Source organism: Aegilops tauschii, chromosome 3, assembly GCF_002575655.3.
Source record: "Aegilops tauschii subsp. strangulata cultivar AL8/78 chromosome 3, Aet v6.0, whole genome shotgun sequence".
NCBI classification, from domain to species: Eukaryota; Viridiplantae; Streptophyta; class Magnoliopsida; order Poales; family Poaceae; genus Aegilops; species Aegilops tauschii.
In genome coordinates this window covers 157,278,223-157,349,433 of record NC_053037.3, presented here as the reverse complement: position 1 = coordinate 157,349,433, position 71,211 = coordinate 157,278,223, and the positions used below count along the sequence as shown (strand labels likewise).

Below are 71,211 nucleotides of genomic sequence, written 5' to 3'. Positions count from 1 at the left end.
CAGTTTGAACTGAACCGCCAATTCATGGAAAATATGATGGCTCAGTTTCCTCGCCCCAATATGAACCAGCAGCAAGCCCAAGTGACTCTTCAAGATTTCATACGCCTCAACCCAACCATCTACCGCAGCTCAACTCAGCCTCTGGATGCTGATGACTGGCTCCGTGACATCACCTATGAGATGGAGTCTGCTGATGTAGCCCCTGCCAGCTATGTCACCTTTGCTTCCTTCTTCTTGAAGGGACCCGCAGCTCAATGGTGGGACAGCCACAGGCGTACTCTGCCAGCTGGAACAATCATCACCTGGCCAGACTTCCAAGCTGCTTTCCGTGCCCGCTTCATTCCTCAAGGAGTCATGGACCGGAAGAAGCGTGAGTTCCGCAACCTCACCCAAGGCAACAAAACTGTCGAAGCTTATCAGCGGGAGTTTCTGGACTTGTCCCGCTATGCTGAAGAGGACATTGCAACTGATGCACGCAGACAGGAGAAGTTCCGTGATGGCCTTCAAGCTGACATCAAGCTCGCACTTCTAGTGCATGACTTTGCTGATTTCGCCACCTTGGTGAACAAGGCCATCAATGTCGAAACTGGTCTGCAGGAATACCAGAGCTCTCACAGGCGCAACCGTGACACGGGCTCATCTTCGGGCTCGCCCGCACAGAAGCGTAAGATATGGATCCCGAACAGCATGTACCGTCCAAATGCACCTGCCCCAAGGCAGACCTATGCTGCACCTCGTCTGCCTCCACCACCATCTAGGCAGTCAAGACTTCCAGCTCCACCATCCCAAGCTCCTGTTCCCACTCCGAATAATGGCTTGTGCTTCAGGTGTGGTCAACCAGGACACCGTGCTAAAGAATGCAACCAGAACCAGAATCAACTGGCCCTTCCAGCAACTGGCCGTGGTAACAATCAGCCCCGCAACAACAATGCTAAGTCTTATGGTCGTGCTCATGCCAACCACGTTGATCTCAACGAAGCTCAAGACCAGCCTGCTACTGTGATGGGTACACTCCTCGTAAATTCAGTACCAGCATCCGTTTTATTTGATACAGGTGCATCGCATTCATTCATGTCAGAAGATTTTGCATACAAGCACGACGTTAAATATGAGGAGATGAACACCTCTGTATTGGTCAAAACCCCCGTGGGACAGTGTCAAACCTCCTTGGTTGGCATCGATGTCCCCGTGGAAATCGAAGGGCTGGAATTCTATGCCTCTCCCATTATCCTGAAGACGTCTAACATCGACCTCATTTTGGGTATGGATTGGTTGAAAGCGCATACTGCTTCTATAGTTTGCGCCACTAAGACCGTCCATCTGCTACACCCTTCAGATGAAATAGTTGCTTACCAAGCTCATCTGGTGCAAAATGCCGAGGCAAGGCTCTATGCATTGAATGCATTGAACGCTGCACCACTCGAGGGCACTGAAAACATTCCCGTCGTGTGTGAATTCCTCGACGTCTTCCCTGAAGAACTTCCAGGGATTCCCCCTGCTAGAGCTGTCGAATTCATCATCGACTTGAAACCAGGCACCACTCCTATAGCCAAGCGACCCTACAAAATGCCGCCGCATGAACTCCTTGAGCTTAAGGAGGAAATAGACAAATCTCTTCGCAAAGGATTCATTCGCCCGAGTTGCTCTCCTTGGGGAGCACCTTCTCTCTTTGTCAAGAAGAAGGATGGGACAAACCGATTAGTTCAAGACTACCGTCCTATAAACCAAGCTACCATTCAGAATAAATACCCTCTTCCTCGGATCAATGATCTGTATGATCAACTGGCGGGTTCGTCAGTATTCTCTAAGCTCGACTTGAGGTTGGGCTACCATCAGATCCGTGTTCGCGAAGAGGATATCCCAAAGACCGCCTTCGTGACTCGCTATGGTTCATACGAGTACAGCGTCATGTCTTTCGGTTTAACCAATACTCCAGCCACCTTCTCTCGTCTGATGAACTATATATTCATGGATTACCTCGACAAGTTCGTCGTGGTTTATCTGGATGATATCCTGGTATTCTCAAAGAACGAAGAAGAACATGCTGAACATCTTCGACTTATGCTGGAAAAGCTACGAGAACATCAATTATATGCCAAGTTCTCCAAATGTGAATTCTGGCTACCGGAAGTAACCTATCTTGGTCATGTCATCTCTAAGGATGGTATTGCCGTCAACCCCGAGCGAGTTCAGGCTATTCTTGATTGGACTCCTCCCAAGAACGTTAAGCAAGTCAGAAGTTTTCTCGGTCTCGCCAGCTATTGCCGTCGATTCGTCGAGAACTTCTCCAAGATCGCCAGGCCTCTGACTAACCTGTTACATAAGGGCGTCAAGTTCCAATGGACAGACAAATGTCAGGAAAGTTTCCAAGCACTCAAAGACAAGTTGACTTCTGCCCCAGTTCTAGCTCCACCTGATACTAAGAAGGACTTCGTCATTTACTGCGACGCTTCCCGTCAAGGATTAGGCTGTGTCCTAATGCAAGACCGCAAAGTGATTGCTTATGCCTCTCGGCAATTGCACCCTCACGAAGAGAACTACCCAGTTCACGACCTCGAACTTGCTGCTGTCATTCATGCGCTGAAGCAGTGGCGACATTACCTTCTCGGTAATCGTTGCGAGATCTTCACTGACCACCAAAGTCTGAAATATCTGTTTACTCAGCCAGATCTGAACCTCCGTCAATAGAGATGGATGGAGCTTGTTGCAGACTTTGACTTGGGTATTTCCTATACGCCAGGCAAGGCTAATGTAATGGCTGATGCCTTGAGCCGCAAGTCTTACTGCAACCACCTCCAGGTTCACAAAGTTCAGCCCTCGCTTGTTGAAGAATTCAGGAAGCTGAACCTCCATATTGTCCCTTCGGGTGCACTCACTCCCCCTCCTAAGGAGTTTGGCAAGGTGAACCTCCACGTTGTTACCCAGGGTTCCCTCAATACCCTAGTTGCTAAACCAGATATCGTGGATAGCATCAAAAGGCTACAGAAGTATGACTCTGAAGCCCACAAGATTAAGCGCTACCTCGCAGAAGGAAAGCCCTCATTCTTCACCATTGCTGAAGATGGCACCCTATACTTCAAGGGCCGCCTAGTGGTGCCATGTGCAGAGAAAAACCTGGATATGACACAGGAAGTTATGAAAGAAGCTCATGATACGCCTCTATGTATCCATCCTGGTAGTACAAAGATGTACCAATACATCCGTCAGAGATTCTGGTGGTCTAATATGAAGCAAGCCATTGCTCGTTATGTTGCTGAGTGTGACGTTTGCCGTCGTATCAAAGCAGAACATCAAAAGCCTGCTGGAACTCTGCAACCTATCTCTATTCCTGAATGGAAATGGGACCATGTTGAGATGGATTTCGTCACTGGATTTCCCAAATCACAGAAAGGTAATGATGCTATTCTTGTCGTCATTAACCGACTTTCCAAAGTTGCACATTTTCTAGCAGTCAAAGAAACGATCACTGCTAGCCAGTTGGCAACGCTCTATATGTCCAGGATTGTTTCACTCCACGGTATTCCATTGGTTATCAGCTCAGACCGTGGCAGCTTATTCACTTCAAGATTCTGGGCAAGTTTCCAAGAAGCTATGGGAACTCATCTGTCATTCAGTACTGCGTTTCATCCTCAATCGCAAGGACAAGTTGAACGCGTCAACCAAGTTCTCGAAGACATGCTTCGAGCTTGCGTTATTTCCTTCGGCAAGAAATGGGAGGAATCTCTCCCGTATGCTGAGTTCTCTTATAATAATAGCTATCAAGCTAGTCTGAAGATGGCCCCCTTCGAAGTGTTATATGGACGAAAGTGCCGAACCCCTCTGAACTGGTCAGAAACTGGGGAACGTCCACTCTTCGGTCCGGATATTATCCAAGATGCCGAAGAACAAGTCCGCATTATTCGTGAGAATCTCAAGACTGCTCAGTCACGTCAGAAGAGTCAGTATGACCGTCATCATAAAGACATGGTCTATCAACCTGGCGAAAAGGCTTATCTTCGAGTCACACCTATGAAGGGTGCTCACCGCTTCGGGATCAAGGGCAAACTAGCTCCTCGCTATATTGGCCCATTCACTATTCTCGAAAGGCGTGGAAAAGTGGCATACCAACTGGAGCTACCGCCGAACCTTTCTCAGGTTCACGATGTGTTCCATGTGTCACAGCTCCGCCGTTGCTTCAAGGACCCAATCCGAGCTGTGGATCATGAAGTGCTCGAATTGCAGCAAAACCTCTCCTATAAGGAGCATCCGGTCCGCATTCTCGACCAAGCTGAACGCCGCACACGTCAGAAGGCGATCAAATTTCTCAAAGTCCAGTGGTCGCACCATTCTGAAGATGAGGCCACTTGGGAACGAGAGGATCGTCTGCGCGAAGAATACCCCGCACTGTTTCCTTCTACCTCCTAAATCTCGGGACGAGATTTCTTGTAGTGGAGGAGATTTGTAACACCCCGAGGATCATGCTACAGTAACTCTCTGTAATTAAGCTAATCATGTTGCTAAACAGGGCTTGATCACATTGGAATCAGATTTCTTTTCAAACTCCTAATTCAAACTTCAATTAAAATTAAAGTGGAAAATAAAAGTTTTCAAAAATTTAAACAAAAATGTTCGGTGGGTGCCAAATAATACACTGGTAATTATTGTGGAGAAAACTCCTTTTTAGAAAATGCCTAAGTATTTTAAAATGGATTAAAAGGTGAAAGAAAATAAATAAAAGAAAATGCAAAACAAAACAAAAAACAAAAAAATAAAAACAAAAGCCCCCCCACTGGACCTGGCCCAACTGGGCCAACCCCAGGCCCAGCCGGCCAGCACCATCCCCCCCCCCCGGCCGAAAGGCCCAGCTCCACCCCGGCCCACCTCTCCCACTCGCCCTCCCCTTCCCTGTTCCCCCGACCGGGGTCGGAACAGGGGCCGGTCCCCGCCGCACCCCCTCGCCGGCGACGGGGGAGGATAAGGACGCCAGCGCCCCCCCCCCCCCCGCCTCCTCGGGCCCCTCTCCCACTCGCCCCCGCTCACCTCTCGGCCTCCGCGCCTCTCTCTCCCCTCCCAGATCCGCGCCGCTCCTCCCTTCCCCACGCCCGACGCGGTCGCCGCCGTTCACCGTCGTTCCCGCGGCCACCGTGCCCCAATCGCCACTTCGCCGTGTCGTACGCCGTCGCCGCCCTCGACTACACCACCTCCACCTCTCCGTTGGAGCTCCGAGCCACTGCAACGGCCTCCCCGAGCTCGTCTTCCCCGCACGGCCGCCGTCGATTGCCGCCCCGTTTCGCCGCCTCGAGCCTCCCCGAGCACGCTGCCGTCCCCCTACAGCCGCGCCGTGAGCCTCTCCCCCTCCTCCCCTGTCTTTTCTCTCTCGCGCGCCCCCTAGCTGCTTCCCCACGCGCGCCCGAACGCCGCGCCGCGGAGCTCGCCGCCGGTGAGGCTCCGGTGACCTGTTGGTCACGGGCTCAAGCCCGTTGCACTCCCCACCTCGCGTAGATGCCCCCCAGCCCCTCCGCTTGCTCGATAGCCCGCCGTAGCCTCGTTTCCGTCGGGCACCCGTGCGCGCCGCCGCCTCCGCCGCTCGCCGGCGCTGATTCCGGCCAAGTCCGGCGAAGCCCCGGCCACCCCTGGATGCGGCGCTGCGAGCCCTTTCGAATGGGCCTAGCCCCGCTCCTCCCCGAGCCCCGTAGCGCGATTCCGGCCAACTCCGGCGAGGGTCGCCGCTGTTTTGGTTGCCGGAGTTGCTCCGGCGCCGGCCGCCGACGTGGCTGGCCTGGGGCCACCCCAGTGCCTCTGCCAGTGGGCCCCGTGGGCCCAGTTGACTGGGTTGACCCAGTCAACTGCTGACTGGGCAGGCCCAGCCACTGACATGCGGCCCCCGCCGCAAAAATAAAAAAAAAAGAGAAAAAGAAAAATGTTTTATAAATAAAAATAATTAGATTAACTAATCACTCACTGACATATGGGGCCCACCCCTCTAATTAGACTGTTAGTTTAGTTTAAATTAATATTAGACTAACAGAGGCTAACATGTGGGTCCCACTGGACCCACCTGTCTGGTTTGACTGGTCAGCCGACCTATTGACCTGCTGACGTCAGCATTGCCTCATGCTGATGTCATAATTCATTTTTGCTTAATTTAAATAATTCCAGAAATTCAAATAAACTTTGAAAATTCATATCTTTTAAACCGTAACTCGGATGAAAATGTTTTCTATATGAAAGTTGCTCAGAACGACGAGACGAATCCGAATACGCAGTCCGTTCGTCCACCACAACCCCCTAACCTATCGAACTAGCAACTTTCCCCCTCCGGTCCGTCTGTCCGAAAACGCGAAACATCGGGAATACCTCCCGGATGTTCCCCCCTTCGCCGGTACCACCTACTGTCGCGTTAGGGCACACCTAGCACCGCTCATTGTCATGTCACGCATCGTCATGCTTATGTTTGCATTGTATTTACTGTTTCTTCCCCCCTCTTCTCTCTGGTAGACTACGAGACCGACACTGCTGCTGCCCAGTTCGACTACGGAGTCGACGACCCCTCCTACTTGCCAGAGCAACCAGGCAAGCCCCCCCCCCCTTGATCACCAGATATCGCCTACTCTTCTCTATTCTGCTTGCATTAGAGTAGTGTACCATGTTACTGCTTTCCGATATCCTATCCTGATGCATAGCCTATCCTTGCTACTACTGTTGTTACCTTTACCTGCAATCCTACATGCTTAGTATAGGATGCTAGATTTCCATCAGTGGCCCTACATTCTTGTCCGTCTGCTGTGCTATACTATCGGGCCGTGATCACCTGGGCGGTGATCACGGGTATATACTTATATACTTTATACATGACACATGTGATGACTAAAGTCGGGTCGGCTCGTAGGAGTACCCGCAAGTGGATCTTTGTGGCGGAGCGACAGGGCAGGTTGAGACCACCCAGGTGAGAGGTGGGCCTGGCCCTGGTCGGCGTTCGCGGTTACTTAACACGCTTAACGAGATCTTGGTATTTGATCTGAGTCTGGCCATTTGGTCTATACGCACTAGCCATCTACGCGGGAGTAGTTATGGGTATCCCGGCGTCGTGGTATCAGCCGAAGCCTTCTTGACATCAGCGACTGAGTGGCGCGCGCCGGATTGGACTGGAACGCCACTAGGCTAGGTCTGCTTCCGGCCGCGTACGCAACGTGCAGGTGTGCATAGGGCGATGAGCCCAGACCCCTGCGCGCATAGGGTTAGACCGGCGTGCTGACCGCTCTGTTGTGCTTAGGTGGGGCTGCGACGCGTTGATCTTACGAGGCCGGGCATGACCCATAAAAGTGTGTCCGGCCAAATGGGATCGAGCGTGTTGGGTTATGTGGTGCACCCCTGCAGGGAAGTTTATCTATTCGAATAGCCGTGTCCCTCGGTAAAAGGACGACCCGGAGTTGTACCTTGACCTTATGACAACTAGAACTGGATACTGAATAAAATACACCCTTCCAAGTGCCAGATACAACCCGGTGATCGCTCTCTAACAGGGCGACGAGGAGGGGATCGCCGGGTAGGATTATGCTATGCGATGCTACTTGGAGGACTTCAATCTACTCTCTTATACATGCTGCAAGATGGAGATGGCCAGAAGCGTAGTCTTCGACAGGACTAGCTATCCCCCTTTTATTCTGACATTCTGCAGTTCAGTCCACTGATATGCCCCTTTACACATATACCCATGCATATGTAGTGTAGCTCCTTGCTTGCGAGTACTTTGGATGAGTACTCACGGTTGCTTCTCTCCCTCTTTTCCCCCTTTCCCTTCTATCTGGTTGTCACAACCAGATGCTGGAGTCCAGGAGCCAGACGCCACCGTCGACGACGACACCTACGGCACTGGAGGTGCCTACTACTACGTGCAGCCCGCTGACGACGATCAGGAGTAGTTAGGAGGATCCCAGGCAGGAGGCCTGCGCCTCGTTCGATCTGTATCCCAGTTTGTGCTAGCCTTCTTAAGGCAAACTTGTTTAACTTATGTCTGTACTCAGATATTGTTGCTTCCGCTGACTCGTCTGTGATCGAGCACTTGTATTCGAGCCCTCGAGGCCCCTGGCTTGTATTATGATGCTTGTATGGCTTATTTATGTTGTAGAGTTGTGTTGTGATATCTTCCCGTGAGTCCCTGATCTTGATCGTACACATTTGCGTGCATGATTAGTGTACGGTCAAATCGGGGGCGTCACAAATTTCACCTCAAGTTTTGAGATGTCTCCATAAGCCCACGAAGATCATATCCTTTCTTTGTTGATTTTTCAACAACTCCATTTTATCCTTCTTTTAAGGATGCTCTCTCAAATTCACTTAAGGTAAAACATGTTGTTTTCTTCTCCGTTCTTTTCATTGCATTCTTTCATTTCTACCGAAGGCATTGTGATATCGCTCTCTTCGACCCATCTTCTTGTTTTGTCAAGATCATCTTCTTTCCTTGCTTATCCAGTAACCGGAGTGTTCTGTCATCTCTTCAATTTCTTTTCATCTTATCAAGTTTCCTTCTCTTTTCCAACCGGAGTGCTGTCAAAATTACGTCATTCTTGTTCTTAGGCTATCTCGTTATACCGGTATGGTTTCATATTCTTTTGGTTCGTTAAGCCCTTGTTTCATGTCTTTCAACCCACAAGGTTCTCTTAATGTTCCTTGTTCCCCTTTTTCTAACGGAGTGTTTGTAATCTCGTTCATCTCCGTTGTATTCTTGTCTCAAAAATTGTTTAACCTCTCAAGGTTCTTTGGTTTCACTCGTTTGTCAAGAAGCAACTTTGTTTTACCTCTTCCTCTTCCGTTTCTCTCTGGTGCCATCCTAGATCTCAGGACGAGATCCTCTCGTAGTGGTGGAGTGTTGTAACGCCCCGAGACTGACGCTCCAGATGTCTTCCTTGTTTTGCGTGCCAGTTGTGTTATTTATTTGTTTGTTGCATTCATCATCGCATCATTCGCATTGCATCCGCATGTTTTCATAAAACTTGTAGTCGCTCGTAGTTGCCGCGTTCGCCTTGCCTTCTTTGACCATTCCGAGACCAACCAGATTTTTGTTTCCTTCTTGCCTGGCTTCCTAACCTCTCTGCACATCCCGCAAACCCCTCGCGTGCGCGTCCGAAACTTACCCGAACCCGACCCGGGTTGTTGTCACTGTTGGATTTGGATCATCCCCAAACATCTATAAAACATCACCGTTTTCTTTGTTGGACTCTCCTAGCTTATTTTTTCTTGACCGTCCGATTTAAATCGGAGGGCCCAAAAAACCCCTAATGTTCATGCATCTAATAACTAATTAACTGTGCATCGGATTAAAATGATTTTAATATGTAAAATGCTTAGAATTCTGTCTAGTTTCACATTATGCCATTTTCATCCTTGTTTAAAATGTTTAAAATGCTGTTTGTTTAATTTTGCTTAAATGCCATGTTAAAATGATTTATTTCATAACTAAATAACCGTAGCTCGGTTTTAAATAAACTTTATATGTAAATGGGGTGGATAAATGCATAGATTAACTTGGTGCACTTTATTTTCCTGTTTAACAACAATAAAATATGGTTTTAGGCAGAACAGTACCAAATCTAAATAATTGATGTGGGGATTTTCCGGAATTGTTATTTGTTGTTCCGGCCTCATTTAAACTTGCCGAAATAGATAGTTTACTTATGCTTCACCTCTTGCCATGTTAATCAACATTTAATATTGTTGGGTACATAACCGAGAGAGAACTAAATAATTGATGTGGTGTTTCGTCAATATGCAACTTGTTACATGTTGAGCATCACTTAATTTGTAGTATTGTTTGTGCACTTTGCCATGCCATGCCTCTTTAAACCGGACATGCACCATACTTGTTTGTGCATCCTGCCATGTGTATGTGGTGGTTGTTTACTATGTTGTTTGTTTCTTTCCGGGTTGCTTCTCTCGTTAGCTTCGGTTTCGTTCCGGAGTTGTGAGGATTCGTTCGACTACATCCGTTTGTCTTCTTCATGGACTCGTTCTTCTTCCTAGCGGGATTTCAGGCAAGATGACCATACCCTCGAAATCACTTCTATCTTTGCTTGCTAGTTGTTCGCTCTATTGCTTTGTCGCGCTACCTACCACTTGCTATATCATGCCTCCCATATTGCCATGTCAAGCCTCTAACCCACCTTTCCTAGCAAACCGTTGTTTGGCTATGTTACCGCTTTTGCTCAGCCCCTCTTATAGCGTTGCTAGTTGCAGGTGAAGATGAAGTTTGTTCCATGTTGGAACATGGATATGTTGGGATATCACAATATCTCTTATTTAATTAATGCATCTATATACTAGGTAAAGGGTGGAAGGCTCGGCCTTATGCCTGGTGTTTTGTTCCACTCTTTCCGCCCTAGTTTCCGTCATACCGGTGTTATGTTCCTTGATTTTGCGTTCCTTACGCGGTTGGGTGATTTATGGGACCCCCTTGACATTTCGCTTTGAATAAAACTCCTCCAGCAAGGCCCAACCTTGGTTTTACCATTTGCCTATCACCTATTTCTTTTCCCTAGGGAGTCGCGCTCCCGAGGGTCATCTTTATTTAACCCCCCAGGCCAGTGCTTCTCTAAGTGTTGGTCCGAACCGAGCAGCCTGCGGGGCCACCTCGGGGAAACTCGAGGTCTAGTTCTACTCGTAGCTTGACTTATCCGTGTTTCCCTGAGAACGAGATATGTGCAGCTCCTATCGGGATTGTCGGCACATCGGGCGGCTTTGCTGGTTTTGTTTTACCATCGTCGAAATGTCTTGTAAACCGGGATTCCGAGACTGATCGGGTCTTCCCGGGAGAAGGAATATCCTTCGTTGACCGTGAGAGCTTATAATGGGCTAAGTTGGGACACCCCTGCAGGGTATTATCTTTCGAAAGCCGTTCCCGCGGTTATGTGGCAGATGGGAATTTGTTAATATCCGGTTGTAGAGAACTTGACACTCGACTTAATTAAAACGCATCAACCGCGTGTGTAGCCGTGATGGTCTCTTTTCGGCGGAGTCCGGGAAGTGAACACGGCTTTTGGGTTATGGTTGACGTAAGTAGGAGTTCAGGATCACTTCTTGATCATTACTAGTTGACGACCGTTCCGTTGCTCCTCTTCTCGCTCTTATTTGCGTATGTTAGCCACCATATATGCTTAGTGCTTGATGCAGCTCCACCTCATTACCCCATCCTTTCCTATAAGCTTAAATAGTCTTGATCTCGCGGGTGTGAGATTGCTGAGTCCTCGTGACTCACAGATACTTCCAGAATAGTTGCAGGTGCCGATGAGACCAGTGCAGGCGATGCTACCGAACTCAAGTGGGAGTTCGATGAAGACCTTGGTCGTTACTATGTTTTGTTTTCCTGTTGATCAGTAGTGGAGCCCAGTTGGGATGATCGGGGATCTAGCATTTGGGGTTGTCTTCTTTTATTTTGGTTCCGTAGTCGGACCTATGTGTGTACTCTGATTGATGTATGATTTATTTATGTATTGTGTGAAGTGGCGATTGTAAGCCAACTCTTTATCCCATTCTTGTTCATTACATGGGATTGTGTGAAGATGACCCTTCTTGAGACAAAACCACAATGTGGTTATGCCTCTAAGTCGTGCCTCGACACGTGGGAGATATAGCCGCATCGTGGGCGTTACACTTATGCTCTTGAGAGAAGCCACTAGTGAAACCTATGGCCCCCGGGTCTATTTTCCATCATATTAATCTTCCAACACTTAGCTATTTTTATTGCCTTTTATTTTACTTTGCATCTTTATTATAAAAATACCAAAAATATTATCTTATCATATCTATCAGATCTCACTTTCGTAAGCGACCGTGAAGGGATTGACAACCCCTTTATTGCGGTGGTTGCGAGGTTTTTATTTGTTTGTGTAGGTGCGAGGGACTTGAGCGTGGTCTCCTACTGGATTGATACCTTGGTTCTCAAAAACTGAGGGAAATACTTACGCTACTTTACTGCATCACCCTTTCCTCTTCAAGGGAAAACCAACGCAGTGCTCAAGAGGTAGCATTGACCATATCTGTTGGGAATCGTAGCATAATTTTAAAATTTTCCTACGCTCACCAAGATGCATCTATGGAGTCTACTAGCAACGAGGGGAAAGGAGTGCATCTACATACCCTTGTAGATCACGAGCGGAAGCGTTCCAATGAACGTGGATGACGGAGTCGTACTCGCCGTGATCCAAATCACCGATGACCGAGTGCCGAACGGATGGCACCTCCGCGTTCAACACACGTACGGTGCAGCGACGTCTCCTCCTTCTTGACCCAGCAAGGGGGGAGGAGAGGTTGATGGAGATCCAGCAGCACGACGGCGTGGTGGTGGATGTAGCGGGTCTCCGGCAGGGCTTCGCCGAGCTTCTGCGAGAGAGAGAGAGGTGTTGCAGGGGGAGAGGGAGGCGCCCAAGGCTGTGTGTTGCTGCCCTCCCTCCCCCCTTTATATAGGCCCCCTGGGAGGGGGGGCGCCGGCCAGATCCCATCTAGGGTGGGGGGCGGCGGCCAAAGGGGGGGAAGGGGTGCCTTGCCCCCCAAGGCAAGTGGGAAACCCCCCCACCCTAGGGTTCCCAACCCTAGGCGCATGGGGGGAGGCGCATGGGGGGCGCCCAGCCCACTAGGGGCTGGTTCCCTTCCCACTTCAGCCCATGGGGCCCTCCGGGATAGGTGGCCCCACCCGGTGGACCCCCGGGACCCTTCCGGTGGTCCCGGTACAATACCGGTAACCCCCGAAACTTTCCCGGTGGCCGAAACTTGACTTCCTATATATAATTCTTCACCTCCGGACCATTCCGGAACCTCTCGTGACGTCCGGGATCTCATCCGGGACTCCGAACAACTTTCAGGTTTCCGCATACACATATCTCTACAACCCTAGCGTCACCGAACCTTAAGTGTGTAGACCCTACGGGTTCGGGAGACATGTGGACATGACCGAGACGCCTCTCCGGTCAATAACCAACAGCGGGATCTGGATACCCATGTTGGCTCCCACATGTTCCACGATGATCTCATCGGATGAACCACGGTGTCGAGGATTCAATCAATCCCGTATGCAATTCCCTTTGTCAATCGTTATGTTACTTGCCCGAGATTCGATCGTCGGTATCCCAATACCTTGTTCAATCTCGTTACCGGCAAGTCTCTTTACTCGTACCGCAATGCATGATCCCGTGACTAACGCCTTAGTCACATTGAGCTCATTATGATGATGCATTACCGAGTGGGCCCAGAGATACCTCTCCGTCACACGGAGTGACAAATCCCAGTCTCGATCCGTGCCAACCCAACAGACACTTTCGGAGATACCCGTAGTGCACCTTTATAGTCACCCAGTTACGTTGTGACGTTTGGCACACCCAAAGCACTCCTACGGTATCCGGGAGTTGCACGATCTCATGGTCTAAGGAAAAGATACTTGACATTGGAAAAGCTCTAGCAAACGAAACTACACGATCTTTTATGCTATGCTTAGGATTGGGTCTTGTCCATCACATCATTCTCCTAATGATGTGATCCCATTATCAATGACATCCAATGTCCATAGTCAGGAAACCATGACTATCTGTTGATCAACGAGCTAGTCAACTAGAGGCTTACTAGGGACACGTTGTGGTCTATGTATTCACACATGTATTACGATTTCCGGACAATACAATTATAGCATGAATAATAGACAATTATCATGAACAAAGAAATATAATAATAACCATTTATTATTGCCTCTAGGGCATATTTCCAACAGTCTCCCACTTGCACTAGAGTCAATAATCTAGTTACATTGTGATGAATCGAACACCCATTGCGTCCTGGTGTTGATCATGTTTTGCCCTAGGGAGAGGTTTAGTCAACGGATCTGCTACATTCAGGTCCGTATGTACTTTACAAATATCTATGTCTCCATTTTGAACACTTTCACGAATGGAGTTGAAGCGACGCTTGATATGTCTGGTCTTCCTGTGAAACCTGGGCTCCTTCGCAAGGGCAATGGCTCCAGTGTTGTCACAGAAGAGAGTCATCGGGCCCGACGCATTGGGAATCACCCCTAGGTCGGTAATGAACTCCTTCATCCAGACTGCTTCCTGTGCTGCCTCCGAGGCTAACATGTACTCCGCTTCACATGTAGATCCCGCCACGATGCTTTGCTTGCAACTGCACCAGCTTACTGCTCCTCCATTCAAAATATACACGTATCCGGTTTGTGACTTCGAGTCATCCAGATCTGTGTCGAAGCTAGCGTCGACGTAACCCTTTACGACGAGCTGTTCGTCACCTCCATAAATGAGAAACATATCCTTAGTCCTCTTCAGGTACTTCAGGATATTCTTGACCGCTGTCCAGTGTTCCATGCCGGCATTACTTTGGTATCTTCCTACCAAACTTACGGCAAGGTTTACATCAGGTCTGGTACACAGCATGGCATACATAATAGACCCTATGGCCGAGGCATAGGGGATGACACTCATCTTTTCTATATCTTCTGCCGTGGTCGGGCATTGAGCCGTGCTCAATTGCACACCTTGCAATACAGGCAAGAACCCCTTCTTGGACTGATCCATATTGAACTTCTTCAATATCTTGTCAAGGTATGTACTCTGTGAAAGACCAATGAGGCGTCTTGATCTATCTCTATAGATCTTGATGCCTAATATATAAGCAGCTTCTCCAAGGTCCTTCATTGAAAAACATTTATTCAAATAGGCCTTTATACTTTCCAAGAATTCTATATCATTTCCCATCAATAGTATGTCATCCACATATAATATGAGAAATGCTACAGAGCTCCCACTCACTTTCTTGTAAACACAGGCTTCTCCATAAGTCTGTGTAAACCCAAACGCTTTGATCATCTCATCAAAGCGAATGTTCCAACTCCGAGATGCTTGCACCAGCCCATAGATCGAGCGCTGGAGCTTGCATACTTTGTTAGCATTCTTAGGATCGACAAAACCCTCCGGCTGCATCATATACAACTCTTCCTTAAGGAAGCCATTAAGGAATGCCGTTTTGACGTCCATCTGCCATATCTCATAATCATAGTATGCGGCAATTGCTAACATGATTCGGACGGACTTCAGCTTCGCTACGGGTGAGAAAGTATCATCGTAGTCAACCCCTTGAACTTGTCGATAACCCTTAGCGACAAGTCGAGCTTTGTAGATGGTCACATTACCATCTGCATCCGTCTTCTCCTTAAAGATCCATTTGTTTTCTATGGCTCGCCGCTCATCGGGCAAGTCAGTCAAAGTCCATACTTTGTTTTCATACATGGATTCTATCTCGAATTTCATGGCTTCTAGCCATTTGTCGGAATCCGGGCCCGCCATCGCTTCTTCATAGTTCGAAGGTTCACCATTGTCTAACAACATGATTTCCAGGACAGGGTTGCCGTACCACTCTGGTGCGGAACGTGTCCTTGTGGACCTACGAAGTTCAGTAACTTGATCCGAAGCTTCATGATCATCATCATTAACTTCCTCCCCAGTCGGTGTAGGCACCACAGGAACATTTTCCCGCGCTGCGCTACTTTCCGGTTCGGAAGGGGTGACTATCACCTCATCAAGTTCCACTTTCCTCCCACTCAATTCTTTCGAGAGAAACTCCTTCTCCAGAAAGGACCCGTTCTTGGCAACGAAGATCTTGCCTTCGGATCTGAGGTAGAAGGTATACCCAATAGTTTCCTTAGGGTATCCTATGAAGACGCATTTTTCTGACTTGGGTTCGAGCTTTTCAGGTTGAAGTTTCTTGACATAAGCATCGCATCCCCAAACTTTTAGAAACGACAGCTTAGGTTTCTTCCCAAACCATAATTCATACGGTGTCGTCTCAACGGATTTCGACGGAGCCCTATTTAAAGTGAATGCGGCAGTCTCTAAAGCATAACCCCAAAATGAGAGCGGTAAATCGGTAAGAGACATCATAGATCGCACCATATCCAATAGAGTGCGATTACGACGTTCGGACACACCATTTCTCTGAGGTGTTCCAGGCGGCGTGAGTTGTGAAACTATTCCACATTTCCTTACGTGTGCACCAAACTCGTGACTTAAATATTCTCCACCACGATCTGATCGTAAGAATTTTATTTTCCTGTCACGTTGATTCTCAACCTCACTCTGAAATTCCTTGAACTTTTCAAAGGTTTCAGACTTGTGTTTCATTAGGTAGACATACCCATATCTACTTAAGTCATCAGTAAGAGTGAGAACATAACGATATCCTCCGCGAGCCTCAACACTCATTGGACCGCACACATCGGTATGTATGATTTCCAATAAGTTGGTTGCTCGCTCCATTGTTCCGGAGAACGGAGTCTTGGTCATCTTACCCATGAGGCATGGTTCGCACGTGTCAAATGATTCGTAATCAAGAGACTCCAAAAGTCCATCTGCATGGAGCTTCTTCATGCGCTTGACACCAATGTGACCAAGGCGGCAGTGCCACAAGTATGTGGGACTATCGTTATCAACTTCACATCTTTTGGTATTCATACTATGAACATGTGTAACATCACGTTCGAGATTCATCAAAAATAAACCATTGACCAGCGGGGCATGACCATAAAACATATCTCTCAAATAAATAGAACAACCATTATTCTCGGATTTAAATGAGTAGCCATCTCGGATTAAACGAGATCCAGATACAATGTTCATGCTCAAAGCTGGCACTAAATAACAATTATTGAGGTTTAAAACTAATCCCGTGGGTAGATGCAGAGGTAGCGTGCCGACGGCGATCACATCGACCTTGGAACCATTCCCGACGCGCATCGTCACCTCGTCCTTCGCCAGTCTCCGTTTATTCCGTAGTTCCTATTTTGAGTTACAAATATGAGCAACCGCACCGGTATCAAATACCCAGGAGCTACTACGAGTACTGGTAAGGTACACATCAATTACATGTATATCACATATACCTTTGGTGTTGCCGGCCTTCTTCTTGTCCGCTAAGTATTTGGGGCAGTTCCGCTTCCAGTGACCACTTCCCTTGCAATAAAAGCACTCAGTCTCGGGCTTGGGTCCATACTTTGACTTCTTCCCAGTAACTGGTTTACCGGGCGCGGCAACTCCCTTGCCGTCCTTCTTGAAGTTCTTCTTACCCTTGCCCTTCTTGAACTTAGTGGTTTTATTCACCATCAACACTTGATGTTCTTTTCTGATCTCCCCTTCCGCTGATTTCAGCATTGAATATACCTCGGGAATGGTCTTTTCCATCCCCTGCATATTGTAGTTCATCACAAAGCTCTTGTAGCTTGGTGGAAGCGACTGGAGGATTCTGTCAATGACCGCGTCATCCGGGAGATTAACTCCTAGCTGAGACAAGCGGTTGTGCAACCCAGACATTCTGAGTATGTGCTCACTAACAGAACTGTTCTCCTCCATTTTACAGCTGAAGAACTTGTCGGAGACATCATATCTCTCGACCCGGGCATGAGCTTGAAAAACTAATTTCAGCTCCTCGAACATCTCATATGCTCCATGTTTCTCAAAACGCTTTTGGAGACCCGGTTCTAGGCTGTAAAGCATGCCGCACTGAACGAGGGAGTAATCATCAGCACATGATTGCCAAGCGTTCATAACGTCTTGGTTCTGTGGGATTGGTGCATCACCTAGCGGTGCTTCTAAGACATAATCTTTCTTGGCTACTATGAGGATGAGCCTCAGGTTCCGGACCCAGTCCGTATAGTTGCTGCCATCATCTTTCAGCTTGGTTTTCTCTAGGAACGCGTTGAAATTGAGGACAACGTTGGCCATTTGATCTACAAGACATAGTGTAAAGATTTTAGACTAAGTTCATGATAATTGAGTTCATATAATCGAATTATTTAATGAACTCCCACTCAGATAGACATCCCTCTAGTCATCTAAGTGAAACATGATCCGAGTTTAACTAGGCTGTGTCTGATCATCACGTGAGACGGACTAGTCAAGATCGGTGAACATCTCCATGTTGATCGTATCTTCTATACGACTCATGCTCGACCTTTCGGTCCTCCGTGTTCCGAGGCCATGTCTGTACATGCTAGGCTCGTCAAGTCAACCTAAGTGTATTGCGTGTGTTCCGAGGCCATGTCTGTACATGCTAGGCTCGTCAACACCCGTTGTATTCGAACGTTAGAATCTATCACACCCGATCATCACGTGGTGCTTCGAAACAACGAACCTTCGCAACGGTGCACAGTTAGGGTGAACACTTTCTTGAAATTATTATAAGGGATCATCTTACTTACTACCGTCGTTCTAAGCAAATAAGATGCAAAAACATGATAAACATCACATGCAATCAAATAGTGACATGATATGGCCAATATCATCATGCTCCTTTGATCTCCATCTTCGGGGCACCATGATCATCTTCGTCACCGGCATGACACCATGATCTCCATCATTGTGTCTTCATGAAGTCGTCACGCCAACGATTACTTCTACTTCTATGGATAACGCGTTTAGCAACAAAGTAAAGTAAATTACATGGCGTTATTCAATGACACGCAGGTCATGCAAAATAATAAAGACAACTCCTATGGCTCCTGCCGGTTGTCATACTCATCGACATGCAAGTCGTGATTCCTATTACAAGAATATGATCAATCTCATACATCTCATATATCATTCATCACATCTTCTGGCCATATCACATCACATAGCACTTGCTGCAAAAACAAGTTAGACGTCCTCTAATTGTTGTTGCAAGTTTTTACGTGGTTTGTAGGTTTCTAGCAAGAACGTTTTCTTACCTACGTATGACCACAACGTGATTTGCCAATTTCTATTTACCCTTCATAAGGACCCTTTTCATCGAATCCGTTCCGACTAAAGTAGGAGAGACAGACACCCGCTAGCCACCTTATGCATCTAGTGCATGTCAGTCGGTGGAACCTGTCTCACGTAAGCGTACGTGTAAGGTCAGTCCGGGCCGCTTCATCCTACAATGCCGCCGAAACAAGAAAAGACTAGTAGCGGCAAGAAGAATTGGCAAACTCAACGCCCACAACTGCTTTGTGTTCTACTCGTGCATAGTAACTACACATAGGCCTGGCTCATGATGCCACTGTTGGGAATCGTAGCATAATTTTAAAATTTTCCTACGCTCACCAAGATGCATCTATGGAGTCTACTAGCAACGAGGGGAAAGGAGTGCATCTACATACCCTTGTAGATCACGAGCGGAAGCGTTCCAATGAACGTGGATGACGGAGTCGTACTCGCCGTGATCCAAATCACCGATGACCGAGTGCTGAACGGATGGCACCTCCGCGTTCAACACACGTACGGTGCAGCGACGTCTCCTCCTTCTTGATCCAGCAAGGGGGGAGGAGAGGTTGATGGAGATCCAGCAGCACGACGGCGTGGTGGTGGATGTAGCGGGTCTCCGGCAGGGCTTCGCCGAGCTTCTGCGAGAGAGAGAGAGAGAGGTGTTGCAGGGGGAGAGGGAGGCGCCCAAGGCTGTGTGTTGCTGCCCTCCCTCCCCCCCTTTATATAGGCCCCCTGGGAGGGGGGGCGCCGGCCAGATCCCATCTAGGGTGGGGGGCGGCGGCCAAAGGGGGGGAAGGGGTGCCTTGCCCCCCAAGGCAAGTGGGAAACCCCCCCACCCTAGGGTTCCCAACCCTAGGCGCATGGGGGGAGGCCCATGGGGGGGCGCCCAGCCCACTAGGGGCTGGTTCCCTTCCCACTTCAGCCCATGGGGCCCTCCGGGATAGGTGGCCCCACCCGGTGGACCCCCGGGACCCTTCCGATGGTCCCGGTACAATACCGGTAACCCCCGAAACTTTCCCGGTGGCCGAAACTTGACTTCCTATATATAATTCTTCACCTCCGGACCATTCCGGAACCTCTCGTGACGTCCGAGATCTCATCCGGGACTCCGAACAACTTTCGGGTTTCCGCATACACATATCTCTACAACCCTAGCGTCACCGAACCTTAAGTGTGTAGACCCTACGGGTTCGGGAGACATGTGGAGATGACCGAGACGCCTCTCCGGTCAATAACCAACAGCGGGATCTGGATACCCATGTTGGCTCCCACATGTTCCACGATGATCTCATCGGATGAACCACAGTGTCGAGGATTCAATCAATCCCGTATGCAATTCCCTTTGTCAATCGGTATGTTACTTGCCCGAGATTCGATCATCGGTATCCCAATACCTTGTTCAATCTCGTTACCGGCAAGTCCCTTTACTCGTACCGCAATGCATGATCCCGTGACTAACGCCTTAGTCACATTGAGCTCATTATGATGATGCATTACCGAGTGGGCCCAGAGATACCTCTCCGTCACACGGAGTGACAAATCCCAGTCTCGATCCGTGCCAACCCAACAGACACTTTCGGAGATACCCGTAGTGCACCTTTATAGTCACCCAGTTACGTTGTGACGTTTGGCACACCCAAAGCACTCCTACGGTATCCGGGAGTTGCACGATCTCATGGTCTAAGGAAAAGATACTTGACATTGGAAAAGCTCTAGCAAACGAAACTACACGATCTTTTATGCTATGCTTAGGATTGGGTCTTGTCCATCACATCATTCTCCTAATGATGTGATCCCATTATCAATGACATCCAATGTCCATAGTCAGGAAACCATGACTATCTGTTGATCAACGAGCTAGTCAACTAGAGGCTTACTAGGGACACGTTGTGGTCTATGTATTCACACATGTATTACGATTTCCGGACAATACAATTATAGCATGAATAATAGACAATTATCATGAACAAAGAAATATAATAATAACCATTTATTATTGCCTCTAGGGCATATTTCCAACAATATCTACTATATGATTCACGCTCGACCTTTCGGTCTCAGTGTTCCAAGGCCATATCTGCATATGCTAGGCTCGTCAAGATTAATCCGAGTATTATGCGTGTGCAAAATTGGCTTGCACCCATTGTATGTGAATGTAGAGCTTATCACACCCGATCATCACGTGGTGTCTCGGCACGATGAACTGTATCAACGGTGCATACTCAGGGAGAACACTTGTACCTTGAAATTTTGTGAGAGATCATCTTATAATGCTACCGCCGTACTAAGCAAAATAAGATGCATAAAGGATAAACATCACATGCAATCAATATAAGAGATATGATATGGCCATCATCATCTTGTGTCTTTGATCTCCATCTCCAAAGCACCGTCATGATCACCATCGTCACCGGCTTGACACCTTGGTCTCCATCGAAGCATCGTTGTCGTCTCGCCAACTATTGCTTCTACAACTATCTCTACCGCTTAGTGATAAAGTAAAGCAATTACATGGCGATTGCATTTCATACAATAAAGCGACAACCATATGGCTCCTGCCAGTTGCCGATAACTGTTACCAAACATGATCATCTCATACAACAATTTATATATCATCACGTCTTGACCATATCACATCACAGCAAGCCCTGCAAAAACAAGTTATACGTCCTCTACTTTGTTGTTGCAAGTTTTACGTGGCTGCTACGGGCTTTAGCAAGAACCGTTCTTACCTACGCATCAAAACCACAACGATTTTCGTCAAGTTTTTTGTTTTAACCTTCAACAAGGACCGGGCGTAGTCACACTCGATTCAACTAAAGTTGGAGAAACAGACACCCACTAGCCACCTGTGTGCGAAGCATAGCGGTAGAACCAGTCTCATGAACGCGGTCATGTAATGTCGGTCTGGGCCGCTTCATCCAACAATACCGCCGAATCAAAGTATGACATGCTGGTAAGCAGTATGACTATTATCGCCCACAACTCTTTGTGTTCTACTCGTGCATATAACATCTACGCATAGACCTGGCTCGGATGCCACTGTTGGGGAACGTAGTATTTCAAAAAAATCCTACGATCAAACAAGATCTTTCTAGGAGACGCATAGCAACGAGCGGGGAGAGTGTGTCCACGTACCCTCGTAGACCGAAAGCGGAGGCGTTTAGTAACGCGGTTGATATAGTCGAACTTCTTCGCGATCCAACCGATCAAGTACCGAACGCACGGCACCTTCGCGATCTGCACACGTTCAGCTCGGTGACGTCCCTCGAACTCTAGATCCAGCTGAGGCCGAGGGAGAGTTTCGTCAGCACGTCGGCATGGTGACGGTGATGATGAAGTTACCGACGCAGGGCTTCGCCTAAGCACTACGACAATATGACCGAGGTGGAAAACTGTGGAGGGGGGCACCACACACGGCTAAAGATCAACTTGTGTGTCTATGGGGTGCCCCCCCCCCCCCCCGTATATAAAGGAGGGGAGGAGGGGGCCGGCCAGCCTCATGGGGCGCGCCCCAAGGAGGGGAATCCTACTCCTACCAGGAGTAGATTCCCCCTTTCCTAGTCCAACTAGGAGGGGAAGGAAACGGGAAGAGGGAGAGAAGGAAAGCCCCCCCCCCCAATTCGGATTGGGCTTGGGGGGCGCGTGCCTCCACTTGGCCGCCTCCTCTTCTCTTCCACTAAGGCCCATGAAAGCCCATTAACCCCCCGGGGGGTTCTGGTAACCCCCAGGTACTTGCCCGAACCTATCTGAAACCTTTCCGGTGTCCAAACGTAACCTTCCAATATATCAATATTTATGTCTCGACCATTTTGAGACTCCTCGTCATGTCTGTGATCACATCCGGGACTCCGAACAACCTTCGGTACATCAAATCACATAACTCACAATACATATCATCATCGAACGTTAAGCGTGCGGACCCTACGGGTTCGATAACTATGTAGACATGACCGAGACTCATCTCCGGTCAATAACCAATAGTGGAACCTGGATGCTCATATTGGTTCCTACATATTCTACGAAGATCTTTATCAGTCAAACCGCATAACAACATACGTTGTTCCCTTTGTCATCGGTATGTTACTTGCCCGAGATTCGATCGTCGGTATCATCATGCCTAGTTCAATCTCGTTACCGGCAAGTCTCTTTACTCGTTCCGTAGTGCATCATCCTGCAACTAACTCATTAGTCACATTTCTTGCAAGGCTTATAATGATGTGCATTATCGAGAGGGCCCAGAGATACCTCTCCGACAATCGGAGTGACAAATCCTAATCTCGATCTATGCCAACTCAACAAAAAACCATCGGAGACACCTGTAGAGCATCTTTATAATCACCCAGTTACGTTGTGACATTTGATAGCACACTAAGAGTTGCTCCGGTATTCGGGAGTTGCATAATCTCATAGTCATAGGAACATGTATAAGTCATGAAGAAAGCAATAGCAATAAACTAAACGATCATAGTCCTAAGATAACGGATGGGTCATGTCAATCACATCATTCGCTAATGATGTGATCCCGTTCATCAAATGACAACTCATGTCAATGGCTAGGAAACTTAACCATCTTTGATTAACGAGCTAGTCAAGTAGAGGCATACTAGTGACACTCTGTTTGTCTATGTATTCACACATGTACTAAGTTTCCGGTTAATAGAATTCTAGCATGAATAATAAACATTTATCATGATATAAGGAAATATAAATAACAACTTTATTATTGCCTCTAGGGCATATTTCCTTCAAATCCATCTTCCAATTCCCGCCAACAATGAACCTTCCTTTGTCATCCCTAAGGAAAACCCCAATTGTGCCTCTAAGAATGTCCTTATCAAAACAAGCATCGATATTCACTTTCACAAAACAATAGGAGGTCTTGTCCATCCCTCTATTCTATTTGTTGCCCTTGAGGAGTGTGCATTAACAATAACATAGTTTGCCATTATAGCACGGTCCCTCATCGAAGTTCGGTATGCATCTTAAGACTTTCCCTGATGAACTAGCGTACGTCTGTCCCACCATAAATACCAAGCTGTTATAGCGATCAATTCATGTACATATTGGATGCCCACTATAGATAGTTCTTGCTCCGGCATAAGAAGTAAGAACTCAAAGTATGCCAAATGAAAATTTTCACCTTTGCTGGAGAAGATAATTTCCGAATCTTACTCCAAATAGGATTGACATTTGTTCTACCAATACCATTTGTGTGTTGCAATTTCCTCCCATGTTGTTTGTTCAATTCCTTCAAATAAGCCGAACGAACCATGAACAATACATTCTTTTATAGCTTCAAGCAATGAAATCTGTCATATTATGCATAGGGAGGGGAATCGCGAGCACCCTTTGACCATTAATTAGACACAACGTTTGTCTTACTAAATCTTCATCCAAAAAAATGGTGACTGGATCGATAAGATCAGCAACTTTTGACAGAAGATGCTCTCTTCTAGGAGTAATAATTTTCCTATTTGCATAGTTCGGGATCCATGCATCTCTCAAACTATCAATATTTTGTCTATTTCCGACTCTCCAAATCAATGTTGGGGATATCGCTTATCGGGAACTTATCGGTCAACCCATGATAAGGGGTAAATCGGCCATTTTATCGGCATATCAAACGATTTATCGCCATATCGACTGATTTATCGGTCGATCTATCTTATCGGTCAGACATCGATAAGCGATAAATCAGTCGATTTATCAGAATATCGGAAGATATCTTGAACAGTGCTCCAAATATAACCATGTTTGAGAGAATCAACTCCCGCCATAATGCTTTGCAAGTAAAGGAAGAACCATTTTTTAGACTTGCATTCATTAAGTCGCCATTCGGAAAATATTTAGTTCTTGAGATGGTGGCACATAGGGAATTTGGATTATCAAGGAGACGCCACACTTGTTTGGCTAACAAAGCCAGATTGAAACAATGTATATCTCGGAAGCCCATTCCTCCTTGGTCTTTTGACACACACATCTCCATCACGCGATCCAATCCATTCTTTTCTGATTTTCATCGCCGCCCCACCAAAATTGCGACATCGCGTTGATACGTCTCCAACGTATCTATAATTTTTGATTGTTCCATGCTATTATATTATCTGTTTTGGATGTTTAATGGGATTTATTATACACTTTTATATTATTTTTGGGACTAACCTACTAACCAAAGGCCCAGTGCAAATTGCTGCTTTTTTGCCTATTTCAGTGTTTCGCAGAAAATGAATATCAAACGGAATCCAAACGGAATGAAACCTTCGGGAGAGTGATTTTTGGAACAAACGCAATCCAGGAGACTTGGAGTGGACGTCAAGAAAGAAACGAGGAGGCCAAGAGGCAGGAGGCCGTGCCCCCCCACCCTCGTGGGCCCCTCATTGCTCCCCTGACCGACTTCTTTCGCCTATATATACTCATATACCCCGAAAACATCCGAGAGCACCACGAAACCCTATTTCCACCGCCGCAACCTTCTGTACCCGTGAGATCCCATCTTGGGGCCTTTTCCGGCGCTCCGTCGGAGGGGGAATCGATCACGGAGGGCTTCTACATCAACACCATAGCCTCTCCGATGATGTGTGAGTAGTTTACCACAGACCTTCGGGTCCATAGTTATTAGCTAGATGGCTTCTTCTCTCTCTTTGGATCTCAATACAAAGTTCTCCTCGATCTTCTTGGAGATATATTCGATGTAATTCTTTTTGCGGTGTGTCTGTCGAGATCCGATGAATTGTGGGTTTATGATCAAGATTATCTATGAACAATATTTGAATCTCCTCTAAATTCTTTTATGTATGATTTGTTATCTTTGCAAGTCTCTTCGAATTATCAGTTTGGTTTGGCCTACTAGATTGATCTTTCTTGCAATGGGAGAAGTGCTTAGCTTTGGGTTCAATCTTGCGGTGTCCTTTCCCAGTGACAGTAGGGGCAGCAAGGCACGCATTGTATTGTTGCCATCGAGGATAAAAAGATGGGGTTTATATCATATTGCTTGAGTTTATCCCTCTACATCATGTCATGTTGCCTAATGCGTTACTCTGTTCTTATGAACTTAATACTCTAGATGCATACTGGATAGCGGCCGATGTGTGGAGTAATAGTAGTAGATGCAGAATCATTTCGGTCTACTTGTCGTGGACGTGATGCCTATATACATGATCATGCCTAGATATTCTCATAATTATGCACTTTTCTATCAATTGCTCGACAGTAATTTGTTCACCCACCATAAATTATGCTATCTTGAGAGAAGCCACTAGTGAAACCTATGGCCTCCGGGTCTATCTTCCATCACATTATTTTCTTATTAATTTACTATTCCTTCCATCTTTTATTTTGCAATCTTTACTTTCCAATCTATGTCATAAAAATACCAAAATATTTATCTTATTATCTATAAGAGATCTCACTTTTGCAAGTGGCCATGAAGGGATTGACAACCCCTTTATCATGTTGGTTGCAAGGTTCTTATTTGTTTGTGTAGGTACGAGACGACTTGCATGTAGTCTCCTACTGGATTGATACTTGGTTCTCAAAACTGAGGGAAATACTTACGCTACTTTGCTGCATCATCCTTTCCTCTTCAAGGGAAAACCAACGCAGTGCTCAAGAGGTAGCAAGAAGGATTTCTGGCGTCGTTGCCGGGGAGGCTTACACCAAGTCAAGACAAGAGTTGATCTCCCGTCAACTAGCCGATTTCTGGCGCCGTTTGCCGGGGAGATCTACGCCAAGTCAAGTCAAGACATACCAAGTACCCATCACAAACTCTTATCCCTCGCATTACATTATTCGTCATTTGCCTCTCGTTTTCCTCTCCCCCACTTCACGCTTCCCCTCTTTTTCTGTTCGCCTCTCTTTGCTTGCTTCTTGTTGCCTGTTTGCCCTAATAGCCCTGCCTAAAAACGTTGATCCTCACCTTAAAAGATTGGAAGAAATTGAAAACAACGTCAGAAGCTTTATGACTTTGCAATTTGAGCATAATAATTTCTTTAGAAACGAGCTTAAAGAACAAAAAGGCTTTATGGAGTACATGAATAAAGAGCTGATGATATGTCTAAGGAATTTTATGGTTTGAAATCTCAGTTTGCTCATCTTGAAAAATTAATAGCTCAAATTTCGGATAAGCAGGCCACCTTAGTCAATAAGATGGCCGCCAAACCGGAAGATCTAGAAGGTAATAAGGATGAAGATCTAAAAGTGATTGATGTGTCTCCTATTAAATCTTTGTTTTGCAATATGAATCTTGATAATGATGGGACTGGAGATGAGTCAACTTTAGTTAAAAGGCGTCCCAATGATTCGGAGTTTTTAGATCTTGATGCAAAATTTGGTAAAAGTGGGATTGAAGAGGTCAAAACTTTACATAGCAACGAACCCACTATTTTGGATTTCAAGGAATTTAATTATGATAATTGTTCTTTAACATATTGTAGTTCCTTGTTGCAATCTGTGTTAAATTCTCCTCATGCTTATATTCAAAATAAAGCTTTTACCAAACATATCGTTGATGCCTTAATACAATCCTATGAAGAAAAGATTGAATTAGAAGTTTCTATCCCTAGAAAACTTTATGATGAGTGGGAACCGACTATTAAAATTAAGATTGAAGACCATGAATGCTATGCTTTATGTGATTTGGGTGCTAGTGTTTCCACGATTCCAAAAACTTTGTGTGATGTATTAGGTTTCCGTGAATTTGATGATTGTTCTTTAAATTTGCATCTTCGGATTCCACCATTAAGAAACCTATGGGAAGAATTAATGATGTTCTTATTGTTGCAAATAGGAATTATGTGCCCGTAGATTTCATTGTTCTTGATATAGATTGCAATCCTACATGTCCTATTATTCTTGGTAGACCTTTCCTTAGAACGATTGGTGCAATTATTGATATGAAAGAAGGAAATATTAGATTCTAATTTCCGTTAAGGAAAGGCATGGAACACTTTCCTAGAAAGAAAATTAAATTACCTTATGAATCTATTATGAGAGTCATTTACGGATTGCATACCAAAGATGATAATACCTAGATCTATCCATGCCTTTATGCCTAGCTAGGGGCGTTAAACGATAGCGCTTGTTGGGAGGCAACCCAATTTTATTTCTGTTTCTTGCTTTTTGGTTCTGTTTAGTAATAAATAATTCATCTAGCTTCTGTTTAGATGTGTTTTTATGTTTTAATTAGTGTTTGTGCCAACTAGAACCTTTGGGAAGACTTGGATGAAGTCTTTATGATCTTGCTGTAAAAAAACAGAAACTTTAGCGCTCACGAGATTAGCTGCTATTTTTTACTGGAGACTGATTTTAGGTTGATTCTTTTTGCAGATGATTAATAGATAAATTCCTCACGTCCACAAATTTATTTCAGAATTTTTGGAGCTCCCGAAGTATACGTTTGATACAGATTACTACAGACTGTTCTGTTTTTGACAGATTCTGTTTTTCGTGTGTTGTTTGCTTATTTTGATGAATCTATGGCTAGTATCGGGGGGTATGAACCATAGAGAAGTTGGAATACAGTAGGTTTAACACCAATATAAATAAATAATGAGTTTATTACAGTACCTTGAAGTGGTGGTTTGTTTTCTTTCGCTAACAGAGCTCATGAGATTTTCTGTTGAGTTTTGTGTTGTGAAGTTTTCAAGTTTTGGGTAAAGATTTGATGTATTATGGAATAAGGAGTGGAAAGAGCCTAAGCTTGGGGATGCCCAAGGCACCCCAAGGTAAAATTCAAGGACAAACAAATGCCTAAGCTTGGGGATGCCCCGGAAGGCATCCCCTCTTTCGTCTTCGTCCATCGGTAACTTTACTTAATGCTATATTTTTATTCACCACATGATATGTGTTTTGCTTGGAGCATCTTGTATGATTTGAGTCTTTGCTTTTTAGTCTACCACAATCATCCTTGCTGTACACACCTTTTTGGAGAGACACACATGAATCGGAATTTATTAGAATACTCTATGTGCTTCACTTATATCTTCTGAGCTAGATAATTTTGCTCTAGTGCTTCACTTATATCTTTTAGAGTACGGTGGTGGTTTTATTTTATAGAAATTATTGATCTCTCATGCTTCACTTATATTATTTTGAGAGTCCTTTAGAAGAGCATGGTAATTTTCTTTGGCTATAAAATTAGTCCTAATATGATAGGCATCCAATATTGGTATAATAAAAACTTTCATAAAAAGTGCATTGAATACTATGAGAAGTTTGATACTTGATGATTGTTTTGAGATATGAAGATGGTAATATTAGAGTCGTGCTAGTTGAGTAGTTGTGAATTTGAGAAATACTTGTGTTGAAGTTTGCAAGTCCCATAGCATGCACGTATGGTAACCATTGTGTAACAAATTTGAAACATGAGGTGTTCTTTGATTGTCATCCTTATGAGTGGCGGGCCCGACGAGCGATGGTCTTTTCCTACCAATCTATCCCCCTAGGAGCATGCGCGTAATGCTTGGTTTTTTATGACTTGTAGATTTTTGCAATAAGTATGTGAGTTCTTTATGACTAATGTTGAGTCCATGGATTATACGCACTCTCACCTTTCCATCATTGCTAGCCTCTTCGGTACCGTGCATTGCCCTTTCTCACCTTGAGAGTTGGTGCAAACTTCGCCGGTGCATCCAAACCCCGTGATATGATACACACTATCACACATAAACCTCCTTATATCTTCCTCAAAGCAGCCACCATACCTACCTATTATGGCATTTCCATAGCCATTCCGAGATATATTGCCATGCAACTTTCCACCATTCATTTATTATGACACGCTTCATCATTTTCATATTGCCTTGTGTCGGTGGAAACGACACCTATGGGATCACTGGAACCACTTCTACGGTCGGCGGGCGCGGGGTTGTGAGAAGAGCAGGTTCAGGAGCTAGCACAAAGATCGTTTACCCAGGTTCGGGCCGCGAAGATGCGTAATACCCTAGTCCTGCTTTGGTGTGTATTTCAGAGTGTTCTTGAGCTCTCGAACTAGCTACGGTGGATGCGTCGTTCCAAAGAGCCGAATCCCCCACTAGTATGCCTTGGGCTTCCTTTTATAGACAAAAGGGGTTGCCACAGTGGCACACAGGAGGTGGAAAGGTGTACAGTGTGCGAGCTTATCGCCCGGCATTACGGGACAAAGCGCATTGAATGTGCTACTTAGGTGTCCATTAGCTTTATCGGGGACGGGAACGAGGCCCGTCCCGTCCGTCGCCGCTCCGCCTTGCTTCGACACGCGCCCAGGCCAGCGATGCGTGCAGCGCCATGTAGGCACGCAGGTTGCTGAGGTGGCGCGGTGGCAGGGTCTTCACGAAGATCTGCATGCCACCACGCAGGTGCTTGCTGAGTTGGTCTGGAAGCCGCATGTTGCCACGCAGGTGCCTGCCCAGCTGGTTGGGCTAGCAGCCGCATGCGAACGGCGGCGGAGTCTTGGCTGGTGCGGGCCTGGCAGTGGCCCTGCTGATGCCCTTGGCAAGGGTCTTGCCGTGGCGTTGCAGTCGTCCCCGGCAAGGGTCTTGCCGGGGGTCTTGTGGATTTCCTCGGCTGGGATCCCGCCAAGGGTCACCGTCTTCTGGTCCTCACCTGATCTCATATGTTCTTGATCTTGACGAAGATCTGCATGCCACCACAGAGGCGCCTCCCGAGCCTTGGTTCCAATGTGGTGGGTTGGTGGTGTTGGAACCCACGGGCTCAAGGGTGGCCTGCTCTGCTAGCATCGGGCAAGTTGCTCCGACAAGGCTCTTGCCGGGACCGCGGAGGCCGCCCCGGCAAGGGTCTTGCCGGGGGAGTCCACCTCGCCCTCTTGCTCTCCTGCGTTTCTGGTCTTGGCGTTGCCTTGGTTGTCTTGTGCTTCGGCTTCTCTCCGGCTTCCCTCCTCTGCTCTGTTAAGTGTGGTCGTGGCACGTGGCTCTGACTGCCCGTGCACAAGTAAAGGGGTCAAAAGGAGAACCCCTACTTTTTCACACTGATAGGAGCCCCCGGGTCTGGTCCTCACATAAGCGCGACGCATTGTTGGGCCAGGCCCAGAACGGTGCGCGGGCAGGTGGGGCGGATTTTACCGCAGTGACTGTTTCGTCCGCTGCGCTTCCCCACGACCCGCGTTGAACGCGCGACATGGAGAATCATGTGTGACGTGGGGGTCATGCATGGGGCGGTTCCCGCACGCATGTGTCACATCGCAGTTAATGGGAAAAGAGGCGGCCCGCGCCTTCCCCGTAAAAAGGAATAACCGCGGGCGCGCTGCTCATTTACCCCCTGCGTCTTCTTTAATCTCGGAGCCGCCGTTCCCTTCTCCTTCCTTCGCAAGCTTCCGCTTTTCCTTGCTGCCGCTATGTCTTCGCTATCTTCTGTCCCTTGGTTCTCGCGGTCGCCATGGCCCCCAAATCCACCAAGGGCAAGGGAGTGGCTAGGGACGCCGGGGCGTCGGAGCCGCCGGAGAGCGAGTCGGCGGCGCGGCGGATGCAGCTCGCCTACTTCCCCTCGACGGTCGACGTGTTCGAGCTCCAGGACTGCTTCAGGCCCCTATGGAGGTGCAAGACGGGGGGGAGACAACGGGGCATGCAGCCACGCGCGTCATCCCCGCCAATTGTGCCGAAGCCGCTCCGAATCGGTACCCATTCTTCGTCGACTACTTTTCTTGCGGCCTTTGCCCCCCTTTCTCCGATTTCTTCAACGATATCATGCACACATTTGGCTTCCACCTTCTGGATTTTACTCCAAACGTTGTGGCGTGCATGGCTCTGTTCGCCCATCTCTGTGAGGGCTTCGCTGGAGTTCTTCCCAACACGGCGCTCTTCCGCCATTATTTTTACCCCCGCATCCAGAAGGGAGGCGCCATTTCTGGTTGCGTCACCTGGATCCCAAGGTACAAAGGGACGTACCCGGAGGGCGCCCAAAAGGAGAGGTGGGAAGAATGGCGGGGCCGGTGGTGCTGGATTGAGGAGGAGGACCCACAGGAGTTCTGCCGGGTCCGCCAGGCGCCGCCTATCCACGGGAATGACTGGGGTGACGTCGATGCCCAGGACGGCAAGCTCAAGATCGCCACCACCAGGATCCACCGCCTCACCATTGCCGGGCTTACCCTGGAGATGATTGGGGCGGATTTCCTCCGCCGCCGAATCACTCCTCTGCACAACAAGGGGAGGCCGGCCTGGCTTTTCTAGAACGCGGCCGACATCATGAGGCTTCACCCTGGCCTCAATCACAACTTCATGGTGATGGGACACGCTCACTTCTGCCAGCGGATCTTTCAACTCGACGTGAACCACGAGGGCTGGGCCGAGAGATCCGACAAGGCCGCGAAGGCCGACAAGGTCGTCAAGGGGCCCTTGTTTGGGTTGCCGGTGGGGGTGGTCCCGCTGAGCAACAACTCACGCCAGACCGACATCATCACCATGATGCCGGACTGCAACGCGCACGGTCCCGTCCAGAACTGGGCCGCACCGCCGGACGAGCAGGTGCAGGAGTTCTTTGATGGCTTGGCAGAGGTGTATGTCCGCAATGAGCCGCTGCTCATCGAGTACACCACGCAGGCAGAGCTGGACTATATCGCCACCAGGGCGGTGGAGGCGGAGCTCGCCAGGCAGGCCGGCAGCGCTGGCGGCGTGGAGGACGAGGCTGCGGCAGCCGCGGAGGAGAAGAAGCTCGCCCAGTGGGCGGAATCCGCTAGAGAGGCCAGCAGCGCCGGCACCGGGGCCCCTCTCATTGAAGATGCTCCCGACGAGTCGTCGTCGGAGGAGGAGGAGTAGGAGGAGGAGGCCGAAGCCGTCGACCCTCCAGCCACGGGAAGAGGGCGCGTCCTGCGGCGGGCCAGCTCCGGCGAGCCGGTTTGGCCCGGCAAGGCCGTGAAACCCCGGCATGCCCAGGAGACGTCCGCGCGCCAAACGAGGGCCGCGGTGGCGAAGAGGTTGGTGAAGGCCGCGAAGGCGAAGAAGAGAGCATCTGTCTCTTCTTCATCCAAGCGCGTCCAGAGTCTGCCTTCTTCCCCTCCTCCGATAGACATCGACGTGGAGGTCGTCTTCGACTTCGGGTCCCTCAGCCCAAGAAGGAAGAGGAAGGCGGCAGAGGAGGAGGTGGAGGACGAGTAAGCATCCTGTCCCTTTCTGTCATCTTCGTCTCCTCAAACTGTGCCGCTTATCTTGGATTGCTTTCATTTTTGCAGGCATGCGGGGACACTAGCCCAGAGGGTGAAGAGGGCCAGGGCTTCGGCGAGCGGCCAGCCCCCGGCCGATGCTTCTGGTACACCGCTGGTGGTGTTGAGCAGCCCGGACAGCAGCCCCCGGCACAGCCCCCAGTGTAAGTCCATCACTCACCCCTCGTCAACGTGTGTTGGGGGCACGATCTCTTGGTGCTGACCTTGCCATGGTTGCAGGAGGAGGACAGCAGCGGGAGGAGCCACGGAGGGCTACCCCCAACACGCCGCCCCCATCGATCACGCCGCCCCGAGGGGCGTCCCCGGCAAGGGCGCCAAGCACTGAGCCCATGCACACGGAGGAGGAGGAGGCGAGCTCGGGCGCTGGTGGCTTTGCCTCGGCGCCAAATGTTGGCGGGGAGGGGACCTCTGCTTCCCAGCCCGGCACAGGTAAGTCACTCGCCTTCCGTCCCTGTCTTTTCTTTTTCTTTCTGAGTCTTGGTCTTGGTTTCACCTCATCTCCTTCTCGATATCCAGATCCTCCCTCGGCGGACCAGGAGGACATAGACACCATCATCGAGGATGTCGCCAAGGCCGCCGAGGCGGAGGCCGAGAAGATTGCCGCCGAGGAGGTCGCCAAGGGCGCTGCTGAGGACGCCGCCAAGGGGCCTGCCGGGGAGGCCGGCAAGGCTACTGCCGAGGAGGCCGGCAAGGGGCCCGCCGGGGAGGCCGGCAAGTCCACTGCCGAGGAGGAGGTGGTTGATGACCAGCCTTCCTCCTCCGCTGCCTCCGGCCCCGGCAGGTATCTGAAGGTGAGCGATGACCTTTTCGTCCACCTTCCAGGGACGTCGAGCTCCAGGGCGCCCATCGAGGGAGAGGCGTTCGATGAGGAGGTGCTTGCCGCTGCCGGGCTCGAGGTTGTTGACGAGCCGAGCGCCGGTGGTGACGGTTCTCAGGAGGAGCGGCTTCTCCATGCCATCGGCGCCAGCTTTCGGAAGCTTCAGGCGCTCCACCGCGCCCGCCTGGACAAGGTCAAGTCTAGGATGGCGACGGTGGACAAGGCGGAGGCGGACCTCAAGGGACGCGTCGCCGAAATGCAAACTTGGTTCCGCCAAGCTTGTGAGGAGCTAAAGTCCGCCCAGGGCGAGCTGGCCAAGCGTGATGTGGAGCTCACCATAAAGCGGGCCGACATCGAGAAGGCCCAGGAGATGGCGGAGAAACTAGCCACCGCAACCGAGGCCGCTCGAACCTAGCACGAGGCCGCACTGAACTCCCAGGAGGAGGACCTTGCCGCGCGCGAGGAGAAGCTTGCCGCAACGCTCCACGGCAAGGATGAGGAGGTGGAGAAGCTCGTCGTGCAGCGGACCCGGGAACTGGAGCAGAGGCACAAGGAGGCACTCGATGCCCAGGCTCTGGTTCACGCCGACAGGGTGAAGGAGTTGGAGGTGGAGCGGGACGGGCTGAAGGACCAGACCCAAAAGCTGGCCGAGGAGAAGAATACGCTCAACGGTGCCCTGGTGGAGGCGCACGGCGCAGTCCTTGGCAAGGCTGGGCAGCTCTCCAAGGCCAACGACTCTATCAAAGACCTGAAGCTGAAGCTGGAGGGCCTTGAGGAGACGGTCTCGGAGGCCAAGGCCCGGGAGGAGACCCTGGCCAAGGATTTGGAGGCCGAGAAGCAGCAGCGGAAGAATGAAGCCACCAACCATAGGGATTTCGTGGATGGCGAGAATCGCTGGATCGGCCGCCTCGAAGATGTCGCCGGCAGGATCACCGCGCAGCTGGCCACCATGGAGATGCCAAATGTGAGGTACGCTCCGGATAGCAGCACGACTCCCAACGCCAGGCTGACCCTGTTTCAAGGGTGTTCTTGGAGACCTGAAGCATTTCCGCTCCACCAGGGTGACTTTCCTGGCCAATGAGGCCCGGAGGCTTTGTCAGGGTGCCATGACCAAGGTTCTCATCAAGGTGGCATACTGGAATCTCACCCTCGACTTCTACGCTGCGCTGGAGAGCTTGCCGGAGGATGTGGACCTCGCGCCGCTCAGGGAGCGTATCGAGCCCGTCATCAGCGGCATCGATGGAATCCATAGGGTAGAGGGCCAGCGCCGGGACTAGGCACCCCGCTTCTTATCATCGCTGCAGGTTCATGACCAAGACAATTTATATCTTTAGTTAGAACCGCACCAACAATTGATGTAATATAACTCTGCAGTACTTTTGAATCAGTGCATGTTATTTCCCTGTTCAATCTCTCTCTCTGTATGTCCACCCTACGTTAACCGGGTAGGGTTGCCGGCGCGTAACCCAGGGCGCGGCGCCTCGAGGACGGATCCTCGATAGCCTGCTGGGTGTGCTTGCTGCCAAGCGAACCACCTTACCACTCTCAGCGCGGCCGCTCGAACTGTCGAGCTTGGCTCGAGTCAGAATCGAGAGCGTTGCCAATTGCGGAAGGCTACCGTGTCGTTCTCGACGCGACCGCTTAAGCTATTGAGCGGACTCGAAACAGAGTAAGGGCGTTGCCAATAGCGGAATGGCCCCGTTGCGTGCAGGTTTTCCATACAACGAACGAGATCTCCGAGGGGAATAACCTTATATAAAAAAGGAATTATTTAAGGTTCGGCATGACTTAGCTTTCCTGTCGCCGCACTGGCGCCCTTCGCGCTTGCAGGCGACGCCGCTCTCTTGGCCGTCTTCTTCTTTTGAAGCCATGGCAATGAAGAACTGCTAGGCTAACTGCTAGACCAGATTCTCACAACTTCGCCAACCCCTACCTGGCGCGCCAAAGATGTCGGTGGAAACGACACCTATGGGATCACTGGAACCCCTTCTACGGTCGGCGGGCGCGGGGTTGTGAGAAGAGCAGGTTCAGGAGCTAGCACAAAGATCGTTTACCCAGGTTCAGGCCGCGAAGATGCGTAATACCCTAGTCCTGCTTTGGTGTGTATTTCAGAGTGTTCTTGAGCTCTCGAACTAGCTACGGTGGCTGCGTCGTTCCAAAGAGCTGAATCCCCCTCCAGTATGCCTCGGGCCTCCTTTTATAGACAAAAGGGGTTGCCACAGTGGCACACAGGAGGTGGAAAGGTGTACAGTGTGCGAGTTTATCGCCCGGCATTACGGGACAAAGCGCATTAAATGCGTTACTTAGGTGTCCATTAGCTTTATCGGGGACGGGAACGAGGCCCGTCCCGTCCGTCGCCGCTCCGCCTTGCTTCGACACACGCCCAGGCCAGTGATGCGTGCAGCGCCATGTAGGCAGGCAAGCTGCTGAGGTGGCGCGGTGTTAGGGTCTTCACGAAGATCTGCATGCCACCACGCAGGTGCTTGCTGAGTTGGTCTGGAAGCCGCATGTTTCCACGCAGGTGCCTGCCTAGCTGGTTGGGCTGGCGACCGCATGCGAACGGCGGCGGAGTCTTGGCTGGTGCGGGCCTGGCAGTGGCCCCGCTGATGCCCTCGGCAAGGGTCTTGCCGTGGCGTTGCAGTCGTCCCCGGCAAGGGTCTTGCCGGGGGTCTTGTGGATTTCCTCGGCTGGGATCCCGCCGAGGGTCACCGTCTTCTAGTCCTCACCTGATCTCATATGTTCTTGATCTTGACGAAGATCTGCATGCCACCACAGAGGCTCCTCCCGAGCCTTGTTTCCAATGTGGTGGGTTGGTGGTGTTGGAACCCACGGGCTCAAGGGTGGCCTACTCTGCTAGCATCGGGCAAGTTGCTCCGGCAAGGCTCTTAACGGGGCCGCGGAGGCCGCCCCGACAAGGGTCTTGCCGGGGGAGTCCACCTCGCCCTCTTGCTCTCCTGTGTTTCTGGTCTTGGCGTTGCCTTGGTTGGCTTGTGCTTCGGCTTCTCTCCGGCTTCCCTCCTCTGCTCTGTTAAGTGTGGCCGTGGCACGTGGCTCTGACTGCCCGTGCACAAGTAAAGGGGTCAAAAGGAGAGCCCCTACTTTTGCACACCAACACCTTGCATGATCATATAGTTGACATCGTATTTGTGGCAAAGCCACCATGCATAATTTATCATACATGTCACTCTTGATTCATTGCCCATCCCGGTACACCGCCGGAGGCATTCATATAGAGTCATATTTTGTTCTAGTATCGAGTTGTAATCATTGAGTTGTAAAAAATAGAAGTGTGATGATCATCATTAATAGAGCATTGTCCCAAATAAAAAAAGAGAAGAAAGGCCAAAAAAAGAAAGGCCAAAAAAAAGAAATAAAAAGGGACAATGCTACTATCCTTTTTTCGACACTTGTGCTTCAAAGTAGCACCATGATCTTTATGATAGAGAGTCTCTTGTTTTGTCGCTTTCATATACTAGTGGGGATTTTTCATTATAGAACTTGGCTTGTATATTCCAACAATGGGCTTCCTCAAATGCCCTAGGTCTTCGTGAGCAAGCAAGTTGGATGCACACCCACTTAGTTTCTTTTGTTGAGCTTTCATACATTTATAGCTCTAGTGCATCCGTTGCATGGCAATCCCTACTCCTTGAATTGACATCAATTGATGGGCATCTCCCTAGCCCGTTGATTAGTCGCGTCAATGTGAGACTTTCTCCTTTTTGTCTTCTCCATATAACCCCCATCATTATATTCTATTCCACCCATAGTGCTATGTCCATGGCTCACGCTCATGTATTGCGTGAAAGTTGAAAAACGTTTGAGATTACTAAAGTATGAAACAATTGCTTGGCTTGTCATCAGGGTTGTGCATGATGAGAGCATTCTTGTGTGACGAAAATGGAGCATGACCAAACTATATGATTTTGTAGGGATGAACTTTCTTTGGCCATGTTATTTCGAGAAGACATAATTGCTTAGTTAGTATGCTTGAATATTATTATTTTTATGTCAACATTAAACTTTTATCTTGAATCTTTTGGATCTGAACATTCATGCCACAATAAAAAAAATTACATAGAAAATTATGCTAGGTAGCATTCCACATCAAAAATTCTGTTTTTATCATTTACCTACTCGAGGACGAGCAGGAATTAAGCTTGGGGATGCTTGATACGTCTCCAACGCATCTATAATTTTTTTATTGTTCCATGCTATTATATTATCTGTTTTGGATGTTTAATGGGCTTTATTATATACTTTTATATTATTTTTGGGACTAACCTACTAACCAAAGGCCCAGTGCAAATTGCTGTTTTTTTGCCTACAGTGTTTCGCAGAAAAGGAATATCAAACGGAATCCAAACGGAATGAAACCTTCAGGAGAGTGATTTTTGGAACAAACGCAATCCAGGAGACTTGGTGTAACGCCCATGATGCGGCTATATCTCCCACGTGTCGAGGCACGACTTAGAGGCATAAGCGCATAGTGGTTTTGTCGCAAGAAGGGTCATCTTCACACAATCCCATGTAATGAACAAGAATGGGATAAAGAGTTGGCTTACAATCGCCACTTCACACAATACATAAATATAATTCATACATCATCCAAAATACACACATAGACCGACTACAGTCAAGATCCAAATGAAAATAAGATAACCCCAAATGCTAGATCCCCGATCGTCCCAACTGGGCTCCACTACTGATCATCAGGAAAAGACACATAGTAACGACCACGTTCCTCATCGAACTCCCACTTGAGATCGATCCCATCATCTGCACTGGCATCGTCGGCACCTGCAACTGTTTTGGTAGAATCTGTGAGTCACGAGGACTCAGCAATCTCACACCCGCGAGATCAAGACTATTTAAGCTTATAGGAAAAGGTTGGTGTAATGAGGTGGAGCTGCAGCGGCAATAAGCATATATGGTGGCTAACATACGCAAAAGAGAGCGAGAAGAGAAGCAACGGAACGGTCGTCATCTAGCAATGACCAAGAAGTGATCCTGAACTCCTACTTACGTCATTCATAACTCAAACCGTGTTCACTTCCCGGACTCCGCCGAGAAGAGACCATCACGGCTACACACACGGTTGATGTATTTTAATTGGGTCAAGTGACAAGTTCTCTACAACCGGACATTAACAAATTCCCATCTGCCTCATAACCGCGGGCACGGCTTTCGAAAGATAATACCCTGCAGGGGTGTCCCAACTTAGCCCATCATAATCTCTCACGGTCAACGAAGGATAAACCTTCTCCCGGAAAGACCCGATCAGTCTCGGAATCCCGGTCTACAAGACATTTCGACAATGGTAAAACAAGACCAGCAAAGCCCCCGAATGTGCCGACAAATCCCGATAGGAGCTGCACATATCTCGTTCTCAGGGCACAACGGATGAGCCAGACGTCGGGTTGGCATAGACCCTGGTTGCCCAGGGGGCGCAGGACATCGCTCGGTTTGGGCCAGCACTCGAAGGAGCACTGGTCCGGGGGTTAAAATAAAGATGACCCTCGGGCTCGCGAAAACCCGGGGGAAAAGGCTTAGGTGGCAAATGGTAAAACCAAGGTTGGGCCTTGCTGGAGGAGTTTTATTCAAGGCGAACTGTCAAGGGGGTCCCATAAATCACCCAACCGCGTAAGGAACGCAAACTCAAGGAACATAATACCGGTATGACAGAAACTAGGGCGGCAAGAGTGGAACAAAACACCAGGCATAAGGCCGAGCCTTCCACCCTTTACCAAAATATATAGATGCATTAATTAAATAAGAGATATTGTGATATCCCAACATATCCATGTTCCAACATGGAACAAACTTCAACTTCACCTGCAACTAGCAACGCTATAAGAAGGGCTGAGCAAAAGCAGTAACTTAGCCAAACAACGGTTTGCTAGGAAAAGATGGTTAGGCTGACATGGCAACATGGGAGGCATGATATAGCAAGTGATAGGTAGCGCAGCATGGCAATAGAGCGAACAACTAGCAAAGCAAAGATATAAGTGATTTCGAGGGGTGGTCATCTTGCCTGCAAGGTTCTCAGAGTTGTCAAAAGCTTGATCCTCGTAAGCGTACTCAATAGGTTCCTCGTTCACAAACTCGTCTCCCGGATCACCCAAGACAAGAACACAAGCAACGGAACCACAATCAATCCCGAGAAATGCACAAGCAACATGATGCAAAACATGTATGATATGCGAGATATGATATGCGATGCATATGCGTGCTCCGGAAGGAAAAAGATGAACAAGGCAGTAACTTGGCAAACCAAGCATGCCACTGGAAAGATGAGATGATTTTGGTCGAAATCGATATAAAGATCACCGGAAACGGATGCACGGTTTGCAAAAGGCAAGCAAAACAAGAATGACACGAATCTGCGATTAATAGCATGATAGCAATCAGAACGCAACAAGTAACAATGCTACAGCACTCCAACATAGCAACAAAGCATATGGCAGTAATCTACAGAAGATTCTTGACAAAAGATGAACACTGAGCCACGGCTAGATCACAACATAACAAGCTCAAACAAGCATGGCAAAAGTGCAAAAGATAACAGGTTCACAGACTTAGTGAAATTACTGGACATGGCAGAAAACAACATCAGGTAGCAATGTTCAGCACGAAATCAACATGCTACAGGAACTTGACATGGCAAAACAAGGCATGGCAGTATTCTACTAAATTCATATGACAAAAGTCCCTTACTGACCATAAGCCAAAAAGGACCAGAAGATATAATGGCAACCTTGTAAACATAGCAAGTTTCGTTATCAGGTTTCAGACTTAGCAGAAAACAGAGCATGGCAGAAACAATAATATGAAGGCATTTTTGTGAGCTTGATGCACTCACCACAAAGCAATGCATGATAAAACAAGCATACCTACAGCAAGATGGCAAGTTTGTGAAGCTAACCATGGCAAGAACAAAAGCGTATCATGTATGGATCAACTACAACAAGCTTGGCAATATTGCATATCATGTTAAGAATCTGCCAGAAATATTTTATAGCAAAAGTAGAGCAAGATTGAGTCATGCTATGGCACTCCATAATTGCAAACAAGGGCAGGAAAGGATCAATTACAACTATATCTACAAATCATCCTTACTGAACATCTCCAAAATATGCATGGATCTCTCCGTAGCATCAAGTTTACATGGCAACAAAATAACAGCAGACAAAGACTTGGAGAAATTACTAAGTCTCTGAAATCAGAAACATTACGGGGCCTAGTTTGCATGCTTGTGCTAGTCACCACAGAGATCACAAATATACATGGCATACACCCTTGGAAAGATGGCGTGGCATACAACAAAACACATGTAGAGCTCATGCCCATAAGATGCACATATTAAATGATACAAAAATGACAAATCTCCAAGTTCTGCTAAGAACCAGCAGATAACAGCAACTAGCACTCTTGCAACAGAGATTTGGGCATCAAGATGGCCTCAAATGAACATGGTGCAATTGAACAAAATGTATAGCATCACGAGATGAACAATTTGACATATTACACGCGCGAAACGGAGCTATATGCAGAGAGTTATGCAATGATGAACAGGGGCATATGCTGTAACATATTGAAAAACTTGGAGAAAAACGGGGTCTCGGGAAAGTCAACGCAGGGGAGTTCTACCAGATCTGATCGGGTACGATCCCTCGCCGGCGACGGAAGGGGAGAGGAAGGCGGCGGCCGGCCGGAGGAGAGGCGGAGGAGGCCGGAGGGCACGGGGCGGCGACGAGCTCCAGCGGAGGGACGCGCGGCGGCCAGTGGCGCGGAGGCGAGCGCGGCGAGGCGGCGGCGGCGCGGCGAGGCGGCGAGGCGGCGGCGGCGGCGCGGTGCAGGAGGCGAGCGGGGGAAGGCGCGCGGCGGCGTACGGGCCAGCGGGCCCGCGGCGGGCTTCGGCGGGCCGCCGGGCGCGCGCGGCGTACGGCGCCACGTGGCGGCGGCGGACTGGCTCCGGGCGCGGTGGCGATTTTTCCGGCGCCGGGCGGACATGTCCGGCGCGCGGAGGGACGAGGGTTAGGGTTTGGACTGCATACGTTTTCGGGAGGGGATGCATTTTTATAGGTAGAGGGAGTTAGGAGAGTCCAAATGAGGTGCGGTTTTCGCCCACACGATCGTGATCGAACGACCTAGAGCATGGAAGAGAGTTTGGTGGGTTTTGGGCTGTTTAGAGAGGGGGTTTTGCTGCAACACACAAAAGGACTTTGCGGATGCCCGGTTAACCGTTGGAGTACCAAACGACCTCCAAATGGAATGAAACTTGACCGGTGGTCTACCGGTGGTATACCAAGGCCACTTGACAAGCCTCGGTCCATTCCGAGAACGTTTGACACCCGCACATGAAAGAAAACAAGAGGGGTGCACCGGAGGAGATGGGAGCGCCAAATTGCAAAACGGACAACGGGGAAAATGCTCGGATGCATGAGACGAACACGTATGCAAATGCAATGCACATGATGACATGATATGAAATGCATGACATGAACAAAATGAAAAATGAAAACAAAACCCGACCACGAAGGGAATATCATAGCACATAGCCGAAAATGGCAAGAGTCGGAGTTACAAAAGTGGAAAGTTACATGCGAGGTGTTACACTTGGAGTGGACGTCAAGAAAGAAACGAGGAGGCCACGAGGCAGGAGGGCGCGCCCAGGGGGGTAGGCGCGCCCCCACCCTCGTGGGCTCCTCGTGGCTCCCCTGACCGACTTCTTTCGCCTATATATACTCATATACCCTGAAAACATCCGAGAGCACCACCAAACCCTATTTCCACCGCCGCAACCTTCTATACCCGTGAGATCCCATCTTGGGGCCTTTTCCGGCGCTCCGCCGGAGGGGGAATCGATCACGGAGGGCTTCTACATCAACACCATAGCCTCTCCGATGATGTGTGAGTAGTTTACCATAGACCTTCGGGTCCATAGTTATTAGCTAGATGGCTTCTTCTCTCTCTTTGGATCTCAATACAAAGTTCTCCTCGATCTTCTTGGAGATCTATTCGATGTAATACTTTTTGCGGTGTGTTTATCGAGATCCGATGAATTGTGGGTTTATGATCAAGATTATCTATGAACAATATTTGAAGCTCCTCTGAATTCTTTTATGTATGATTTGTTATCTTTGCAAGTCTCTTTGAATTATCAGTTTGGTTTGGCCTACTAGATTGATCTTTCTTGCAATGGGAGAAGTTCTTAGCTTTGGGTTCAATCTTGCGGTGTCCTTTCCCAGTGACAGCAGGGGCATCAAGGCACGCATTGTATTGTTGCTATCGAGGATAAAAATATGGGTTTATATCATATTGCTTGAGTTTATCCCTCTACATCATGTCATCTTGCCTAATGTGTTACTCTGTTCTTATGAACTTAATACTCTAGATGCATGCTGGATAGCGGTCGATGTGTGGAGTAATAGTAGTAGATGCAAAATCGTTTCGGTCAACTTGTCGCGGACGTGATGCCTATATACATGATTATGCCTAGATATTCTCATAATTATGCACTTTTCTATCAATTGCTCGACAGTAATTTGTTCACCCACCATAATTATGCTATCTTGAGAGAAACCACTAGTGAAACCTATGTCCCCCGAGTCTATTTTCCATCATATTATTTTCCTATTAATTTACTATTCCTTCCGTCTTTTATTTTGCAATCTTTACTTTCCAATCGATATCATAAAAATATCAAAAATATTTATCTTATTATCTCTATCAGATATCACTTTTGCAAGTGGCCGTGAAGGGATTGACAACCCTTTTATCGTGTTGGTTGCAAGGTTCTTATTTGTTTGTGTAGGTACGAGACGACTTGCGTGTAGTCTCCTACTGGATTGATACCTTGGTTCTCGAAACTGAGGGAAATACTTACGCTATTTTGCTGCATCACCCTTTCCTCTTCAAGGGAAAACCAACGGAGTGCTCAAGAGGTAGCACGCGTCAATGATTCCTTCGCAATTTTTTAGGGATTTTAAAGACAGATATGGCATAAGTTGGGATAGATTGTACAACTGATTTGAGTAAGATTTCATTCCCTTCCGCGGATAACAGTTTTTCTTTTCATCCACTCATTTTCTATCAATGCGTGACTATAATTGTTGTCAAAAAACGTCAGGGCCAAAGTGCCACGCATCTGACTTGTAATACATATCATTTGGGTATTTATAAGGGCTCCAAAAAATGTGTAGGAGACTACAATGCAATCGCCCTCTAGGTGCACAAATAGAAAAAAAAATACACGTGGATCATTGGATCTCTGAAGCATGGCCCAAATTGACCAGGTGAGCTGGGACCAAAATGTTCCAGCTGCCTAGCGAACTTTGGGTCATGTTATAAGAGTCAAAGTAACTATCCCTAATGTTTAGACGTCTTCCGGTGTCGGGAACCCAACCGCCACGGTGAAACTTACTTGTCACCGACAATCCGGTGACCGCCCCAGCCCCGCTGCCACCCCATTGCTCGTACCTTTCGGTCAATAAAACTATTGTGGAAGCTCGAAACGCCGTTGTCAATTCAAACAGTTCCCCGTCCAAGATGGTAGCTGCCACACCATCGTCGGCCGCTGAGGTTTATTAGCGATCAGGTGTCCTCCAATCTACCGACCTGACCACCACCGAGTCGCTAGTCCCGTTCGAAGCTCCTGACCTCTCCACCGTTGGATTTCATGTTTCAATTGCTTTTCAGTTTTTCACTTCTTTGGGCTCCAGTTTTTGGGCATATGGAAAAGCAACCACAACCACGGTGTCCAAACATCTTATCTTTTCTAGCCTATAATCATTTTTATATCATCAAGTTTTACATCATCTGTTGAAGCGTCCGCTGACGCGTCCAGTCGTGTCCGCGTGCATTGATCGGCCAGGCCTCAAAAAGCGTCGTCCACATCCGTGTATCTTATATTCGATCCCTTATATCAATACCAAATCATGCAACATGAATAAAACTACGTAGAACATGAAACAGACATACAACCGGACATATAAATGCACAATCCGTTCGCCAAAAGATCACCAACAGATCTTTAAAAGATCGCCAAAATTCACATAATGCACATATATGACGGACAAATTTAAACTACACCTGGAAACTTGAAATTAAAGTGGAGAAGGTGGATCTTCACCACTTCCTCGCGAACCTTTCCCCTTTCGGTCGACAGTGCAGCTGTAGGTGTCGGCGGTTGGTGGAGGATTGCCCGAGTCATCGGACGAGGTGCCATGGTCGTCGCCGTTGTCGTCTCGGAGGTGTCGGAGAGGACGATGGGCACTTTGAGCCACCGGACGGTCGTGTCTTCCTGCCGCTTGAGCTTCGTGAGCCGAGCCGCCTCCGCCGTTGCCTCTGCCCCCTCGCACTCAGACTGCTCAATGGCAAGCTGCCACGCCTTGGCGTTCATCCAGCGGAGCCGCCAAGCGTCCGTCCCCGCCGTCGTCAGCGACCGACGGTAGACCCAAGCGCGGAGCCGCTGTCCTCGTCGGGCTCCACCGACAACTTGCCGATGGATTAATGGGCGTCGGACAGTCCGTGCTTTTAAGGGCGTTTTGAAGCGCCCGGATGAGCCATTTTTGTTTTACTGGTCAGTGGTGGGCTGTCCGCCCAGGGTTTGAGGCAGGTTTGGGATGCCCGACTATAGATGCTCTAAGACTCTAAAGTAGAAGTAGCAAGATAATAATAAGAAAGGCTCCAACAAAACCAACTAACACATGAACATGTGAAGATGCACAGCCATTGTTTTTATTCCCCGCTAATCACAACCTTTGTTTGTTTTTTTAGAGAAATCACAGCCTTTGGTTTGTTGATTACTCACTCTGTTCCCAAATGTAAGTCTTTTTAGAGATTCCAACACATGACTATATACGGAGTAAAATAAGTGAATCTACATTTTAAAATATGTCTACATACATTCGTATGTTATAGACTATTCGAAATATGTAAAAATACTTATATTTAGAAACGAGAGATGCTATTTCGCGCGCGAGCGTTCTAGCGCTCGGTTTCCGACCGGAACTAAGGTAACTCAACTTTCCTTATTTGTTTTGACGGGATCTCAACCTTCCTATTAAGCAAATTTGTGTGTCAGGAAAATTAGAGTGAATTGCAAAAAACACCACATTTGAAGTTAAAGCATCCAATTGCCACCACATTTCTAGCGCGTCCCAAAAATCCACCACTTTACTTGTAAATTTTCTCAATAAAAACAAATGACTGGTTTGCCGCAGTTAACCGGATTTCTGACAGGGCTGGCCCACCCGTCAGGTGCCACGTGGGCGAGGCCAGACGGCGAGTGGGTTGACGGCCGTTACGGCACGCGCGTGGTCAAAGCGGTCGCGGCTCTGACTGCTTGGCCCATTCTCCCCTCTTTCCCCCGTCTCTCTCTCTCTGTCCTGCGATGGCGGCGGCGGCTAAACCTACCGGCGGCGGCGGCGAGTCAGCAGGCGGCGGAGGGACTGGAGGCGATGGTGATGGGTTCTCGGAGGTGGACAACTGGTTCGGCAGCAGTAGCTTGCTGACGCAGCGGGCTCCTTCACCGGAGCGATCCCCTTCGCCCCCCTCGCCGCCGGAGTGGGACATAGAGCGCCGTGCGGCGGCGGCCCTAGCACGCAAGATCAGGGCTTCAGGCGTGGGAGAAGGCCATCAGTGGGCTTCAGGGTTCGGCGGCGTGTGGTAAGATTTCTTCCCCCTCCACCCCTCTCTTCATTGGATTCACTGGAAATTTTAGGGTTGTTAGATTGCATATAAACCTATCATGTTACAGTATGGTTGTTAATGGGCTGTTAGATTTTAGGAAATTTTAGGGTTGTTAGATTTTAGGAGATTTTAGGGCAGTTTGATTTTAGTGCTTTGTTTACTGAAGATTATTGTTTGTTTACTCAAGTGTTGTAGCTGATATAGTTAATATCTTTTCTGTACAACATGTTTCAGTAGGAAATATAGCTCTGGGTTTATGGTTTTATGCATGAATGCTTTGTTTAGTCCTTATTGACAGTGAAGATAGTGCTAATATCTTGTCTGAATAACATGTTACATTATTAAAACAGAATCAATGAAGCACTAATTCTCCTCAATTTTCTGTAGTTTGGATGATGAGATATGGGAAATAAGGTACCATTTTCAAGGGAGAGACAACTTGGAGAGGACCATTTCTCTGTCAGAAATTACTTATATTAACATGTTAGCACTGCTAGAGACTGAAGAGGGATATACTGAAGCTGACTACATGTTCTATATGAAAGAAGAAGGAAAGGGGGCAGTAGGAATGCAGGTTATTGACAGTGAAGATAGTGTGGAAGAGATGCTAGACTATTATGCTGAGCAGAAGGTGCTCAACATAACTGTAATTAAGGCTAATGAGCCTAATCCAGGAGAGTTTAACAGGTCAAATATTGTGGAGGAACAAGTGCCTATAAGTAATGTGGGGGATTCCAACATTATTTCTATAGATGAGGCAGGAGTATTGTTCCCTATTGCTGTTGAAGACACAGTTGAAGAGCTCTATGCTGTGCCTATTGCTGTTGTAGAGCCAGGTGAAGAGTCTGCATATATTAAGACACAACAGAGCATGAATTTGAAGAAAGCAAAGGGCAAAGAGAAATTACAGGAAGATGTTGGCCCCTCTGATGATGAAGTGTTTGTTGATTTGAACTGTTGTGAGGACTGCTCTGAGGAGGAAGATGAAATCATTGAGAAGGAAGATGAAATCATTGAGGAGGAAGAGCATGACATAGGTAATGAGGAGGAAGATGAAATCATTGAGAAGCTGAAGCAGAAAAGGAAACAGAGAGAGGATCCTATGCATCACTTTGAAGGAGACACAAAAGTGGAAGAGATGTGTCCAGAGGCAGAGGACTCAGACACAGAACCTGAGACACCTCTTCCTCAAACATTCAAGAAAGTAGGCAAAGCAGGCCCCACTACAAGATCACACCATGAAGCTGACATTGAGGTAATTCCTGATTTCATTCCATCTGATGATTCTGCTTGTTTCCCTGGGGACTATGGCATTAGTGATTCAGATGATGAGTCAGGTCTACCACTGCCCTGTGGAAGGAAGAGTCAAGCCAAGAGGGCCAGGACTAGGATCTGGTATGATGAGACCAAGCCAGATGCTCATGACCAACTTTGCTTGAGTATGTGCTTCACTGATGTGTATCAGTTTAGAAGAGCACTTAGGAATTTTCATATCAGAATCCTTAGAAATTTCCAGTACCATAGGAACTGCAAGGATAGGATCATTGTGCATTGCAAAGAAAGGGACAATGGGTGTCCTTTTTTCATGACTGCATCCACAATTGCTCATGAGAAGACATTCTGCATCAAGAAGATGAAGTTGTTGCACACTTGTGGTGCACATGGAGAAAAAACCAAAGTGACAGTTGACTGGATGGCCAGAACATGTGAGCAGCAACTGAGAGATAATCCAAGGGCTGGTGTTGATGCAATTTTAAAAAGAACAAAGACTAAGTATGGGCTGGAAGTGCCAAAGACCAAGGCCTACAGGGCAAGGTCATTGGCCATTGAAGTGGTGGAAGGTGACATGAAGGGACAATACACAAGGTTTAGGGATTATCTTCAAGCTGTGCTTGATACCAACCCTGGGAGCAGATGCATTGTGACTACCAGAGAGCTTGAGCTCCATCCTAGCCCAAATCCTAGGTTCCACTACATGTTCTACTGTCTGAATGCTTCAAAAGAAGGTTTCTTGAATGGGTTTAGGCCCTTTATAGGTATTATATGCATTCTAAATTACTCCAATTCATTGCCCATATCTTGTACTTAATAATGCACTCATTTCACTACCCAATGCTTTAATACAGGTTTAGATGGTTGCTTTATCAAGCTTTCTACTGGGCAACAGATACTTGCTGCCACTGGTAGGGATGGGAATAACAACATATTCCCTATTGCAATTGGTATTGTTGATAAGGAGGACAAGGAAAGTTGGACTTGGTTTCTTAGCCAATTAAGAGCTTGCATTGGAGAGGGGAACAAGTGGGGCACATACACAATCATCTCTGATAGACAGAAGGTATATTTTTCATTTCACAATTGAATGAGCAATTTCTAGAAATAATAATTTCTTATACTTGCTGCCATTATGAAGTTATATGATTAATACTTGCTGCCATTATGAAGTTATATGATTAATACTTGCTGCCATTATGAAGTTATATGATTAATACTTGTTGCCATCTATGTAATGACTTCAACAGGGGCTGTTGAATGCAATTCAAGCTGTGTTCCCACACTCACCTCAAAGATATTGTCTTAGACATATCTATGCAAATTTCCAGTCAGCTGGCTTCAGGAGTGAGGAGTTGAAGAAGCATATGGACAATGCTGCATATTCATACACCAAGAATGGTTTTGAGGTTGCAATGAATGAACTGAGAAAGGAGGATAAAGATGCTTGGAAGTGGCTTTGTGATATCCCTAAAGAGACTTGGGCAAGGCATGCTATGGATCACACATGCAAGACAGACCTAGTAGTTAACAATCTTAGTGAAGTGTATAACAAGATGATACTAGATGTGAGGAACAAGCCAATAAGGAGCTGTGTAGATGGATTCAGAACTAAGTTGATGGTTAAGTACCAAGCAGTTAGAGAGAAGACAGAGAAGAGTAAGTGGGAGATAACACCCACTTATATGGAGAAGTTGGAGGAGTCAAAGAAGTACTCAAGGCAATGCACTGCATACATGGCAGGTCCTGGTATTTGGCAAGTCACTAGTGGGGAGTCTACCTACTGTGTGAACCTTGATAAGTGGACCTGTGACTGCAAGAAGTGGGACCTATGTGGTTGGCCATGTAACCATGCAGTTTCTGCCATTACAAGAGTGAAGGGGCAGCCAGAAGACTATGTGCATGAGTTCTTCAAAAAACCATTGTATAAGGAAACATACAAGCACATCATCTACCCTGTACCAGGGCCTGACTGTTGGCCTAGGACACCAACTGCTGACATAGATCCACCAGTGTTCAAAGAGAAGAAGGGCAGAAAGCAAACAGCTAGGAGGAAGGGGCAATTTGAGGTCCCAACAAAGAAGGATACATTAAGGATGGCAACTATCACCTGTAGCAACTGCAAGATGCAGAAACATAGGTACACCTACTGCCCTCAGCCCCTGAAGCCTCATCTGCAGGCAAGAAAGGACAAGCACAAGGTATGGAATATGCACACTGTTGTCATTGTTTTCAACTTATTACCATGAAACTGGCACAAACAACTAGCCTCACCAGTTTTCATTGTTTTAATCATTTGATTCATCCTAATTGTTGGGCTATGATGTGTGCTTTCTTAGACAACCAGAACTCACTACCATGGAGCTGGGGGAAGTTCTACTGCTACTGCACAGCCTGCAACCAGTGCACCACCTGCTGCAACTACTAGGGTTAGAAGAACAACTGCTACTGGTCATTCCCAGCCTGCTACATCTACCAGGGGAAGAAAATCAACTGCTGCTTCTACTGGTCCTGCCCAGCCTGCTGCTTCTACAAGGCCAAGAAGAACAACTGCTGCTTCTACAAGGGCAAGCATCACCATTGATGCTTCTACTACTTCCCAGGCTACCACAAGAGCTTCAGGTTCAAGCAATGCAGCCAGCAGGAGAGGTGGAAGGCCCTACATGGCACCTAGGGCTGCAACTACAACAGAGGGAGCAACAGTAGGGTCTAAAAGGAAGAGGTTCCAGAGCACCAGGATGAGGGGTTACTTTTATGCCAGTGGCAACTAGTCAGTGCACAATTTGGCTGTTGTATTTTGAACTGCCTACCTTAAGTATTTCTAAATATCATAAACTATGCCTGAGAACTGCTATGTGTGAACTGCTATGTGTAATCAGTATTTAGCTTGAGAACTTGTTTGTGTTACCATGCTAAGTTTGAGAACTGTTATGGATGAGAACTTTTATGGTTGAGAACATGTTTGTGTCATCAACAATTTACTTGTTTGATTTTTGCCACCTTGAGCCCAAGCCTTGTTTGATTTTCTATTCTAAAAGATTTTGGCCACCTTGGATGTAACATGGCAGCATGGCAGCTACTATTTCTTTATGCTTTTGGTTGTAAAATGGCCAGTTACTATGGCCTTGTGCTTTTGGTTGAAAAACATGGCAGTAAGAAGTTGAAAAACATGGCAGTAAAAACATGGCCAGAAACATGGCAGTTACTATGGCCTTGTGCTTTTGATATGAATGGCCAGTTACTATGGCCTTAATGCATTTCAACTTTGAGCTTGACTAGTTTGACCACATTTTGACTGATATTTAAAAGTTGCCAGAAAAAATTCTAAAAATTACAGTAAATCATTCATATCTATGTGACTAATCTGAGAAAGTTTCATGCTTGTTTGATTGATATTTTGACTGATATTTTAACTGATCATTACTTGTTTGATTTGATGCTTTTTCTATTCTAAAAGATTTTGGCCACCTTGAGCCCAAGCCTTGTTTGATTTTCTATTCTAAAAGATTTTGGCCACCTTGGTCATCAACAATTACATAACTGGGGTAGTTTTGCAGCTAGTCATTACATACATTACATAACTTAACTGGAGGTAGTTTTGTAGCTAGTCATTACATACATTACATAACTTAACTGGAGGTAGTTTTGTAGAAAATCATTACAGTCATTACATAACTAGGGGATTCCCAAAATATACAACCCCAAGGCCAGCTATACTGTTCCAAGGCCACATATTAGCTTAACATAACTGAGGTGATGAACATCATTGTTCACTCATCAAGGATTGACTTGATCTTGGCAAGCTTGTCCTTGTTGCCATGACCAGCTTTCATAAGATCACCCACCAGAAACTCCAGCTTCTTCTTCTCCTCTACCAGCCTGTCCCTCTCTTTCTTCATCTCATCCCTCTCCTTCCTTGTGTTCCTAATGATCTCCCCCTGAGACCTAAGAATGCACTTCATCTCCTTCAGCTCCTGAGCCAGCTTCTCCATCTCCTTCATCTTGCCAAAGTCAGCACTCTGCTTCTCCTTGCTGATAGCTAGCTTCTCCATGTCCTTGTCCACATCCATCTGCTTCTGCTTGAACTCTTCATCACTCATGACCCTGTTGTTCTGATCTACCCAATCAAACATCTTGGTGACTTCCTCAACCAGCTGACTGTACTGATCCCCAAGTGTATCCAACTGCTTGCTGACCTTGTCCAACTCTTTCTTATACTTCTCATGGTCAATCATTCTGCCATGATTCTCCTCATGAAACATCTCCCATAACTTCTCCAAACATCTTTGCAGAATAGAAGGCCATGGGGCATCAACCCACTGAGCAACTCCACAGTCAATACCATCCTGCATCAAGTTTCATTTACTTAATTTACTGACATGTTTCATTTACTTAATTTACTGACATGTTTCATTTACTTAATCAATGTCCTAAACATGTTTCATTTACTGACAGAAACTGATGCTTGCAAAATCACTGTGAAAAACATGTTTCATCAACTGTAGACAGTCCAAATTGACTGAATTTACTTAATTCACTGCAGACTAACTACCACTAACACAATTTAACTGAATTTACTGACAGCAACTGCAGACAGTCCAAATTTACTGCATACTAACTACCAAATCTACTGCATACACTGCAAATTTACTGCAGACTAACTTACATTTAACTGAATTTACCAAATCTACATTACACTACCAAATCTACATTAGACTGCAAATCTACAGCAGACACTCCAAATTAACTCGTTGGATAACACTGACCTGAGGAACAGCACATCCATAGAACCTCCTCCCAGTGTCCTTTCCTTCAAATGCAACATATTTCATGCATGGGGCCAAGTGCAGTCTACATGTGATGCTTGCATCTGCAGCTCTACCACAGAAGGATGGATCTATAGTGGTGTCAGGGTTCGCCTGCATTGTAGCACACTAGTGAACCGCAGAAAAGATAGCAACTGCTCCAAACATGGTCTCAAATCGAAGAACACTTGAACACTAACCCTAACCCTAGGTGCAAAGCAGATATCTTACCCAGTGCTGCTCCAGATCCATGCCGACCAGCTCCTCCTCGTCGCTGCTCTCCTCTCCATCCTTCCACGACGGCATCTTCTACGGCGGGGAGGGAACCGTGCCTCCGGCGGCGGCAACAGGGGACAGAGCAGAGGAGTGAGAGTGAGAGAGTGAGCGAGTGGAGTGTGAGCGACGGGGAGTGGGGGCTCTGTTTTGTACCGACAGCCCTAACGGCCGTCAACCCACTTGCCGTCTGGCCTCGCCCACGTGGCACCTGACGGGTGGGCCAGCCCTGTCAGAAATCGGGTTAACTGCGGCAAACCGGTCATTTGTTTTTATTGAGAAAATTTACAAGTAAAGTGGTGGATTTTTGGGACGCGCTGGAAATGTGGTGGCAATTGGATGCTTTAACTTCAAATGTGGTGGTTTTTGCAATTCACTCCGAAAATTAAGGGATGCACCTGGCCCACCCCGTTGAAATCAGGGGGGGCAGAGAGATTTATGAAAGGCAATGCTGGGCCCCACTTGTTTAATTTATTGCGGCAGAGATTTATGGAAGAAAAAACTGAGTCCCACTAATTAATAGAATTAACTGGAGGAGAGGATATGGATCGAGCGTTGCAACGATCGCCCGCAAAGGAGCGTTCTCCTTTAGAAACGGAGGGAGTAGATTAAAAAATAGCGCCAACTGCGTAAAAAAAAGAGAGCGCCAAGTGTTGTTCCGATAAGTATCGGATTGGATTAGAAATTGTGCCTGCCCGAAGCGTGACGATAAAACAAATCAGATTTCGATCCCAGCTTTCCCCGACCTTCGCTGCCCTAGTTTTCGATTCCCACTTTCCCCGATCTTCGCCGCCCTAGTTTTCGATCCCTAGTTTCCCCGATCTCGACTCTCGCAGTTTGCGCGCACCTCGTCGAACATGGCAGCGATCATGGCGGCGCGCGGGCAGGGGCAGGTGCAAGATTTCGACTTCTTCGTGGTGGTCGACTTCGAGGCGACGTGCGTGAAAGACGCGCGGATCTTCCCGCAGGAAATCATCGAGTTCCCCGCCGTGCTCGTCGACGGCGCCACCGGCCGCATCGAGTCCGCGTTTCGCAGGTACGTTCGTCCAAAACATCACCCTGTGCTGACCGAGTTTTGCAGGGAACTCACCGGCATCCGGCAGGAGGACGTGGACGGCGGCGTGGATCTTGGCGAGGCGCTCTGGATGCACGACAATTGGCTGAAGGCGGCGACGGCGGGGGCAGGGAGCTTGGCCGTCGTGACGTGGGGAGATTGGGATTGCCGCACCATGCTCGAGTCAGAGTGCCGTTTCAAGGGGATCGAGAAGCCCTCCTACTTCGATCGCTGGATCAACCTGAGGGTCCCCTTCCAGGCGGCGCTCGGCGGCGGAGGGCGGGTCACCCTTCAGGAGGCGGTCCGGGCGGCGGGGCTGGACTGGGAGGGCCGCCTGCACTGCGGGTTGGACGACGCGCGCAACACGGCGCGGCTGCTCGTTGAGCTCATGCTGCGTGGGGTCAAGATGACCATCACCGGCTCGCTGGCGCCATCGCCGCCGATCCAGCAGAAGCAGCAGCCGCCGCAGTTACTTACAAGCCCTTGCGGTGGCTCATCGGCGCTGGCGACGCCGCTGATCCAGCAGAAGCAGCAGCAGCAGCCGCAGCCACACATGATAAGCCCCTGCGGTGGCACCTCTGCGACGTGCTTCTGCTACTGCAGGGTACCGACCAGAGGAGGCGTGGTGTCCATGCCAGGGCCGATGCAGGGGAAGTGCTTCTTCGGCTGTGGCAACTGGACGCCGGCCATGGGACCCGTGTGCCCCTACTTCGTATGGACCAACTGAATGAACCACCCATGGCAGGGCACAGAATCAGTGTAGCTCAGCTGTTAGTGTAAATCGTGCTAGCCATCAGAATCAGAGTGTAGCTCGGCTGATTCTAGCCAGTCTAGGTGTGAATATGGTCTCTGGAACCAAACGTGGCCAATGGGGCTACTCTTGATGTAATTGGTGTCTGAATTAGTATTATTATGAATAGAAATTCTTTTTAGTTATGTCCCTTCTCCGCGAATTTCTTCAGCATCGAACACAAATCTCGATCATATAGGCAACCTTATATCAAGAATGAAAAAAAACAGCCAACCTAGATTCACTGTGAAATGATAGTTTCTTGATCTGTAACAAGATTCTCAAACTCTCTCATAGATTCAACAAGACTTTTTTTTCGATAGATTCAACAAGACTTGTCATGCGTTATTATCTTCAGTCCATGTCACTCTCAGGGGTAGTTGTATCTGCATGTGTCGGTCTGCTGCGTCTGCGGCTGTTGTATCTGCATCCTACTTGTATTTGCATCTCTTGTCTCTATTCGAATGAATTTCCAGTCTTACATTCAGAGTACCTCCTTGCTGTCCTCTGTCTTTGTTCTTCCTTGTTTTTTGTGTGCCCCCCACATCTAATATGAGGATTCTAAACTGGAACATATGCGGTCTTGGTGACACTGATAAATGCTCTTTAATCAAGGATGCGACTCACTCTATAAGCCGTGCTGACGTTGCGTGCTTGCAGGAAACAAAACTTCAGAGCTTGAAGGCTTGGAATCCATCAACTGTCTCCTGCTTTGAAGTGGAGTTCTGCATTACTGTTAACTTTCAGTCAAATTCCAATGGAAATGCCGCCACACTGACCACTGTATATGCCCCATGTGATAGTTCAGAAAGGGAAGATTTTTTTTCAGCACCTCAACCAAGCTGCTGCTCTTGTGGGTGGATCGTGGATACTGCTGGGTGACTTCAACATGTACAGGTCTGCCCATGAGAAATCTAGAGGATGCATAAACTGGTCAGTCATGGAGCACTTTAACAGCTGGATTAGAGAACATGGCTTGGATGATATTCCTATTGCAAATCGCAAATATACTTGGTCCAATAAGAGAAGGGAACCAACGCTTGTTAAGCTGGACAGGGTGCTCGTCAACGCCGAGTGGAATTTGGGTTTCTTCCAAACTGTGGCCACTGCCATAATGGCCGCAACTTCTGATCATGCTCTGTTCATCGTGGAATTCAGTAAAGACACCACCAGAAGCAATTTTTTCAGGTTCGAGAATTTTTGGCTGGATATTGAAGAGGTCAGGGGGGTTATCTCAGAAGGTTGGACTAGAGGCACCAGGGCCTTTGCTGTGACTACATCTCTTATCAGCATTAAGATGAGAAGAATTCGAGCTGCCATCCGCAAGTGGGGTAGAAGCAGGGGAAGTGTTCAGCTGCTCATGGAAAATAACAAGCATGTTGTGGACTTTTTGAATGCGGTTGAGGAGTACAGGACACTCTCTAACTTGGAGTTTTGTCTTAGAGATTATGCCAATAAGAAAGTCCAGCAGTTAATCCTTTGGCAAACTAGCATTTGGAGGAGAAGGGCAAAAATCCGTCAATGCACTTTGGGGGATGAAAACACCCGTTTTTTCCATGCTGCTGCAAATAGTCATTCAAGAAGGAACAAAATCAGAGTTCTTGTCAAGGATGGTATCGAATTCTTTGATGATGAGGACAAGCTCAGGATAGCAACTGAGTATTTCAACACCTTGTTCGGACAGGCCTCTCCTTCGGTACCGGTCGTAGATATCTCAGCGCTCTATGATCCGATCGACCTAAGCTCGCTAGAAGAGCAGTTTTCATGGGCCGAAATCGTCTCTGCAATCAACCGTTCCCCGAACAACCGTAGCCCTGGGCCAGACGGTTTCACAAATGAGTTCTACAAATGCTTCAAGGAAACTCTGAAACCTGATCTGCTGAATTTTTTCAGTGACTTTCATGCAAATAATGCCGATCTCTCAGGCGTCAATTCTGCATCCATTTCTTGCTGCCTAAAAAGAAATTTCAATGGAGATTAAAGACTTCCGGCCTATATCCTTGGTGCATAGCCTCCCCAAGCTAGCCACAAAAGTCTTAGAGGGTGTTTGTTTCCAGGGACTTATTGGTTTAGGGACTTAAAAAAGTCCCTATAAGTCCCATCTAAATCAAACGTCCCTATAAGTCCCATCTAAATCAAACAGGAGGGACTTATAGGGACTTAAAGTGGGCATTTGAGACTTATGAAATAAGACTCTAAAGGAGAGTCTTATAGGGACTTATAGTTGTAATATGGTCTTTTAGTCCATGTTAAGTCCCAGGAACCAAACAAGTAGGGACTTTTTAGGGACTTGGGACTTATAAGTTGGGACTAAAAAAAGTCCTAGAACTTATGAACCAAACAGGGCCTTAACTACCAGGCTGCAGCTGTGGATACCTAAACTAGTGCACCCACTACAATCTGGTTTCCTTGCTGGCAGATGCATTGTTGAAAAAATTTCCCTCGCTGCGGAGCTTGTACAATATGCAGAAAAGAAGAAGATCCCAATGATTGTACTGAAGCTAGACTTCAAGAAAGCTTTTGATAGTATTAGCTGGGACGCACTGTTTGCTGTTTTGGCCGCCAGGGGTTTTGGACAAAGGTGGATCTTCTGGATCAAGAACCTTCTCTACACAGTTGGCAAGGGTTACTTTGAATGGAAAACTGGGGGAGCCGATCCTCGCAAAGTGTGGTCTCCGGCAGGGGGATTCATTATCACCCTGCCTGTTTATTTTAGTGGCAGATGTGTTGTGAGGAGTTCAAGAGAGGCAATCTGCTACATCCGTTGGAGATGGATTCCTTTTTCCCGGTGCTGCAGTACGCCGACGACACCCTGATTCTGATCAAAGGGACTGTGGAGCAAACCGCAATCGTCAAGAGGATGCTTAAGCGTTTCTCTGACTTCACTGGTCTGCAGATCAACTTCAATAAAAGCACCTTTGTGCCCATCAACATGGAGCAATCTACTAGCCAGCAAGTTTCTGAGCTGCTAGAGTGTCCGGTCTCAACCTTCCCTTGTAACTACTTGGGCTTGCCGTTGTCAACAAACAAGATCACCCATGCGATGTTGATGCCAGTCATACACCGAGTGGACAAAAGACTCTCTGGCTGGTTGGTAACCTTCTTGTCTTGGGGAGGGAGGCTTACATAAACTCCGTACTTGCAGCTATACCAAATTATTATATGGCCTGATTTCTATGGCCGAAGGAGTCCCTGGATAAGCTTGAGCAAATTCTCAGGGGGTTTTTGTGGCAAGGAAAGAAATCTGCCCTTGGAGGGCAATGCTTGGTGGCCTGGGATGTTGTTACCCTCCCCAGGGGCAGTGGGGGACTCGGAATCCGGGATTTACGTGCGCATAATTTGGCTATGATCTGCCGCTTCACCATGAAGGTGTTGCAAGATAGTGAAGTGCCCTGCTTTAGTTGGTTTGGACGACGATACTGTGAACGCACCATTCCAATGGTAGCAAGCAATGGAGACGCACCTATCTGGAGATACCTCAAAAACTCGATGCCTCTGGTCATCAACGCTACAAAGTGCTCGTTAGAGACGGCTCCAGGATTTCCTTCTGGCTAGATGATTGGTCAGGCAATGGCCGGTTAAGGGACTCTTTTCCCACGCTTTTCACTTTTGCCAGGAACAAGTTATGCACTGTGGCCTCTCACTACAGTGGGCAATGGAACATTCAATTACATCCCAACCTGTCTATGACCGCTCCACGGCAACTGGATGACCTGCTGGCAAAGCTTTGCAACATACAGCCGGATCTAACACATGGTGATAAAAGGGTTTCTTCTATTCATAAGGGCGAAGCAACAACGGCGTACTTTTATAATTTGTTAACTTTCAGAGGTATGAATTGGCCGCGGGCTGCTTTCATATGGAACGGCATCATCCCCATGCGGCACTGAGTTTTTCTCTGGCTGGCCTTTCATGGTAGGCTGAACACTCGAGATAACATGGTTAACAAGAATTGGAAAGCTATTGCATCACATGACGGATGTGATGTTTGCCCTGCCACTGAATCAATTACTCACTTGGTGCTCAGATGCAAAGCTGCGGATGTCCTTTGGAAGAAAATTGGGGTGCTAGACCTGGCTGTGCAGGCAAACAGCCTTCTGGAGTTTGTCTCATCACCTCTGGCATCATACAGAATTGGCAAACTATGGCATGTGCTTTTTGCTGTGTGTGCGGTCACTTTATGGAGCACTCGAAATGCCCGAGTTTTTGGCAATAACAGATGGCCTGATGCTCTCTTACTAAGTGAAGCAGCCAACATGACCTATGGCATCATTGGGCGAAGAACTCTGCAGACCAGCAGATCATGCTTCGGTGGATGGAGATTTTTAGATAGGCTCTCGTATTCCCCATCCTGTAGCTCCTTTTGTATCTCTTTTCCTGCCCCTTTTCTTCTGTTCCTAGCTCAACATGTCTTGGCAATGGCCAGCTTCATTTTTCGTGCAGCGCTAACATTGCCTTCATGTAATTGACCTCGGTCACTCAGGTTTCATACCTGTTTTGAAATGCATAAGGCAGAAATTGCTCTGCCTTTTCTTTCAAAAAAAGAAAACTCTGTTTCCTTATAAATGGTTGATGTGAATATTTTCTCCTTTTCTTCAGTGATGTTACGTAAATATTGATTTTGTTTCTCCACCTCCTTTAGAGAGTCTACCATTTCTAAATCTGTCAAGTAACTCACTCAAATTGACCTCATTTTGACGTACATGCTGCACAGCTCGCTCCAGCCTGCCGGCAATCATACCAAACTCCTTGTTTTTTTCACATATATACAGGAGTCTTGCTTGTCCACTTTGTTTGTAAGTAAATCAAGTTGATTGAGTAATAAATCCATATGACCCTTCATTGCTCCCAATTCAATCAGACATGCCTCTTTTTCCCTCGCTACTTTACTGAAAGAGTCAACAGCTCACTTCAGATTCTGACTTGTGCCAGTGTGTTTTTTGTGTATGTGTTGATGTTGGTTGTGTGTATCCTAACCATGCAAAGGCCGGTGTGTGCCCACTGGGTTTGTATTCCTGATGCTCAATTTTAAGCTAAGGAAATCCACCCTTTGTCAAAAACCAAATTGCATCCCGACTAAACTAAACTGAAAGAGTCCCCGCAAAAAAAAAAAAAAAAAAAAAAAAAAAAAAACTAAACTAAACTGAAAGTGGATCAGTCATGTTGTGAAATCTAATATTTCTTGCCACCACAAAGTGTGCCCCATGGTCTCTCACAACAATACGAACCCCTCCAAGTCTGGTTGTCTGAAACTGATGCATCAGCGTAAGTGAAGACTCTAAAGCGTACGTATCCTGACCATGCAATGGCTATTTAGCTCCTGTGAAATAAAGAAAAAGGAAAGAGGACTGAGGCCGAACGAGCAGTTACAAAAAAGTTTCAGAAGTAGCCATGAAATTACATATGCCAAATCTGACACCCTGCTGCTAGGTTAATCTGAATCATGTTTGCATTGCTTTCTCGACACATTCAGAGATTCAGAATACAACAAACACAAAACAAGCGTTCTTTACTTGCTTCGTTTTCACACCTGCCATACTCCATCCACATGTTATGTAACCTCTCAAGAAGTTTCAGTTGTTACAAGGAATGTAACCTAGCCTGAACCTGTGGGGCTCTCTCTCAACATTGCGAACCCTCGCCTGGTGTTCCTTTTTCAGCAATATCAAGGTTTGACAGAAGCTGATGACTCTAACTCGGCAGCTATCGCGGACTCATGCTCAGCTTGAGATGGAAATCTCTGACGATTTTCACTGAGGATTCACAGCCATCTCTTTGCCTTCGCAGCTGAATTCATCAGAGGTGGCGTTTTGGCTTTTCTGTCACTTGAACCTGGCAATGGAAGTTGAAGCTCTTTCAGTAAAAACTTAGGATCATCATAAAACTATATACAACACCAGGATTTATAGTAAAATTATATCTAACTGGGCATTTTCTCCTGCAGAGCTCTGTTTCCCACTTGCTGCATTCTTAAAGTTGCAGTGGGGAACAAGTAAAATTCAGTTCCAAGCATCAACTAGCAGCTCACTCGGAAAATTTTAAAAACTAGGAACAATATACTGACAGGAAGGGACCTATAGGCTCAGAAAGCAATGGCAAGAATCCTTGATGATTTCTTTGATTGCATATGCATCAAAACCAATGATTACTGAAGCCATGAGGAAATAGAATGCAAGCAGCTAAAAGAGGGTTATAGTGGTTTTGGCCTGGGAAGCAAAGGATTGGTTAAGAAAGAATGGAGAATTCACATTGATGTTGTTCAGGCCATCGAACCCAGGAGAATGGCAGTGGCTTGTAATTTCTGGCGCTGGCAGCACATGCAATGATTTGGCTATTTTGTACACCTTTCATCAAACGGTACAACATTAGTAACAATTTAGTTGATTACTCCTCTGCACAAGGCAGCCTCCATCATTACATATTAAGTATATGAAGTAGGAGCAAAACAACAATTTCTTTATCCAGATACTTACTCGAATCCGACTTTCCTCCTAGAGACGATCTGCGTGACATGGTCGTCGATGGAGGTGGGAGACCTGTTAGTGACTGTCTTCTTCTTAACCTCGCGTTGGTAGTAATTGGAGATGCGCCGTCATTATTTGCGTTAGTTGTGATTTTGGCAGGAGTTGCTTGGGCTGAATGTGGAGTATTCCTGCAACGTGTGTCAACGGCAGAGAAAGCTTAGTGCACATGCAGAATTACAATCTATAATCGTTTGCAAGTGCATACTAATATGCTGTTCTGAATGGACCTACCTTCTTTCAGAGCCATGAATCAACTTCCCTATGCTGCTCTGAATGGATCTTCTTAAATGTGACCCTCTCTTCGCCACGCTGCTTGTGGTTGTTTTATCCAATTTGGCATCAGAAGGTTCTTCCGTCTGACTCACTTGCACACCCATGTACCTTGATCTGCATGGTGTTCTCTGGAGAGTATCCAAACCTGACTGCTTGTATTGACTATAACCATCAGGGGGTAGTTGATAAGAGGTAACCATATCATCTGTTGTAACTATCTTCTCATTCTCATGTCCGACTGGCTCTTCAGATAATGTTGGGGACATCTTTTATCACAATGAGGAAGAAGGATAAAAGGTCAGTCGTTACATCACCAAACATTATGAAGTTATTCAGAGCAAGATATACCTGTATTACAGATCCGTGGATCTTTGTGCGGTTGAAGCCATCAATACGGCACTCCTTGTCACGAGCTGTCCCGTGATCTCTGTTGAACGTCATCGCTGAAACAGGTGATTTTGGTGGCTTTCCTGGTATGCTACCCTTTTCACTACTAGTAGTCTCTAGACTTAGCCTACGCGGCCTTGGTGGGGTACGCTGCGGGAGTTGCTTTGTTCTCTCACTCGTTACTGTATTTTCCTTCAGTTTAAGTGACGATCTTTCAAATTCTTTGGTTGCCAATGCCTTTTTGAGAGTTTCTACCTGAAAATACGTTGAATCTTACATACTTATCTTCTGTTTGTAAAGCAAATGAAATACATATCAAATGTAAGCATTTGGAGCAATAAAAATTCAATGTACAATAGTAACAGAGATAAATGCAAAATTCTGTAAGGACAAAGTCTTCCATTCTTCAGTCCAATGTTTCACACAAAGATAAAGTGATGAAATAATAAATTTAAGTGTAAATGCAACATTGTAAAGGTGGTCAAATTATATTGTTGATTTAGGAAACTAGCAACAACTCTTGAATATGCAATTGGAAGCAACAGGAAAATTACCTGTTCTTTAAGCTCTCTTATATCATTGCTTTCTTTGTTTGCATGAGCAGTTCCAAGTTCAACAGTAGAAGCCCTTTGGGCAAATTTCAGTGTGCTAAGAGTTTCTACATAAGATTCCCCCTCCGGACTTATGTGGGCTAACATCAATGTCTTTGCATTTCCCCCTGTCATCGGCAATGCAAAAACAATATTATAAGATATTACAGTGGGCATATAACGTCAATGTATAACAAGGTAGGATGGAGCCAATGAAAGCACTGCTTCATTATCAGTGATTTTGCATGCACTTACACTATGATGCTGATTATGTAGAAGATACTTAAAGAAAAGACATATAACATCAAAAGTGACCAACCACTTGGTTGATCAGTAGTATTAATATCAATAGCTAGACCAGTGAATGTGGTGAGCATGTTCCAAGATGTAGCCATATACCTAATGAACTCTGTAGCAATTGGGTAAGTTTGCTATTTCTGTAGGGAATGTGAGAATTCTTCTGAGCTAAGGCAGTGATGACATCCCCTAGGCAAGACAGTGACTTGTTAATATGCTGAGCCTCCTTCAATCTGTCCCCCGTGGCTTCTGACCTGTCAACCCTTTCACTCCCTGCAAGATCTACCAAATGCAGGCAGCTACAGCTGACATTGCCAGAAATGTCCTTCCCATTTACATGGACAGTCAAGATACTGCAAACTTCAAAAATCAGTTGCAGCAAATATTGAAAGAGCACACAAAAAGGTTAATGGGGCAGATAATGCGAACTCAAACCTGTGAGATCTACTGCTTCTATTGTTCATTGCTGTTGGACCAGAAGCACGGTGCTTTTCCCCCAGCAGCATCAAAGTCATAACATCAGAAGGGGACTGAACTGGGCACATCTTTGCATCTGGGAGGTTGAACAGACCATTGCTTGAAGACCTTATATCTAATGTGAAATTAATGTCAGGAACCAACACAGTTATGAAATTGGATTCCACTGGGACAAAAATATAACAAGAGTGGCACATCAGATATGAAAGGATATTTCGTGCTTGAAGTATCTTCGCTTAGGAGATCACGAACTTGCTCATTGTATATTTCAACCATCTGCACTCGTATATCATACTTTACATCTTCTCTAGAAGTTGATATAGTGAAGAGATCGTTCAGTGCCATGTAATTAATTCCAAGATCGTTAGACGATAACCCACCAGACGGGCCGCACTAATCACCATCATGCACAGACAAAGAACAATTACATGTGATTCAATATGGTCCAGTAAAAATAAGGAGTTACTGTAGAAAATATGATTTGTCTCTATACCATTGTATGGGTTTTGCCAGAACCTGTCTGCCCATAAGCCAATATGCACACATTATAACCATCCATGACAGATCTAATCAATGATTGTGTCTCCCTGTAAATCTCATCTGGGGAAATTTGAGCATGAAGATGTAAAAATTAGATAAAGACATGGGCATGCAACTTCAAGTAGAGTTTAGACCAATATTTTGAGGAAAAGTTTAGACCATATTACCTTGAGTGGTTGTTGGCCCAAAAATTTGGTTGAACTGAAAGATCTTACGTGTAGTTTGTGGCTTATATGGATCACAAACCATTATCGAACCATCATTTCCAACATGTTCAATTGAAGAAATAGACTTTGAGTTCATAAGTGGTCTTATCCGGCAGAAGACTCGGATATTCCCTATAAAAAAAACTCTTAGAAGTCATCAAAACAGTAACATCCATGACAACACTGAACTATACTGATACCTCGCACTTCTTGAAGCATGTTATACAGGTTTCTGTTTTCTTTCACAGCTTGGTTATAGCCAAGAGCAGCTTTGGATATCCCTTGAATGTTATGGCCTGTAAAGTAAGTCTCAGTGTTACACCAGACCGCTAAAGCTTGTAAATGGAACTTACTTCGAATACCTGGAACTGTGTGCTCTGGCGAAGGTTTAAGCAACATACCTAATTCTGTGATATCATCTTGGAATTGGGTCTGCAAAGACCTGAAATCAACTTTAACCTCTTGAAACATTGTCTTGAGCTCCTGTAAAATAAGTCATGCCATTACAAAGTACAAACTGAGTGCTGAGCAAACTGTTGTTGAACCCACAAAGAGGTAAACTTGCCATTTAAGGAACATATAAGATCATTGCAGTATCTCAAAAACACGTTTATTTTAAGAAAACCTTAAATGGATGATGCTGACTATCAAACTTGAATATACTTTAGTTAGCAGCATGAGATCTCACCAAAAGTTCAGATTCCTGTGCTTCCAAGAGACGCAGTCTATTCTCATTCTGCGAGTTTGAACACTGAAAGAAAAAAATGCATCACAATGATGTACAAAATTTGAGCTAAGTGTCATAATTCGTCACTGAAGTGTTGCGGAAATAAATGTCTTGGGGGAATTCCTCAGAAGCTAGAGTTATTCGACCTTTTCTCTACCCTATAACAACATTTTTAAACAGAGTAAGAGTTTATTCTGGTATTGTGTTCTTCAGGCTTCAGCACCGGCATTTATTACGCATCCCAGATGTGAAGTACATAGTCAAATCAGCAAAGATATATGTAGCCTGTTACCATAACTATGAGGAAAAACTGATAGAATGTCAGGTTATGAACCTGTATCACAGCCAAATACTAAAATGGCTATTCTCTAGTTGCACATTTTAAAAGTTTATTCATGAGATTAAAGGCGATGCATGAAATCTTTAGCTGCCAATATGGCATAGCAGCTACATATTGCTTAGGTGTCTTTAGGCTTGTCAACCATGCTTTTCATTCTATTATTCTATAAACACAAAGCTTTTGCTTCTCTCTTGAGAAAAATATTGTCCAAGTCATTTCCGCTAACTTCTGCAGATAAATGGAAAAGGACATTGCAGTATTTAAACATTACCTCGATATGTTGATTTGGTTCATTTTTCGTAGCAGCCCCTTCTGGAGAAATAAGTTGAAGGAGTGGTTTGAACTGCATAAAAGGCATTGATGTCAGCTGTAATTAGCCTTGATAAAATATTAAGAGGCGCTAAAAAGGAAAATTTCCAATTGGAAAAATCCTGATAGACCGGCGAACAGAAATGTAGACCAACTATACCAGCCTGCAAGGCCATATAATTCATTGCACAAAATGCACAAGTCTGACAACACAAACAAAAGGAACTTGGTATAACCACAGTTTAAAATTCAGAACTGAGAAATATGAAAGATCGAAGATCTTAGTGTCTGCTTGTATCACATGGTATTTTCTAAAAGCTGTGCTTCAGAGTAATAAAACAAATACAAACTCCATCGGTTTCATTCGTTAGGAGGAACCCAACCGCCAAGAGTAGGAAATAAAGTTAAGATTCCTCATAGTTCTACATTTCTACGGTATCAGTATTCTTACTTTTATACAGAACTTGTTCTTTGTTTTACGTAGAAAGATGTAGTTCTAACATCTCTCCCAGTATTACAGTGTGGTAACAGTAATATACTTAAGTTATGATGTAATAATCACTAATATATGGAAAGAAGTTCACATATCACACATATTGGTGTGCACTAAATTGAGCATGAATATAAGTGTGCATGAAAAGAATAAGACAACACAATTTAGTTGAGATGATGATAAGAAATGGAAAATATTTGGTGCAACAACGCTTTGAGTAGACATCAACTTATGATATGCAAAATTATACTGAGATGTCATGTGAACAATAACACTGCAACTAATGGCGAAGGAACCACATATGTATGTGGATTCTCAACCATTTGACACAGGCATTTTTCAGAAAAGATGTCTTATACCGAATATGGAAAGACGCAGGTGCTTACTGTTGCGGCCTGCCTATAAAACAAAAGTGAGCCTGAGTGTGACTAAATTGGTGAGGCTAGCGTCAACAAATACATATGGCATTTGAGAGGAAGAATTCAATAGATAAGTCACCTGTTCTTTTTCCAGCTGATTTGATAAAATAGTGCCAACTAGCGTTACTGGATCCTGGAAAATAAGTTTAGCCATATCAGAAAACTGATACATGGTTCTGTACATTCAACCAAAAAAATTGTTGACTACGGACCTTTTTAAGAACGTCCTGGTTCAGATTTTCCTTGCAGCTTATCATGCAATCAAGAATAATCCTCTGAAGTTTTCCAATTGCCTCTGCAAATGCACAATACATAGATGGTCGAATTATTCATCAGATACTATGTTTAACCAAGTCGCTGAAATTAGTTAATGCATGGAGCAAAACATTGTTTTTAAGGCGTCCTGCCTTGGACGCTTAGGCGACGCTTAGGCGATAAGGCGCCCAGGCAGCGCCTTACAAATATGCCCGCCTTAGGCGCTAGAGCGGGTGGTGCTCTCCTTAGGTCGCCTTACCGCCTTAAAAACAATGGAGCAAAACATAAATAGCACAATTAATTGAGAAATCAACTAAAGCAGCAGCATCCATATGGCGACAGAGGTTACTTATTAGCTAGAAACATTTAAGCACTATAAGTGTACAAAACTTGCAAAGTAAAGTGCATCACAAACCTTCCATGTTAGGACCCACGTTTTGAGAAGATTGTCCCTCGGCATCAATCTCTGTCAAGTCTAGACACTTTTGAGGGGTAGAAGATCCTAAAGTGACATTTTCAGACTGAACATGAATTGCAGAGCGTGGTGCAAGAGGTGATTTCATATACTTGACTGGCCCATAGGTTCCGCTGCATTTCTTTCGCTCCTGATAGGACTTCAGAGAATTGACGCAATCAACTATCTTGCCCACTGACCCAGCATCAAGATTATCCTGCACAAACAACCAAATTAGCGTCGTGGCTAATGGGCATCGATCCATCATCAAGATTAACACGGTAAGGATAGCTAGCAAACCTTCTCCAAATCAGAGGCCTCAAAGCTCGGCAACTTTAGCGCCTGAACAGCAACCAAGAAATTGCGGATGTTCTCGAAATACTGAAAAGCCGTCGATGGCTGGCTATCGCAGGGGGCGTTTGCAACAACCTTTGGCACAACACCTGGCTGTATTTTGTTGATGGCCTTGCATAGGACAATGCCGTTTCTTAGAGCAGCGACAAATTCTTGTTCCGATGGGCAATGGGTAAGGCCGAAGGGCCCAACCATGCTCTCTAGCCAGGCTGCAGCCTGGTGCCGTCTCCATGCTTGCACAAACCAAAGCAAGAAGTACAGTGAGCCAATGAGATTTACACAAGCACAACTCCATGTGTTGGAAATTGTGGCATGTTAAACTAAACATGGTAGTATTGGCTACATATGCAAGGAAATGCAGTAATGCGGCGTTCTAGCTGCAAGAATGGCACTCTTGCATTAAAAGTGTAATTAGAACTGGCCAACTGCACAATCTGATTTAGGATTTTTCTCCGCAACTACCATTGTTTTTCTTACAGAAATGAAAGCATGCATAATAATAATAATCGGAATAAAAGCTGCACTTTCACTGCTTTGCACGGGTTCTTGGAGCAAAGATAGCAGCGACAGATTCAGGAATCACCGAAACGTACTGCGGAACTAGGGTTGAAGGCACAGCAGCACGTCTGAGTCTGACGAACCCCGATTTGTACAACGAACTTCCGCCAACAAGTGCATCGATTTGACCCATAAGAAGCAGGGGGGGAAATTAATCGCTGCGCCTCAGATGGCACAATATCCAGAGGATCCCGTGATTCAATATGGTATCCAGAAATGGAACCGCGCGATTCCCGCGAGCCCTCCGCCAAAGTTACTAAAACAAACGCGCCCCAAAATGGCCACGCGCTCGCTTCAGCGCAAACCCGCCCAGAACCCAACCAAAACGAGGCGCAGCAAGAAAGAAGAAGAAGATGCGCCGCAGGAATCTCAAAGGAAGCACCGCGCTACAGCCTACAGGGATGAACCGATCAAGCAAGAAGCCATGGATGGGGGGCGACGAGAGATCTGCGTACCAGCCTCCTCCGTCTTCCGCGACGCGAAGCGGCCGTCGCGGAACGACACCCTCCGCGCCTCCGCCATGCGCCTCCGGCCCTCCGCCCTCCGCTCGGGTCCCGGCGCGCCTCCGCGTAGGCTTCTGGAAGCTTCGATTCGGGAGCAGCGCGCCGCGTGGGGAGGGAGGGGAGAGAGAGGGGGGAGGGGTTTGAATTCGAAACTGTGGGGTGCGTCGGTGGGGCCTGCCCGAGGCGGTTAAAGGTGTCCGGGATCTCGACACCGCCCCCCGAAGATCGGACGGACAGGGAGGGCTCTGCTGGCTCGGGGTCTGTGCGTGTGCGGCGCCGGCCAGTCAACGGCTGTGGCCAGACAGTCGGACGCAAGTTCAGTTCAGGTGGTGCTCCTCCGTGACGGGTGCACCGACCATGCCGACGTTCCTGGTACCCTACTATCGGCGGTATCGTCTGAATGTAAACAAGATACACCATATTTACTTCTGCAATCTGAGCTATCATTTCGCTCGATTCCAATCTGAGCATATCCCGATCATTATACTAGTTCAAGTAGCAAAGGTGTTTTATGTTCCAATCTGACCATATCGAGATCATAATTACAGTATTGCTTGTTTGTTTTCTCTCTTTCTATTGCACAAGGTCCCCTTGCATCGAATCTGATTTAACTTATTCTTTTGCTCTTTTATTGTGAGATCTCATTGTTGCGACTATTTTGCTAATGACGCCTCCCTGACGCCTCCCTAATCTCATGTTATATGCACGACAACAATAGTGGCACTGGACGAGACTTTTTTTTTTAAAACGAAGACGCTAGGAGCGTCCGGCTTTAAATTAATAAAGCCCACAACGGAACAGGCAGAGTGCCAGTCACACGGTCATAACACTGCGGAGACAAAAGCCAGGGCTATGCGTAGCAACATAAGACTAAGGCCCTGTTTGGTTCAGCTTTTATCGACGGATTCCACTGCAGCGCAGCAGAATCTGAACCAATGGGCGAACCCAGCAGAATCCGATTCCAGAAATCTGCTGCCAAAATTTGAACCAAAAGCGGAAGCAGCCCAGGACGTGCTTTCCAAAATATGATTCCGATGCGGGCCAAAATCTGAAACAGCTGTATCAGCTGGTTTGTCAAATGACCTACATCTTTTTCACATCAGATTTTCCACATCTGTTTTTCCACAGCAGATTTTTCACAACTGCTTTTAGAAATCCACAGCCGAACCAAACAGGGCCTAAAGGTTCTAAGCCTGGCAGCGATCGCGTTACAAGGCCGAAGCCCATGGCCTGGAGTGCGCAGACTCGCCAACAAAATACGTTCCCCATCCTTAGGTTGGCAACACCGGCTCCCTAGCCGCAACATAGACTTGGTGAACACGAACTTGGGCAAGCTTCATGAGACCAGCGTCCTTCTGCTTCACCAACGGACTCCATTGCTGCAAGAGGATATAGCATTTGTATATGATGTTAGCTGGGTGCGACGGGTACTGTCCTTCGATGGTAAATTTGTTACGGGTCAGCCACAAGGACCAAAGCATCGCTCCTATACTAGTCCAAAGCACCCTCTTGCCCTGACCCTGAACCGAGTCCAGGAGATCCACAAGCTCGGACGAGGAGCGCGGGTCCAAGAGACCCCAGCCGCCTCGCGCATTGCACTCCAAGCAAAACGCGCCAGAGTACATTGGAAGAAAACGTGATTCGCATCCTCAGGGTTCCCACACAGCGCGCACGGCCCTGTTGCCGGACCGTTCCTTTTAGCAATGTTAATGGAGGTAGGGAGACGGTCACGGAGCAGTTGCCAAAGAAATACTTTGATCTTCAGCGGCACGCGCGCTTGTCAAAGACCTTTAACCTCTCTCTGTACCGTCCCTTGGCACAGTTTGTGGTACAAAGACTTGACGGAGAACTTCCCGGGCGCATTGAGGTGCCATGAAACCCTATCTTGCTCCTCGGTAAGCGACACAGGGGAGACGAGGTCCAGCAAAGCAACCCACTTTGCTACTTCCTGCTCGTTTAGGTTTCGACAGAAAGCAATGGCCTGGGGATTTGCCAAAGCCTCTGCCACCCTTTGATTTGGCAACACCGCGAGAGCATAAAGCTCTGGGAACTCTTCCAAGAGTGGACGAGTGCCCACCCAAAAATCGAGCCAGAAACGGGTGGAGCGACCTTTGCGGACTGAGAACTTGGCTCCTAGATCAAACGCGGGTCTGATGGCCTGCAAGTCTTGCCAGAAAGGGGAGCCCCTTGTTTACCCTTCAAAGAAATTCCCGTTAGGGAAGTACTTAGCCCATAAGATGTCAGCCCACAAACCTGTCGCCCCTTGCGAGAGCTTCCAGATCCATTTGCACATGAGCGCAATATTCTGCAGTCTGGTATTGATGATCCCTAATCCTCCCAAGGATTTGGGCCTACAAACCGCTGCCCATTTTACCATGTGGTATTTACGCTTAAGGCCCGAGCCTTCCCAAAAGAAACGGGCGCGCGACGTGTCCAACTTGGCATGAAGCCCTTCCGCCAAAAGGAACAGGCCCATAGCAAACATGGGAAGCGAGGATAGGCTCGAGTTGGTGAGAACCAATCTAGCGGCAGAGGACATGTACTTGCCTCGCCATGGGCTCACCTTCTTTCCCGCCTTCCCCGTTAAGGGGGCCCACTCGTCTATCGTCACTCTACGTGGCGCTAGAGGCAGTCCCAGATACGTAAAGGGGAATTTGCCCACTTTACAATTAAGAAGGTCTGCGACGCGACGCCCCTCCTCGCTGTCTGTCCCCATAGACAGAACTTCACACTTGTGAAAATTAATTTTAAGGCCGGACATCAGTTTGAAACTTAACAGTAGAGCCTTCACCGTGGCGATGCTGTGGTTGTCCGGCTGGAACAGCAACAGTGTGTCGTCTGCGTACTGCAAGTGCGAGATCCCCCCTGGGATTAGGTGGCCGACCACTCCCTTGATGTGGCCT

General features: G+C 47.0%; 4 protein-coding genes across 5 annotated transcripts; 2 read left to right on the top strand and 2 right to left on the bottom strand.

Moving 5' to 3' along the window:
• The first annotated feature begins 33,920 nt into the window (after positions 1 to 33,920).
• Positions 33,921 to 49,110, top strand: LOC120975661 (uncharacterized). Its single transcript, XM_073511687.1, has 3 exons — positions 33,921 to 34,009; positions 46,796 to 48,746; positions 48,931 to 49,110. The coding sequence occupies exons 1-2, from the start codon at positions 33,921 to 33,923 to the stop codon at positions 48,495 to 48,497; spliced, it is 1,791 nt and encodes a 596-aa protein (XP_073367788.1). The 3' UTR covers positions 48,498 to 48,746; positions 48,931 to 49,110.
• Positions 49,111 to 51,404: 2,294 nt separating this feature from the next.
• Positions 51,405 to 52,852, bottom strand: LOC141042318 (uncharacterized). Its single transcript, XM_073510212.1, has 3 exons — positions 52,717 to 52,852; positions 52,447 to 52,599; positions 51,405 to 52,026 (listed from the first exon to the last, which is right to left on the bottom strand). Exons 1-3 carry the CDS (start codon positions 52,789 to 52,791, stop codon positions 51,451 to 51,453), a joined length of 804 nt encoding a protein of 267 aa, XP_073366313.1. The 5' UTR covers positions 52,792 to 52,852; the 3' UTR covers positions 51,405 to 51,450.
• Positions 52,853 to 53,255: 403 nt separating this feature from the next.
• LOC109738278 (uncharacterized) lies at positions 53,256 to 54,748 on the top strand. Its single transcript, XM_020297376.4, has one exon. The coding sequence runs from the start codon at positions 53,616 to 53,618 to the stop codon at positions 54,537 to 54,539; it is 924 nt and encodes a 307-aa protein (XP_020152965.1). The 5' UTR covers positions 53,256 to 53,615; the 3' UTR covers positions 54,540 to 54,748.
• A 5,251-nt stretch (positions 54,749 to 59,999) lies between these two features.
• LOC109738276 (kinesin-like protein KIN-14A) lies at positions 60,000 to 68,543 on the bottom strand. Of its 2 annotated transcripts, XM_040403713.3 has the most exons (20): positions 68,261 to 68,543; positions 67,194 to 67,480; positions 66,855 to 67,110; positions 66,397 to 66,479; positions 66,264 to 66,317; positions 65,235 to 65,306; positions 64,585 to 64,647; positions 64,298 to 64,379; positions 64,097 to 64,192; positions 63,858 to 64,028; positions 63,644 to 63,750; positions 63,365 to 63,543; positions 63,109 to 63,270; positions 62,776 to 63,026; positions 62,341 to 62,504; positions 61,748 to 62,041; positions 61,358 to 61,665; positions 61,076 to 61,254; positions 60,851 to 60,946; positions 60,000 to 60,434 (listed from the first exon to the last, which is right to left on the bottom strand). In XM_040403713.3, the coding sequence occupies exons 1-20, from the start codon at positions 68,325 to 68,327 to the stop codon at positions 60,364 to 60,366; spliced, it is 3,042 nt and encodes a 1,013-aa protein (XP_040259647.1). In that variant the 5' UTR covers positions 68,328 to 68,543; the 3' UTR covers positions 60,000 to 60,363. The 2 variants fall into 2 exon arrangements, with proteins under 2 accessions (XP_040259647.1, XP_020152963.1); XM_020297374.4 differs by lacking the exon at positions 60,851 to 60,946.
• Positions 68,544 to 71,211: the final 2,668 nt, after the last annotated feature.

Coding starts and splice junctions, on each gene's coding strand:
- LOC120975661 (XM_073511687.1), top strand. CDS start 33,921: ATGGCGACGGTGGACAAGGCGGAGGCGGACCTCAAGGGACGCGTCGCC. Junction 34,010..46,795: donor CAAGCTTGTGAGGAGCTAAA/GTCCGCCCAGGG, acceptor AATTTTCTGTAG/TTTGGATGATGAGATATGGG.
- LOC141042318 (XM_073510212.1), bottom strand. CDS start 52,791: ATGCCGTCGTGGAAGGATGGAGAGGAGAGCAGCGACGAGGAGGAGCTG. Junction 52,600..52,716: donor TGGATCTGGAGCAGCACTGG/GTAAGATATCTG, acceptor GCTACAATGCAG/GCGAACCCTGACACCACTAT. Junction 52,027..52,446: donor ATGGATGTGCTGTTCCTCAG/GTCAGTGTTATC, acceptor AACTTGATGCAG/GATGGTATTGACTGTGGAGT.
- LOC109738278 (XM_020297376.4), top strand. CDS start 53,616: ATGGCAGCGATCATGGCGGCGCGCGGGCAGGGGCAGGTGCAAGATTTC.
- LOC109738276 (XM_040403713.3), bottom strand. CDS start 68,327: ATGGCGGAGGCGCGGAGGGTGTCGTTCCGCGACGGCCGCTTCGCGTCG. Junction 64,380..64,584: donor CACAGGAATCTGAACTTTTG/GTGAGATCTCAT, acceptor CTTATTTTACAG/GAGCTCAAGACAATGTTTCA. Junction 60,435..60,850: donor ATGGCCTGAACAACATCAAT/GTGAATTCTCCA, acceptor TTCCATTGCCAG/GTTCAAGTGACAGAAAAGCC.